Source organism: Macaca nemestrina, chromosome 2, assembly GCF_043159975.1.
Source record: "Macaca nemestrina isolate mMacNem1 chromosome 2, mMacNem.hap1, whole genome shotgun sequence".
Lineage (NCBI taxonomy): Eukaryota > Metazoa > Chordata > Mammalia > Primates > Cercopithecidae > Macaca > Macaca nemestrina.
The window spans coordinates 203,726,728-203,798,816 of record NC_092126.1 but is presented as its reverse complement, the minus strand read 5'-3'; the positions used below and the strand labels follow the sequence as shown (position 1 = coordinate 203,798,816).

Here is a 72,089-nt window from a genome sequence, read left to right as displayed (position 1 = left end):
TGTTGCCATGGATGTGGTAAACAGGGAACACTTCTACACTGCTGGTGGGAATGTAAACTAGTACAGCCACTATGAAAAACAGTGTGGAGATTCCTTAAAGAACTAAAAGTAAAACTACAATTTGACCCAGCAATCCCCCTACTAGGTATCTACCCAGAGGTAAATAAGTCATTACTCAAAAAAGATTCTTGCACACACATATTTATAGCACCACAATTCACAAATGCAAAATCATGGAACCAACTCAAATTCCCATCAATCAATATATATATGATGGAATACTACGCAGCCATAGAAAGGAATGAATTAACAGCATTTGCAGTGATCTGGGTGAGACTGGAGACTATTGTTCTAAGTGATGTAACCCAGGAATGGAAAACAACATCGTATGTTCTCACTGATATGTAGGAACTAAGCTATGAGGACACAAAGGCATAAGAATAATGCAATGGACTTTGGGGACTTGGGGGGAGGAATGGGAGGGAGGCAAGCAATAAAAGACATGAATATGGTGCAGTGTACACTGGTTGGGTAATTGGTGCACCATAATCTCACAAATCACCACTAAGGAACTTACTCATGTAACCAAATGCCATCTGTACCCCGATAACTTATGAAAAAATAAAATAAAAATAATAAATGAAAAATAAAATATAACACCAAGAAAGTGAAAAGACAACCCACAGAAAGGAAAAAAAATGATTGCAAACTATCTATCTGATAAAGGGTTAATAACCTCAATATATAAGGAGCTCAAACAACTCTACAAGAAAATATCTAATAACCTGATCAAAAATGGCCAAAAATATTTGAATATATATTTATCAAAAGAAGACATACAAATGGCAAACAGGCTTATGAAAAGGTGCTCAGCCTCATTGATAGAGAAATGCAAATCGAAACTGCAGTGTGATATCATCTCATTGGAGTTAAAATGGCTTATATTCAAAATACAGGAAATAAATGCTAGCGAGAATTTGGAGAAAAGGGAACCCTCATTTACTGTTGGTGGGAATATAAATTAGTGCAACCACTATAAAGAACAGTTTGGAGGTTCCTCAAGACACTAAAAATTGAGCTACCACATTATCCAGCAATCCTACTGTTGGGTGTATACTCAAAAGGAAGGAAATCAGTATGTTGAGATATCTGTACTCTTGTGTTTGTTGCAGCACTATTTACAATAGCAAAGATTTGCAAGCAACCTGAGTGTCCATCAATAATGGATTAAAAAATGTGGTACAGGCCGGGCACGGTGGCTCAAGCCTGTAATCCCAGCACTTTGGGAGGCTGAGACAGGTGGATCACGAGGTCAGGAGATCGAGACCATCCTGGCTAACCTGGTAAAACCCTGTCTCTACTAAAAAATACAAAAAACTAGCCGGGCGAGGTGGCGGGCACCTGTAGTCCCAGCTACTCAGGAGGCTCAGGCAGGAGAATGGCATAAACCCGGGAGGCGGAGCTTGCAGTAAGCTGAGATCTGGCCACTGCACTCCAGCCTGGGCGACAGAGTGAGACTCCATCTCAAAAAAAATAAATAAATAAAAATAAAAAATGTGGTACATCTACACAAAGGAGTACTATTCAGCCCTAAAAACGAATGAGAACCAGTCATCTGCAAGACCATGGATGGAACTGGAAATCATTGTGTTAAGTGAAACAGCCACGCACAGAAAGAGAAACATCACGTGTTCTCACTTATTTGTGAGATCTGAAAATCAACCCATTTGAACTCATGAACACAAAGAGAAGCATGATTACCAGAGGCTGGGAAGATAGTGGGGAGGTAGGGTGAGGTGGGCATTGCTCATGTGTACAAAAAATAATTCAAATGAATGAGAGTTGCTTTTTGATAGCACAATAGGGTGACTCATGAACACAGAGAAAAGAATGATTACCAGAGACTGGGAGGATAGTGGGGAGCTAGGGGAGGTGGACATTGTTCATGGGTACAAAAAATAATTAGAATGAATGAGAGTCACTATTTGATAGCACAGTAGGGTGACAATGGTCAATAATAATGTAATTGTACATTTTTAAATAACTTAGATAATGTAATTAGATTGTTCACAACTCAAAAAATAAATGCTTGAGGGGATGGATGTCCCATTCTTTGTGATGTGATTATTTAACTTTGTATGTCTGTATCAAAACACCTTGTTTATGTTATAAATATATACACCTATGTACCCACACAATTAAAAATTAAAAAATTATGAGACATGACTCAATTTGAATTTTGGGTAATGTTACTATTTGTATAAATATCGTGCAATACTTGCTTAAACACTTGACCACAAATATGCAAATATTGCTTAGTTATACTAAAAAGTTATTCATTGCTTATCCCAATTTTAAACTTTACTATGTTTCTTATATTTTCTTTCAGTGAATCTGACACATCCATTATAGAAGTATCATAGGATTTACAAAGAGATTGTACAGACATGGGGAAAAAAGAATAAAAGAAAAATCCTTAGAGGTCATATGGGTTGGTAAGAGTATAAAAGAAAACTGAGTCCCATATGATACATTAAAAACATAAATCAGGATGTACATCTGAGCTCTCACCAGGAGCCGTGGCAACCAGATTGCCCCTGGGCTGAGGGTGAAGTCCCTGAGCACTCTCAGAGACAGACAATGCAAATCAAGTTCGTTCTCATTGTGCTTGCTTGACCTTCAAAATTGTGTGAGTCCCTAAGCATATATATAATCATGAGTAGTTGTGGGAAAAATAACACCATTAAATGTGCCACAACAAAAGACTGATCACAAATACTGCAGATGTTTAGATCAGATGTCTGAAGCAAAGAAAGAGCGTGTAATAAAAAATAATTTAAAGAAAATTGAGCTTGATAATTGTTTCTTTATCTTTATAATAATGCCAAATTTGTTGAGATTTTCTTAAAATGGCATGGTTTGTCTACAGCTCTTTGTACTCTGTCTGGCTTAAATTAAATGTATATACAATTTATATAATAAAATATTGGGCTGTTTTATTATAGTGATAATTTCTTGGTCACTACCACTTTGATCATATTCTATAAATGGCACTGTAAGACTTATGACTGGTTATCAACAACATAAAGTGATCATGAGAGTTCTGTGGCAGATGAAGGAAGGTTGGTTAGTGCAGTGGCAATAGTTGGCAACCTGAGAAACCAAGCTTACTATTTTAGAAAAGTATTATTCTTTCTAACTAGATATTTCCATGAAAAGAACCTTGTGAAATGCAGAAATGCCAAAAGAATAATTATAAGATAATAACCAAATAACTAAAATACATCTAAATTTCTCTGACAATTTAACTTAATGCAGGGTGCAGCCAGAATCACAAAGTTTACTAACATAGACATTTATGATCTCAAGACATTTAATTCTTAGCTCGTTGAGGAAAAAAGTAGTAGAATTGTTATTGCAGAGACAAAAGACAGAAAACAGTGGAGGGGCTTGACCACAAGTCATGTTACAATTGTTGGAAACCTCTAAAAATCCTGCCTGGTGATAGGTTTTTCTTATCTCCTTATTGAAGAATATATGAGCAGGCAGGGCATGGTGCCTCAAACCTGTAATCCCAACACTTTGGGAGGCCAATGTTGGGGGATCACTTGAGGTCAGGAGCTCAAGACTAGCCTGGGCAACATAGCAAAACCCTGTCCCTACAGTTTCTTTTTAAACTAGCTGACTGCAGTGGCATATGCCTGTAGTCCCAGCCACTAGGGAGGCTGAGGTGGGAGAAATGCTTGAGCTTAGGTATTTGAATCTGGAGTGAGCTATGATCATGCCACTGCACTCCAGCAAGAATGACAGAGCTAGGTCCCGTGTACAAATATATACATATTGTGTGTGTTGTCAATGACCAGTCATAGGTCTTACAACGCTGTTTATACAGTATGGTAAAAATGATGCTGACAAAGAAATTATCACAATAATAATAATAAAAGACCAGTGTATTTTATTATGTAAGCTGTTCATAAATTTAATGTAAAACAGGCAGAATATGAAGATCTGTAGACAAATCACGTCATTTTAAAAAAACCTCAACATAATAGAACTTTTTTTTTTGAGACGGAGTCTCACTCTGTCACCCAGGCTAGAGTGCAGTGGCTAGATCTCGGCTCACTGCAACCTCTGCCACCCTGGTTCAAGCAATTCCCCTGCCTCAGCCTCCCGAGTAACTGGGATTATATGTTTCTGCCACCATGCCTGGCTAATTTTCGTATTTTTAGTGGAGACAGGGTTTCACCATCTTGGCCAGTCTGCTCTTAAACTCCTGACCTTGTGATCCACTGACCTCAGCCTCCCAAAGTGCTGGGATTCCAGGCATGAGCCACTGCACCCAGCCAATATTTCTTTTTTAAACTGTGCAAGCTCTTTGACCGTCATGTCTCCATGCATCACTGTAATAAGATAACCAGAGCAACTCTTTCCACTGTGGAGGTGGAGGAGATAAAGATACATCCTTTGTACTTTGGGTGCTCTTATCAGGATCAGGGGAGGTCCCTGCACTCAGATTTTATCTCTCTTAAATGCGCAAAGTACAGAGATTTTTAACATGAATAATTTTAAAAGAAATTAAAAATTCTATAATTTTCAGGGATATGCAGGTTTTCTATTGATCATGCTTTTTCTTGATATTTTTAGGCCCTGGCCAGCCGCAAATGAATAATCTCTATCATCATCATTGTGTTCCTTTGTGTTTTAACCTTTCCTGATTCCATCCTCTCTACCTTTTAGTTTGCAGAAGAATAGACACCAGAAAATCCTATCCCTACCAAATGCAAAAAAACAAAAATTATAAATATTAACATCTACAAGTCACATTTGTGAATATATATTTTAATTAGAAAATTACAATTTTAAACTTTCAGAGGAAATGGCAGTAATATAAAACAGAGGACTTTTTTTTTTTTTAAGACGGAGTCTCATTCTGTCGCCCAGGCTGGAGTGCAGTGGCATGATAAACAGAGGACATTTTTATAATAAGGAACTCTTGTATTCTTAATATTTTGCAAATTATTATTCTCTCATCACCAAATGTTACCTAAAGTAATATACAACCAATTTAATAAGTTTAGTTTTAAAACACACAAAATTACAAAACAATTAATACGATATTTGAAATCATGATGCATATTGCCAGCCTCCCTTCAGGTAAAGTTCTATTAACTCTACAAAAATTTCATAAATGGCAGACATTACATTTCCAGACAGTTCTGTGGTAACCAAAAAAGAATTTATTTATTAGCAATTTTTATATCACATTGAGACAAAATATTATTTGTGATAAATATCGCTATTGTTATGTATTTAAAACATCTCATGTATTAAGAAATCATACTTTAGATGGGGTCAAGCTGGCCGATTACAAGCAACTGTGGCCCGTGGCTCTCACGGAGAGCAGTGACAAGTGCGAGTGAATCTGCACCTTCAGTTGAGGTATCCAGGTTCTTGCACTGGGACTGACTAGGCAGACAGCTCGACCCACAGGGAGTGAGGAAAAGCAAGTGGGGTGATGGCCCACCCAGGTGGGCACGAGCTAGGGGAGCCCCCAGTCGCAGCCAAGGGAGGCGGTAAGTGTGCGACTCTGCCCGGGAAACCACGCTTCTCCCACGGATCTTGGCAACCTGCAGATCAGGAGGCCCCCTCATGAGCCCAGCCCCCATGGCCTGGGTCTGAAGCACAGAGCTGCGTGGAGTCTTGACAGAGAGCTCGCTGGCTCACTGGGGTCTGCTGGAAACCCAGGAGTTTCGCGTACTCTGCCCCAAGAATTCCAGCAAAGCGGGAGATACATCCATGCATTCCCCTAGGAAGGGGGCCGAACGCAGGGAGCCAAGTGACATCATTCTGAGGCTCCACTCCCACAGTCCCTCACAACTGACATCATTCTGAGGCCCCACTCCCACAGTCCCTCACAACTGACATCATTCTGAGGCCCCACTCCCACAGTCCCTCACAAGTGATGTCATTCTGAGGCCCCACTCCCACAGCACCTCACAAGCCATGTCATTCTGAGGTCCCACTCCCACAGCCCCTCACAAGTGACGTCATTCTGAGGCCCCACTCCCACAGCACCTCACAAGTGACATCATTCTGAGGGTCCACTCCCACAGCCCCTCATAAGTGACGTCATTCTGAGGCCCCACTCCCACAGCCCCTCACAAGACCCATTGGCTCAGAATTCCAGCTGGCAGGGGGCAGCAGGCTGGAGACAGCCGGAGATGGACAGAGTTCCGGGGGGAGGGGCAGCCGCTGTATCTGAGGTTTGAGTTGGCCACTCTAGCCTGCTGGCACCAGGGACCAGGAGGAGTTCCCCATAACACCGCACAGCTGCTGTGCCGGATTGTGGCCAGGCTGCTTCTTTAAGTGAGACCGAAATCCATCCCTTCTCACTGGACAGGGCCTACCCATCGGAATTTTAGCTACTCCAGCCAGAGTTCTGTGGACAGAACTCTCATTTCTCCCTGGGATGAAGTCCCCAGGGAGAGGGGTAGCTGCTGTCTCCCAAGTTCAGCCGACCTAGCCTTGCCAGCCTGCTGGCTCTGGAGACTCCCGGGGATCAGCACAGCACAGCACACCTGCTCTGACAAGTGCTTCTTTAAGCAGTCACTGATCCTGTTCCTCTCAACGGGGTGACACCTCCCAACAGGGGTCTCCAGACACCTCCTACAGGAGCGTTCCAGCTGGCATCAAGTCGGTGCCCCCTTGGACGGTGCTCCCAGAGGAAGGATCAGGCTGCCATTTTTGCTGTTTCACAGCCTTCACTGGTGATACCTCCAGGTGCAGGAGAGACTGAGGCGACTATGGTCCAGAGTGGACCCCCAAAAAACCACAGCAGCCCTCGGGAAGTGTAAAAACAAACAGAAAGCAACAACAACAATATCAACAAAAAAGACCCCACAAAAACCCCATTCAAACGTCAGCAACATCAAAGATAAAAGACAGATAAGCCCACAAAGATGAGAAAGCATCAACACAAAAATGCTGAAAACTCAAAAAGGCAGAATGCCTCTTCTCCTCTAAATGACACCATCACCTCCCCAGCAAGGGCACAGAACTGACTCGAGGCTGAGATGGCTTAATGGACAAAAATAGGCTTTAAGAGGTGGGTAATAACAAACTTCACTGAGCTGAAGGAGCATGTTCTAACTTAATGCAAGGAGCCAAAAATCATAAAAGAATACAGTAGCTGATACTCAGAACATTCAGTTTGGAGAGCAACATAACTGACCTGATGGAGCTGAAAAAAACAACACAAGAACTTCACAATGCAACCACAAGTATCGTTAGCAGAGTAGGCCACATGGAGGAAAGAATCTCAGAGCTTGAAAACTATCTGTCTGATATAAGATAGGAAGAAAAGAATAGAGAAAAAAGAACTAAAAAGAATGAACAAAACCTTCAAGAAATATGGGATTATGTAAAAAAAAAACTGAACGTAAGACTGATAAGGATACACTGATCCACCATGATCAAGATGGCTTCATCCTGGCCGGGCATGGTGGCTCACTCCTGTAATCCCAGCACTTTGGGAGGCCGAGACAGGTGGATCACGAGGTAAGGAGATCGTGACCATCCTGGCTAACACAGTGAAACCCCGTCTCTACTAAAAAAAAAAAAAAAAAAAAAAAAATTAGCCGGGCATGGTGGAGGGTGCCTGTAGTCCCAGCCACTGGGGAGGCTGAGGCAGGAGAATGGCATGAACCCTGGAGGTGGAGCTTACAGTGAGCCAAAATCACACCACTGCACCCCAGCCTGGGAGACTGAGTGATACTCTGTCTCAAAAAAAAAAAAAAAAAAAAAAAAAAAATGGCTTCATCCCCAGGATACAAGGTTGGTTCAACATAGGCAAATCTATAAATGTAATTCATCACATAAACAGAACTAAACACAAAAGTTATGTGATTATCTCAATAGACGCAGAAAAGGCATTCAATAAAATTCAACATCCCTTCACGTTAAAAAAAAAAAAAAAACTCTCAATAAACTAGCTATTGAAAGATGATACCTCAAAATAATAAGAGCCATACATGACAAACCCCCAGCCAATATCATACTGAATGGGCAAAAGCTGGAAGCATTCTCCTTGAAAACAGGCACAAGAAAAGGATGGCCTCTCTCACCACTCCTATTCAACACAGTATTGAAATTTCTGGCCAGGGCCATTGGGCAGGAAAAAGAAACAAAGGTATTTAAATAGGAAGAGAGGAAGTCAAATTATCTTTGTTTGCAGATTCCATGATCCTGTGTCTAGAAAACCCCATCATCTTAGCCCAAAAGCTTCTTAAGCTGATAAACCACTTCAGCAAAGTCTCAGGATACAAAATCAATGTGCAAAAGTCGTTAGCATCCCTATACACCAACAAAAGGCAAGCAGAGAGCCAAATCATGAATGAACTTCATTCACAATTGCTACAAAGAGAATCAAATACCTAGGAATAGAGCTAACAAGAGAAATGAAGGACCTCTTCAAGGAGGACTACAAACCACTGCTCAGAGAAATCAGAGAGGACACAAAAAAATGGAGAAACAGTTATGCTCATGGATAGGAAGAATTAATTCATGAAAATGGCCAAAGTGCCCAAAGTAATTTGTAAAAGAATTCAGTGCTATTCCCATTAAACTATCATTGACATTCTTCAGAGAATTAGAAGAAATTATTTTAAAATTCTTATGGAACTAAAAAAGAGCCCAAATAGCCAAAACAACTCTAAACAAAAAGAACAAAGCTGGAGGCATCACACTACCCAACTTCAAACTATACTATAAGGCTACAGTAACCAAAACAGCATGGTACTGGTACAAAAACAGACACATAGACCAATGGAACAGAATAGAGAACTCAGAAATAAGATCATACACATACAACCATCTGATGACAAACCTGACAAACACAAGCAATGGGGAAAGGATCCCTTATTTAATAAATCGCGTTGGGAAAACTGGCTAGCCATATGTAGAAAACCGAAACTGTATGTCTTCCTTACACCTTATAAAAAAATTAACTCAAGATGGATTAAAGACTTAAACATAAGACCTAAAACCATAAAAACCTTAGAAGAAAACCTAGTCAATACCATTTAGGACATACGCATGGGCAAAGACTTCATGACTAAAACACCAAAAGCAATGGTAACAAAAGCCAAAATTGACAAATGGGATCTAGTTAAACTAAACAGCTTCTGCACAGCAAAATAAACTCATCAGAGTGAAGGCAACCTATAGAATGGGAGAAAATTTTTGCAATCTATCCATCTGACAAAGGGTTAATATCCAGAATCTACAAGAACTTAAATTTACAAGAAAAAAACAACCCCATCAAAAAGGAAATGAACAGATACTTCTCAGAAAAAGACATTTATATGGCCAACAAACATATGAAAAAAAAAAAAAACCTCATCATCACTGGTCATTAGAGAAATGCATATCAAAACCACAATGAGATACCATCTCACACCAGTTAGAATGGTGATTATTAAAAAGTCAGGAAACAACAGATGCTGGAGAAGATGTAGAAAATAGGAATGCTTTTACACTGTTAGTGGGAGTTTAAATTAGTTCAAATATTGTGGAAGACAGTGTGGCAATTCTTAAAGGATCTAGAACCAGAAATACTATTTGACTCAGCAATCCCATTACTTGGTATATACTCAAAGGAGTATAAATCATTCTACTATAAAGACACATGCTCACATATGTTTATTTCAGCATTTTTCACAATAGCGAAGACTTGGAACCAACCCAAATGCCCATCAATAATAGACTGGATTTAGAAAATGTGGCAAGTATACACCATGAAATACTATGCAGCCATAAAAATTGATGAATTTATGTCCTTTCCAGGGACATAGATGAAGCTGGAAACCATCATTCTCAGCAAACTAACACAAGAAAAGAAAACCAGGCCAGGTGCAGTGGCTCATGCCTGTAATCCCAGAACTTTGAGAGGGTGAAGTGAGCAGATCACCTGAGGTCAGGAGTTTGAGACCAGCCTGACCAACATGGAGAAACCCTGTCTCTACTAAAAATACAGAAAATTAGCCAGGTGTGGTGGCACATGCCTGTAATCCCAGCTACTTGGGAGGCTGAGGCAGGAGGATAGCTTGAACCTGGGAGGCAGAAGTTGCAATGAGCTGAGATTGTGCCATTGCACTCCAGCATGGGCAATAAGAGTGAAACTCCATCAAAAAAAAAAAAAAAGGAAATGAAAAGAAAACCAAAAACCGCATGTTCTCACTCATAAGTGGGAGTTGAACAATGAGACCACATGGGTATATACATGTTCTCCTCCCACAAGGAGGGTAACATCACACACCGGGGCCTGTCTAGGGCTGGGGGGCTGGGGGAGGAATAGCATTAGGAGAAACACCTAATGTAGATGACGGGTTGATAGGTGCAGCAACCCACCATGGCATGTCTTTATCTAGGTAACAAACCTGCACACCCTGCCCCTGTATCCCAGAACTTAAAGTATAACAAAAATTTAAATAAATGCATAAAATCTAGTGTAACTAATATAATGAAATGTCAACTACAATCCCAGCTCAAAGAGAATACCATAAAATTATGAAGTGATTTCCACAAATCTCTAAATTTATGTCCTAAGATTACATTTGTATTTCTTCTTGAATAATTTCCTTATTTTAGCTACGATTTAGTGATAGTAAGATGGTAGTCATGAGGAGAAAATTCTGCCTCATTTCACCACACACCTGAGTCTTAAGCAGTCACTTCTAATGCAGCTGAATAACAGATCCTCACCCAGCTGAGTCTATGAATTTAATCCATGTATGTGAGATAAGGCCCCCAAGGAGAGGTAATAAGCTGGGAATGCCATCAGCTCATCTTCTTTCAGGTCTATATTGTCATTGTCCCCTGTAGAAGCAGGACAGCAAGCTGGGAATGCCATCAGCTCATCTTCCTTCAGGCCTATATTTGTCATTGTCACTTGTAGACACAGGACAGCCCTGGCATAGGGATTGTTAGAAACAGAGAGTTATCAAAGGGAAAACTGAACTTCCCTAATTTTTGGAAAACAGCAGATTGGAAACAGATGGGCTCCAACCTCCATGTGTGAGGTCATTGTCCCAGGTAGCCTTGCTCAGGACCACATTTCTTGTCAGCAAAACAGAAGTTAAACGATATTTCTACCTTCCAAGAGAAGAGAACATAATGTCAGATTTTCTCATGGTTTCCCACAAGTTCAAGAAAGTTTCATGGCCTTCATTTATTTCTTCTTCGGTGGTCTCAGGGTCACCTAGAAATATAAGCTACTTTGTTGGAATTTGGAAGATACCTCATGCTCCACAATTACTTAAAAGATGCGCTTTTTTCTCCCTGGAAACAGAGCCCCAAGTCAAGGCATCTGGCGTGGGAAGCAGAATGCAGGCTGCTTTTCACCTCTCACATAGTAGGCCTGGTATATTTATCAAGGGCAGAAAAAAACACCTCCGTTGCAGGCAGCACTGATGTCTGAGATGCACACTGTCCTTCTTTATATACCTTATTTTGACATAAATTTCCAGGAACCTGTGTTTGCCATCCCATCCCTTTTTCTCCTCTACTGTCTCTAGTCATGGGATATTTTATTTCACAAACTAGAACACCTCTTCTTGGCAACAGACACAGTTTTTGCTTTGTGATACCCACCAACCAAACCTGAATTATAACTTAAACATTAACCTTAATCCTGATTATAACTGCCATGTTTATGATGCTTTTAATTTAAAAAAAAACTTGATGTTATAATGGTAGCTTTTCTTACCACAAACCTATATAACTTAGCACACAGCACCAGCTCAGCCGGTTTGGGTTTGGCATGGTGTGTTCCCATGCATTGTCTTCGATTCTATAACAGACAAGTCTTCCAGTTGGCCTCCTTTAGGACACCCACACCCTCAGACTTCTACTCTCTGCAAATACAATTCTGCCTGAACTCTCTGACTGGATCCGTTCTATCATTAGCTACCATAAGTACAACCTCAATACTCAATCTTTGTTGTTTCTCAGCTCTTTATTTGTTCATTTAATTGCCTTATTTGAAGTTTCTCTGTTTATTCTTTTTTTTTTTTTTTTTTTTTTTGAGATGGAGTCTGGCTCTATCCCCCAGGCTGGAGTGAGCGGCGCGATCTCGGCCCCACTGCAAGCTCCGCCTCCCGGGTTCCCGCCATTCTCCTGCCTCAGCCTCCCGAGGAGCTGGGACCACAGGCGCCGCCACCTCGCCCGGCTAATTTTCTTGTATTTTTAGTAGAGACGGGGTTTCACCGTGTTCGCCAGGATGGTCTCAATCTCCTGACCTCCTGATCCGCCCACCTCAGCCTCCCAAAGTGCTGGGATTACAGGCTTGAGCCACCGCGCCCGGCCTGTTTATTCTTTTTAAACTTTCCTTGGCCAGTGCTCACAGAAAAAAACAAATAAAGAAACAAAAAAAAACCTGTCGACTAAGAATCCTACACCTAGCAAAGCTATATATCAAAAATTGAGGATTGCTTGAGTTCAGGAGTTCAAGACAGACCTGGGCTACATACTGAGACCTCATCTCTGCTAAAAATAAAATATATTAGCCAGGTGTGGTGGTGTGCACCTATAGTCTCCCAGCTACTTGGGAGGCTGAGGTGAGAGAATTGCTTGAGCTCAGGAGATCTAAGCTACAATGAATTATGATTGCACTCCTGAACTCCAGCCTGAGTGAGAGTGAGGTCCTGTCTGAAACAAAACACCACCAGCACCACCAGCACCACCACCACCACCAATACAGAACCTTAGGGAATAGAACAAAAATGTAGTTTTGGTCAATTGTTCCTATTTTAAATTTCTGATTTTTCTTTACATTCTAATGTAAAAAGAAATGACAGCACTGGTGAGACCTAGGCTGGAGGGGCCTGCCCTAGGCTCACGTGTTACCTCTGGGCGATCCCTACAAAATCTCCAGAGACATCTGGGGTGAGGAATAAGCCAATATCAGTATCTCAGAAAAGGGTTGCACTTTAGACCTTCCTGAAGCAAGAGCCTGAGAGAGTTGGGATCTAGCAGGAGCACATCATGCCCTCTTAAGCATTTCCCACCAAGTGACCTAGATGCAGGGCTGTCTCTAGGACGTGGGTGCTTGGGTACCAGAGTTCTAAGTTCTGTTGGGGTCTGTCACCAAGGAAGTAAGATCACTTTTTCAAAGTTTCATCCTCTCGGCCCCTTGCTTTCTTCCATAAAACCCATCCAAAGGCCCTGCTGGGCTACTGACTGCTCATTATCCCTGCATGTCAACTCTACCTGTCTCTCTCTCGATTTCTCTCATCTCTTTTACTTCCTCTGTCCAGTGTTTTCGCCCTCATTTTCTGCCTGTGTCTTTCTTTTTCTGTCAATATGTATTTCTCTCCCTGTCTTTCTACTGCATTCCTCAACTTCAGAAAGCAAGCTCCAGTGTTATGAGCTGCTCTATGTGGTGGCCTACACAACAGAGAATGAGGGAGTGCCCAGGCCCCGGGAGACACTCAGGATCTCATCTATACTGAATCCGGCCAATACCCACATGAGTGTGCTTGGAAGCCAATCCTCCCACAGCCCAGCTTCAGCTGAGAACACAGCCTCAGCCTCATGGAGCCCCAGGTGCAGGCAGCCAGTGAAGCTGTGTCCAGATTCAGGTCCACATAAACTATGGGATAGTAGGGATTTGTTGTTAAAGGTGCTGAGTTTGGGGACAATGTTGTCAGAGAGAAGCAGATCACTATCTTCTTCTTCCAGGCCCCAGAGTCCTCCTTCCCTCTCCTTTTCTCTTCCCCAGGCTCCCTCTAGATCCACCAGTCTTTCTCCCATCCTCTGCCAAAGTCACTTCTGCCTGCATGTCTCCACCAGGAGTGGCATCTTCCCGACACACTGTTCCCAGACTTGTACAGGGCTGGCCCTCTGTTGTCATCCTGGTCATGGCATAAATGTCACCTCAGTTAGGCATTTGGGTCCCTCAAATGCTATGGTCCCCCACCATCCCTCCCAACATCCTGCTTTAATTATAGCATTTACTCTTCTTTTACATGCACTTGCTTTAGTGGTTTTGTCCATATATCCTCAGACTGTGGGCTCCTTGAGTGGGGGAAAGGGCCACTCCATCACTTCTCAGCACCACATGCTGGGCCCACCAGTGCCCTTGGCACAGGTTTAGTTCTGTGGCAGCGTTGCTGAGTGAATAGATGAGAAAATGTCTAACATCCTTGTCAGCTTCTGATCACCTCATAATGATATACTTATTTCTTTTAAGAAACACAATTATAGTTGATAATAAAACATAAATGGCAAAATAATTATAATTTCTGAAGTTTCCTGTTGAGTATTTGTGATAGCTTTTAAATGATCCCTATTAAGATTTTAAGTTTTATAACTTTTACATTTGATTTTTAATGAAAACCTGTTTTATTTAACTCTGAATTATGACAATAAATGTTATAGTCTATCTCCAAATTTTTCTATAGTTTAATAGTTTTATTCTTGTTATGAACGATTTTGACCCTGATATTTATTTTGGAAAGAGGAATTCTACAAGTTTTCTACAAGATCAGGCCAATCACATTTGTCATCCAGGATTTAGCATCTGATGTTCCAATTAACAGTTGTACAAGTTGATATGTCAAGTAACCCTGGGCCATATATGCCCTAAATAATTCTAAATTATTTGATGAATATTTGACTCTTTAGTTTTCAAAAATTGTTAATCATAACTTGTTAGTTCATGTACAACTCTGAACTCATGCACTAGATTTAAATTCTGCAGTTGCTTACACATCTGGCTCATGGTAAAGGTGGATCTTTAGATGAAACAAACAATTTGGGGATTTATGACAGTTGGGAAAATAATTTCAGAACAAGAAGCAAGAAGGAGAAATCAATGGTGGGGCAAAAGAAGAGAGGTCAGAATCATAAGGGGCAAGAAGGAGAGCTGCACGCCAGGAGGCAACTGAAGGACAAGGAGGGGAAGGATTTACTAAAACATATGTCTAGTTTTTGTTGCTTCTGATTGTAATTTTTTTCATCTTTAGCCATCTTCAGCCACAGAATATTTTAGTGGAGCAATGTTTTATTTAGAATTGTATGTAGAGTCTTCTTCCTACCAACTAAAAATACTGCCCATTGGATCTGAGGAATCTTTGTTTTTCTAAAGTGCCTCTCAAAGGAACCGTGTTTCTCTAGTCAATATTAATGAATGTGGCCATTAAAGGTTCAAATAATCCTTGATGAAGTAATGCTATTCAGAGAAATAACTGTAAGAATTGTAATTAAATTATATATGTACCAATAGTTTTATCCTAAAATGAAGAGTATTTAGAGTACAGTTTGTGTGTATCCTGTGCACCTAATATCTCAGCCCTAATGCAATGGTTGGCCATATCTTAAAGCAGAAAAAAAGCCTATGACCCTAGTGGATATAAAACCAGAGAAAACATGCTCTATGGATTAAAGATGTTTTCTAAAGATAAAAAAGTGAAAGGAGAATGTAACCAGTTTCACAGTAACTGACAGCAACACTTATCCAAATTGATGCTGATCAACGGAAAACCACTAACCGTCCTCTCTGTGAGGCTGGCTCAAACAATAGGCACAAAGGTCCTATGCCTATGGTCTACCCTCAGATTGTTCTTATAAAAAAAACTTTAGGCATTATAACACATAACAGTAACACAAGGATAGCACAGTGGGATGAAGATGGCCTGATTCTACCAGGAATGTCAACGAAATGGGGTCTACAAAGTCTAGGTACCAAACTCAGAATAAATAGCTGCAGAACTCGATAGAAAGAGAACAGAGTTCAGCTCTTGTGCTGACTGGCCACATCATCATGCACTTGACAAGTCAGGAAAAGCAAGGCAAAGGCGACCATCATGGGTGGTGCACATAGTCAAGGCTGCCACCTATGGCAGGGGATAGTGCAAATATATTTCAGTGGAGTCTTCATGTCACCATGAAAATTAGCAGACCACCTGAGGTAAGTGTCCTATTCAAGTGTACCATTTTAAAATCTTTTATACCATATTTTTACTCTACCTTTTCTGTTTATATACACAAACACTGACCATTGTGTTACAATTGCCTACAGCATTCAGCATGGTAAGATGCTGTACAGGTTTGTAGTTTAGGAGCAATAGGCTATACCATATAGTCTAGGTCTGCAATAGGCTATACCACCTAGGTTTGGGTAAGTACATTCTATGAAGTTCACACAACAATCATATTACACAATGGTGCATTTCTCAAGATATATCCCCATCATTAAAAATGCATGATTGTATACAAAATAAAATGGATGTTGAAAGAGTGAAATTGCTATCTATTGTTTCATAACATGTAACCCCAAAACTTTGTGGCATAAAATCACAATATTTATTACCTAATTGAGTTTCTGTATATGAGAAATTCAAGAACAATTTATCATGGTGGTTGTGCCTCAGGACATCTCATGTGGTTACAGTCAGATTTCAACTGGGGCTGTCATCCAAGGCTTGATCGAAACTAGAAGATCCACTTTCAAGTTTGCTAACATTCATGGCCTGCAAGTTGGTGGGGTTTGTAATTGAGGCCTCAGGTCCTCTCCACGTAGATATTTTTGTAGGGCTGCTTGATTGTTCTCACCAAATAGCTGCTGGTTTCTTCCAGAGTGAGTGGCTTAGGAAAAAACAAAGCATAAGTGGCAAAATCTTTTATGACCTAGACTCAAGTCACACATGATCACTTCCACCACATTCCATTCACCAGAAAGGAATTTTCAGCTTGATATACCTTCAAGAAGAGAATTAGGGTCTATGAAAGGACTTCAATAAGTTTGTGAAAAAATGAAGGTAAAACACAAAAATAAAATATATAAGCCTTATTTCTCAACATAAGCTTCATGAAGTTCAAGACACTTTTATAAGCAATAATACCAGCCTTTAGTCTATCCCTACAAAAAGTAAAGTCCTGGAAATTTATCCATGTCAAGACAGCCTTTTTACATTATTAACTGAAGAAAAATGGGTCTCCTTTAAAGTTTTTTAAAATCGGAAAAGAAAAAGAAGTTAGCGAGAGCCAAATCAGGGATAAAAGGTGGATGCCTAATAATTTTCCATGGAAACCCTGGCAAAATTGTCTTTTTTTAAATGAGGGGAATGAAGAGGAACATTGTTGTACTGGAGAAGAATTCTCTGGTGAAATTTTCTGTAAATTTTCCTTCTAAAGCTTTGGCTAACTTTCCCCAAATACTCTCATAATAGCATGTGTTATTGGTTTTTTTGTTTTTGGCTCTCGAGAAAGCTAACAAGCCAAATGCCTGGAGCATCCTAAGACACTGTTGCTATGAGCCTTGTTCCAGACCAGTCACCTTTTGCTGAGACTGGACCACTTTCACCTCTTGGTAGCCATTGCTTTAATCGTGTTTTGTCTTGAAAATTTCATTGGAACAGCTGTGTTTGATTTCCTCACACAATTATTTGAAGAAATGCTTCAGGATCTTGATTACACTTATGTACAATTCCAGTTGAAAGCTCTGCTCTTGTCTGCTGCTGATCTAGGAACAAGAGTTTTTTAATCTATTGAGTGGAAAACTTTTCAAAATTGTGTAAATTTAACCAATTGAGATGGCTATGGTGTTGACTGTTGTTTATACTGTTGTCATTCCTAAAGCAGGGCATGAACAAGATTAATTTCTTTTCTGGTGAATTAATGTGAATTGTCTGCCACTGCAGGCTTTATCTTCAACATCTTATCATCGCTTCTTAAAATGAGTTATTCATTTGCAAAATTGTGAATGTTGGGGGGCACTGTCCTCATAAATTGTTATAAAGAATCAGTGATTTTACTATTCTTTCACTCCAAATTACCATAAATTTGTTTATTCTTGCTTTAATTTTAGCAGGATTCATGTTGCTCTAATAGGATCTCTGTTCAAATTGCTGTCTTAGTTTCCTTTTATTTCCTCAAATTAGATCCTGTTCAGACATGTTATAACAAGTTAGTACAAGTTTATTTAGGTGCAAAATATTTTTGTAATCTATGTATAGTTTTTTCCATGTGCATTTTCCATGAACTTTCTGAAGATCTTTCATACTTTTTGAAGAGTTTCAAATAATTTTTGAACATATTTTTAAACTATTACAAGAAAATTATCTATAGAACCGAATTTCAGATTTATCAAGTTTGTGATAGGTATAATAACCAATGGAAATACCAGATGGGCAGCTTAGCTATTAAAATAGAATTGGAGTTAAATGATTATAGAGATATTCAGTAAAGACCTGCAGGCATCAAAAAACATTAAAAAATTTAGAAATAAAATAACATGATTATACGCACCATTTAAAAGGAGAGAGCTCAGAAAAAAAAATAAGAACACGGAGAAGGACCAATAATAGCAAATGTTATGTAAAATGTAAGGATAGTGAAGCCGTTGCTGTTCTCCACAGGAGCACTGACATTTCTTTGTCAATAGTATCACTGAAACTCCTGCTTCCATTTCCAAAATCCTGTCTTTGTGAAGCAGGGATTTTTTGGTTTTGTTTTTTTTTTTTTTTGCAGTGACAGCAATCAAAACAAGATTACAAAGTAGACCGGACATAAGCACCACATTTTGGGTGTCACTGTCTCCCATCACCCCCTGATGGATCTGACTAGTTGCAGGAAAACAAGCTCAGGGCTCCCACTGATTCTACATTATGGTGAGTTATGTAATTATTTCATTATATATTACAATGCAATATAATAAAACATGAAATAAATGCAATGTACTTGAATCATCCTGAAACCATCCCCCTGCCCCATCCATGGATAAGTTGTCTTCCACAAAACTAGTCCCTGGTGCCAAAAAGACTGGGGACTGCTGCAATATAGAAAGAAAAATATAAAGAGAGAAAAACACAAAGTCTATAACATGTTGAATAACATATGCACTGATGCTGTACAGAATATACTAATTACATTCATTCATTTAAGTATTAACCAATACCTACAAACCACATACAAATGCCTGGAATTGTTTTAGGAGAACAGTGAAAGAGCAAGAGAGAAAGATAGCAAATTAAAAATATACATGTATGATTATCAAAGTGAGACCCCATCTCTATAAAAAAAATTTACACATGCACGTCAAGTCATAATGAGTACTAAGAACAACAATGAAGAATGAGAGAAGAGACAGATAAATTAATTCATGTAGAATGATCAAGGAAGTTTTTCTGCAATTACAGCAGTTACCATCACAGGTTTTAGAATCAGATGGATGCCAGTTTTAATCCTGGCTCTGCATCTTATAGCTGGGTGTCCCATGGACAATTTATTCCACTTTTAAATCTCAGTTTTCTAATTTCTAATTTCTACATGTTTATTATTAGAAATAAAAGCACATGAAAAAACATAAACATAAAGAATCAAGCACAGAAAAATGATGAGACTGTGTAATGAATCAAGAATAATGGTTATAAAAATGGAGACAATAAAACTGCCAAACTTATTAGACAATTCTGAAGATTAGAAGAAAAATATACATAAAGAATTTAGCATGTCATGTGGCATATAGTTAGCCCATGGTAACTACAATTATTATCCTCATCTTACTAAGGGAAAATATGTATCATACTTGGGCATTAAAAAAGCTGTGAGACATAGTTTTTCAAATTATGCAAACACATAATTAAAGATTCAATTTTATGTTAAATTAAATAGTTCCACCTTTAACTTTTTTTTTTTTTTTTTTTTGAAACAGAGTCTGGCTCTGTCGCCCAGGCTGGAGTGCAGTGGCCAGATCTCAGCTCTCTGCAAGCTCCGCCTCCTGGGTTCACGCCAATCTCCTGCCTCAGCCTCCCGAGGAGCTGGGACCACAGGCGCCGCCACCTCACCCGGCTAGTTTTTTGTATTTTTTAGTAGAGACGGGGTTTCACCGGGTTAGCCAGGATGGTCTCTATCTCCTGACCTCGTGATCTGCCTGTCTCGTCCTCTCAAAGTGCTGGGATTACAAGCGTGAGCCACCGCGCCCAGCGTACCTTTAACATTTTTAAGATTCCTTGAAAGCGTATGTCAAAAATCTCACGTAATGCTTTCTGCGTCTTAACCAAAGTTTAGAGGAACTTAACAAACTCTTAAAATGTAATTATATTAAATAAACTATTCAAAGCAAGAATAGGCACAACAGCTTTAACTTCTTAAAAACTGCTTAAGCATCTCAACTAAGAAAATCATTTGTCTTTCAAATACACAGGAATCTGTTTAGAAAAAATTTAACTAGAAAAAGTTGGAATTCTAAAGTAAAAAGTGCATAAGGCCATAAAATTTTTTCAGTTTTCAGCCGGGTGGTGTCTCACACCTGTAATCCCAGCACTTTGGTAGGCCAAGGAGGGAGGATCATGAGGTCAGGAGATGAAGACCATCCTGGCTAACATGGTGAAACCCCGTCTCTACTAAAAATACAAAAAACTAGCCAGGGGTGGTGGCGGCGTCTGTGGTCCCAGCTCCTCAGGAGGCTGAGGCAGGAGAATGGCGGGAACCCGGGGGGCGGAGCTTGCAGGGAGCCAAGATGGCGCCGCTCACTCCAGCCTGGACTACAGAGCGAAACTCCGTCTCAAAAAAAAAAAAAAAAAAAAAAAAAAAAAAAAAAAAAAAAATTCACAGCTTTCAATTTAGATGTCAACTGGGGGAAAAAAACATTCTCTAAAGTTTGGTTTTATACCATTAAACACTTTTTATTACCAGCAATACAGAGCGACTCATTCAGGTTGAATCTTGAAGGTAAACTTTAGCTTAATTTTAAGTTTTGGCTAATTTTTAAGCATTTCTCAATCACCTGCCATGATTTCATCTCAGAAAACAAAATCTCAATTTCTTTTTTTTTTTTTTTAGACGGAGTCTCACTCTGTCTCCCAGGCTGGAGTGAGCGGCGCCATCTTGGCTCCCTGCAAGCTCCGCCCCCCGGGCTCCCGCCATTCTCCTGCCTCAGCCTCCCGAGGAGCTGGGACCACAGGCGCCGCCACCACGCCCGGCTCATTTTTTGTATTTTTAGTAGAGACGGGGTTTCACCGTGTTCGCCAGGATGGTCTCGATCTCCTGACCTTGTGATCCGCCCGCCTCAGCCTCCCAAAGTGCTGGGATTACAGGCTTGAGCCACCACGCCCGGCCTAAAATCTCAATTTCATTTAGACATTTGGAATGTTAAAACAGAAGGTTAAATGCATCAAAATAATTTTCATGTAGAGGCTTACATATGTGGACCAGAAATCTCCATGTATTACAAACTTTATGAGAACATAACAAATGTTAATACATACATTTAATTCTGAAATAAAAACTTACAACAAATAAAATTGAATAACCTAAATAAAATGAACAAATTCCTAGAAACAAAAAACCTACTAAGACTGAATCAGAAAAGTTGAATAAACCTACTTAGCAAGGAGATTCAGCAATAAAATGGCATCAGTAATCAAAAACTCAGCAACAAAGAAAAGCCTGGACCAGAGGCCTTCACTGTTGAATTCTACCCAATGTTTACAGCAAAATTAACACCAGTTTTTCTCAAACTTTTTCAAAACGTTGAAGAGGAGGTAATATTTTCTAACTTATTCTATTAAGCTAGTATTACCCTGACACCAAGCTAGACAAAGGCATCATAAGAAAACTACAAACAAACATCCCTTAAAAATGCTGATGCAAAAATCATCAACAAAATACCAGCAATTCAAATTTAATGGTACATTAAAAGGATTATACACTATGAATGAGTATAATTGACTCCTGAAATAAAAGTATGTTCCAACACGTGAGAATCAGTGTAATATCACAATAACATAAAGAAAAAACCTTCATGTGATCATCTTAATCAAAGAAGAAAAAGCATTTGTCAAAATCTAACCCACATTCATGATAAAATATACATAATAAACTATAAAAAGGAATAAAACAACTTAACATAATGTTATATTTAAAAAAAACACACACACACACACAGCTAACAATATAATGAAAGACTGAAAGCTTTTATCCTAAGAGCAAAAACAAGGATGCCTGCTTTTACTACTTCTATTTAATATAGTACTGAAGGTTCTAGTTAGTTAAAACAACAAGGCAAGTAAAATAAAAAAAGATATTCCAACTTTTAAAAAAGTAAAATTTTCTGTTCGCAGATGACATAATCTTATATATTAAATATCTTTTAGTTTCTGTGAAATAAACTATCAGATGCAATAAATAACATTCAGCAAAACTGCAGGATACAAAATCAACACACAAAAATCAGTTGTATTTCTACAATAACAAACTATCTGAAGAAGAAATCAAGACAACAGTATTATTTATTATAGCATCAGAATAATATACTTAGAAACCAACTTAACCAAGGACATGAAAAACCTGTACAGCAAAAACTATAAACATTGCAGAAAAGTATTAAAGATGACACAAATAAATGAAAAGACATCATGTGTCTATGGAATGGAAGACAAAACCTTGTCAAGATGTCATTGTTATCTATAGTCACCTACAGATTCAATAAAATCACTATAAAAATTCCAATATTTGCAAAAATAGAAAAACCTATTCTAAAATTCAGATGAAATCTCAAAAAACCCCAAGTAGCCAAATCAATGTTAAAAACTAACAAATTAGAGAACTAACACTTCCTGGTTTCAAACTTACTGTAATGCTTCAGTGCCCAAAACGATGTTGTACCAGCATAGAGACAGACATAAAGACCAATGCAATAGAAAAAAAGAACCAAAAAATATGGTCATGATTTCTAACAAGGGAGTCAAAACTATTCAATAGGGAAAGGACAGTATATTTTTAAATGGTGTTAAAAATGAATATTTACATGGAAAACAATAAAGTCGAACCTTTGCTTTACATCATATAAAAAGCTTAATTTAAAATGGACCAAACATCTAACTGTAAGAGCTAAAACTATAAAACCCTTAGAAGAAAACACAGGAAAAATGTTTAATAACATAGAATCTGGCAATAATTTCTTGGATATGACAGTGAAAGCACAGACAACAACAACAAAAATACATAAAAAGAACTTCTTCAAAGTGAAAAGCTTTTATGTATCTGAAGATACAATCAATAGATTGAAAATAAATTCACAGAGGGAAAGAAAATATTCACACATTATATATTTGATAAGTAATTAATATCTAGGCTATATAAAGACCTCAGAAACAACAACAACAAAACAATCAAATTTAAACACGAGCAAAGGTTTTAAAATACACATTTCTTTAAAGAAGATACACAAATGACCAGTAAGCACAGTATAAGGTGCTCAGCATCACTAATCATGAGAAAAATGTAAATCCAAACCACAATGCAATAACAACTGACACATATAAGTGTAGCTGCCGTCAAAGAAACCACCACCAGCAAACCGAAACAACAAAGCCCCAGAAAACAGCAAATGCTGGATGTGGAGAAGTCAGGACTCCTGCACACTGCTGGTGGGAAAGTAAGATGGCACAGCCACTGTGGAAAACAGTAATTACCATATGATCCAGTAATTCCACATCTGGGTATATACGCCAAGAAACCAAAAGTGGGAATTTGCACACCCATGTTTATAGCAGCATTCACAAGAGCCAAAGGGTAGAAAAAGCCCAAATGTCCATGTACAGATGAATGGATAAGCAAATATGATCAATACACACAATGATATATTATTCAGCCTTAAAAAGGAAAGGAATTCTAATACATGCTACAACATAAAGCTTGAAAAGATTAAAACCAAAAAATGCAAATACTCTATGCTTTCCACTTTTATAGTGTACCTAGAGCAGTTAAATTCGTAGACACAGAAAGTAGGATGTGGTTTCCAGGGGATGGGGGAAGGGAAAGGGGAGCTATTGCTCTATGGATGCAGAGTTTCACTTTGGGATGATAACACAGGTATGGAATGGATAGTGGTGATAGTTGCACAACAATGTATTTGTACTTAATGTACTTAAATTTTCTGTTGTATATATTTAAAAATTTACATGTTTCTTTGAACTGTTTCTTTAGATCCCTTGTCCATTTTTCAATTTGGCTGCTGGTCTTTTAATAATTTAGGATAGCTATATATATACACACACACACATATATATACTCACACACACACACATATATATACACACATATATATATATATATATATACACATAACCCAAATTAGCTTTTTGTCTGTTATGTATGTTGCAGATCTATTTCCCCAGTCTGTTGACTTGTGACTTTAAGGCATTTTTCTCACCTATAAAGTTTTAATTTTTATGGAGTCAAATGCATCAGTCTTCTATTCAAATACTTATTTATGGGTATGGTGTTTCAGTTTAGGATGATAAAGAAGTTGTAGATATGGATAAAGGAGATGGTTGTACAACACATTATACTGGATGCCACTCAACTGTACATTTAAACATGGTTAAAATGGTAAGTTTTATGTTGTATATATTTTACCACCAAAAAGGGCCAGGCTTAGATGTTTAGATGTTAGGGGTTTGGAGTACCTCTAACATTTATTCCCTTCCAGGGCTCTAATTCATAAAACACTCACACAAAGAAAGTAGATACTGACTTCACAAATCTCCTTACAAGTCCCACAGCAGAGGCTGTCTGGGAAAGCAGAGGTGGAAAAAGTCATATAAACTCGAGGTCAGTGTGAGACCTCCCATCCCCTGCTCTGGAATCAGATGGAGGAAGGCACGCATGCAGGCTCAGATTGAGGTCAGTGTGAGGCCTCCCATCCCCTACTCTGGAATCAGATGGAGAAAGGGATGCGTGCAGGCTGAGCTGGAGAGATGAACTGGCGTGGGCAGAACAGTCCTCCCATGACTCTAGACCTTAAGTGCTCCCACATGCTCTCAGGCACGTATCAAACCAAGAAAGCAGGCTAGGAGGGTAACACAGCTACCTGTGTACAGGGAGCTATGAAATATCTGAGCTGAGCAAGTGACGCACAAGGAGACAGAAGCAGTATGACCTTTACACGGTGACCTGGCTCAAATCATTTCAGGCTCTCATTAACCAGGCAAGCTCCACTTTCTCTCTGAGGTAGGTAAACTTGAGGGGGTAAAGTGGGAGTTGGGGAAAATGGAAAAGAAAGCCTGGCAGTATTTCTTCTAACTCTGTTATAAATAAAAAGTAACACATAAATGCCCTTTCTCAGGGCCCAAATGTTAGGTGAAAAAATGTTTGTCATCTCAGTCATGTGATGTGGACTTTAGCAGAGCAGTACACACATGGTCATTATTCCTTTTCCTCTGCATGTTGTGTACTTTCTCATTTTTATAACGTACCTGATCCACTTGTCTCATCATACTAGCTGCAAACAAGGCCACTGAATGTCACACCAGGTGGCCAGCATATCTGTGAAGGGCGGAAACTGGGGCAGCCAAACAGCTGGCAGAGGCCAGCTAGAAAGTCCCCGATGCCCACTCCATAGAGGACTCCACACTTAAAAGACAAGCAAGTGTCAGGCTGCCTCACTAGTTATCCCCCCAAATGAAAAAATAAAAGTAACCCCTCCAGGGAACATGTACATACACACAAAAGTACATGCACACAGCTACATGCAAAGGGGAAAAGTTGGGAAGGAACCAAATCCACCCCTGAACACCAGTTGCTTGTGGGGAAGGGGCAGGTGAAGCTGCCTGTCCACATTACTCACCATTTCAACCGATGAGCTTGCATCAACTTTGGCAATTTCTCATAAAAAGGCAATTTTCACTCCTTGGGTGATCACCCAGGTCCTGCAAAACTGAACCAATAATAACCACCTGCACCACTTCCCATGAGGCCAAATAATGGCTTCCCTCAAAGCTCAGCCCTCCCACCCACCTCCCAGTCCTGTCCCATGCAGGGGGCTACTGGCCTCCTGGGATACAGGGGTCCAGGCCAAACCCAACCCATAGATGGTTGGTGAAACCAGCATGTATCCAAGGGCCTTTCCCCAACCTGGGCCGTGTGCCCACTGCATAGATATGCCTGTGCTCGTTCCCCTAGGACAGAGACTCCCTTTTCTTCGGCTGGAACAAGGGATGGGGAGATTCGATGGTGTCCTGTACAGGTTGGTTTCTTCGGTTAGAATGAGGGATGGGGAGATTTGATGGTGTCCTGTATGGGTTGGATGTTAATCTGATGAGGTGCTCTTGGAGAAGCTTGCCTGAGTTTGGGGCTTTCTCAGCACGTGGTGTGTGCTGCCCCTTTGAGCTTCAGAAGTCCCAGAAGGAAAGTGTTTCTGCAACCCCCATTTACTGGTGAACAGAGGTCAGGTGGTCTGCAGCCAGCCGAGCAGTTGCTAAGTGGCCAACAGGCTGTATCTGCCTCTCGCTTGCGGAGGCCCTGCCTGGCTGCTGGGGCTGCCCTGAGACTCCCTCCTCCTCCTCCTCTTCCCTCCACAGCTCCCCCGTCTTCTATCCACAGCTGTGCTCCAGGTGGGGAACACCTGTGGGTGCACCAGGGTGCAAATACTCAGACTCCAGCATGCAGAAGAGCCACGGCTCCCTGCTGTTTCCATATCCAAGTCCAAGCTTGTCTACAGCTTCAGCAAATCCAAGCCTCCCTGAATTTCCTGCAAGACCAAACTGAGCCCTACAACACCAACTACACTGGTTAGCTGCCAGTTCCAGCCCCTGCTCCCTCCTGGGCCCCTGTCTGTACAGTTCTGGAGTCCTACAAGAATGTTGAGAATCTAAGCCAACTCTCACCCAACAAGGTAAACAACCAGGGGCCTCTGGGGGGTAGAGAACATACCCAGACAGGTTCCACTGCCTGTAGGCTTGATGTCCTTCCCCTACAACACACCATGCTTGCCAGGCTGGAAGAGGGGTTCCAGAAACTTGGGAAACCTGGGCCTGTATCTGGCATATGGAAAAGAGGCCTGGAAAAGCACCACTCCTGTCCATGAAGCCCCCAGATGGAACCAGGTAATTGGGAAGTACATGTGCACCCAGGCTGACCCCCACTCAGACCCAGGTGGGAACTGCAGCAGTGACTTGCCCCCTCTGCCACTCTGGCTGTACCACTACAGGAGGGAGGAGCATCTAGCCCCACGCGTGAGTGGAGACACTAGGTGTAGGCAGGTTCCAGTGGTTGCTGCAGCTGAACCTTCCCAACCAGGTCCATGCAAGGCCATCTCAGATGGGTGCGCACCTGGGCTGGGCAAGGACACCCCTCAGACAGTGAGAGCCACTGAGCAGGGCTGTCAGAGGCCCCTTTTCCTGCTCCGAGAACAGGTTGGGGGAGTATGGGGGACCTCTCCCCCTTCCCAGCTGCTTCCAGGAGCCACTTCTTTCGAGATGAGGCACTCTCCTGCCTGCCCGTTCCCATTTGGCTGCAATAGACCATTGCCAACATTCAGAGAACAAAAAGGGGCCTCACCTGTTTCCCTGACACGTCGAAGGCAGGTGGGTATGCCCAGGGGATGTGGGGTAGAACCTATACCTCGGCCCACCCCCAGGCTATGCTGGCTTCATCTTATCTGTGTGATGGGGGTGGGGGTAAGAATTACCAAGAGACCATCACACAGGCCGTGGACAAGTTCTACAAGAGCCAGGTAGAAAACCACCGTGCATGCTGCCCGGCCCCAGCTCACACACACATCTCTTATACGACAGCTTCCCCAAGGCAGGCTTTGAAGTCCAGGCTCCCTGAGAAGCCTAGGGAGGAGACTCTGCAGGCTAAAGGGCCTATCCCCAGATGTGCCACCCTCACCAGTCTCATCTTGACAATCTTGGGTTATTTTTGCCCTGAAGTTTTGGAGTGGGGGACAGGGAGACAGCAGACAGTACAAATTCGCCACTTTTTCAGAGAGCATCAGCCCTCCAGACTGGGCAGGTCAGACCTCCACTTGGGCGTTTTTCTCACTGGTTGCCAGTTGGGGGAAGCAGCATTGTGAGCACCTGCCCGTCTCCCCAGGTCCTGTTCAGAAACCCCATCTGTGCCTCTGGAGAGACTGCCCCGAGCACACAGGCCCAGCAACCACCATCTATGGCCCCCAGGACCTAATCCCCTTCTACATAGGGTTCAGTGCATGTGAGTATACGCTGGGTTTGATTCCTGCCCACTAGTCCCTGCCAGATATCCCACGCCCACCTCAAGAGAATGAGGCCACACAAACACACCCAGGCCGTCATGGTGATGGAGCGGCTGGGGTCCTACTTGCCCACCCTTCATTGCTGGTTCAGAGCCAGCTGCCTGACCACATTCCTACCCTGAGATGGGACTTTGGGGACATTGCCCACCAGGGTCACTGACCACTTAGGGTTCCAGAAACAGAGGGCCAGCAGGTCCCCTAGAAGTCTGAAACATGGGATAAGCCAAGGCTTGCCTTCAGAACAGGTTTTCCACCACGTGGCTGCCCAAGGCCCAGGGCATCCCCAGGTTCATGTGAAGCCTGCCTGCTATGTCCACAGCCCATGCCCAACCCTGGAGCCACTGGAATGCTTGTTCCTGGGCACGCGACAAACCCAGACAGCTTCAGCCTTGCAGGACAACCATGCAAATCTGGCAGCCGTAGCCAGAGGGCCCATAGATAGAAGTTGGAGGTGAAGCCAGATGCTATGAGAATACTTTATTCAGCAAAATCGTATACTATAAAAATGCTTTAAAATGCAGGAGAGGTGAAGACACAAATGAACAAGTGCGTAGTGACACATGGCAGTCAGAACACAGTAAAGAATCCACACTGCTTTCCGCCTTTACCTAGAAAAGGAAAGTTCTAGGCCGCCGCCTCCTCAGCATATTCCTCAAACTCCTCCTCCTCGGCTGTGGCATCCTGATACTGTTAATACTCAGAAACCAGGTCGTTCACGTTGCTCAAAGCCTCCGTAAATTCCATCTCATCCATCCCCTCGCAGGTGTACCAATGGAGGAAGGCCTTGCACCGGAACATTGCTGTAAACTGCTCTGAGACACGCTTGAAGAGCTCCTGGATGGCCGTGTTGTTCCCAATGAAGGTGGCTGACATTTTTAGCCCCCGGGGTGGGATGTCACAGACGGCTGTTTTGACATTGTGGGGGAGCCAGTCAGCGAAGTAGCTGCTGTTCTTATTTTGAATGTTGAACATTTGTTCATCCACCTCCCTCATGGGCATGCGACCCCTGAAAATGGCAGCCGCCGTTAGATAGCGGCCATGACGGGGGTCACAAGCTGCCATCATATTCCTAGCATCAAACATCTGCTGCGTAAGCTCAGCCACCGTCAGGGCCCGGTACTGCTGGCTGCCCCGGCTGGTCAGTGGGGCAAAGCCGGGCATGAAGAAATGTAGCCGGGGAAATGGAACCATGTTCACGGCCAGCTTCCGCAGGTCAGCATTCAGCTGGCCTGGGAAGCGCAGGCACGTGGTGACCCCGCTCATGGTGGCAGACACCAGGTGGTTCAGGTCACTGTAGGTGGGCGTGGGCAGTTCTAGGGTCCTGGAACAGATGTCGTATAACGCTTCGTTGTCTATACAGAAGGTCTCGTCTGCATTTTCTATGAGCTGGTGGACCGAGAGGGTGGCGTTGTAGGGCTCCACCACCGTGTCTGACACTCTGGGCGAGGGCAGGATGCTGAATGTGTTTATGATCCTGTCTGGGTACTCCTCCCGGATCTTACTGAGCAGAAGGGAACCCATCCCAGACCCCGTCCCCCCACCCAGGGAGTGGGTCAGCTGGAAACCCTGCAGGCAGTCACAGCTCTCAGCCTCCTTTCTGGCAACGTCCATCACTGACTCCATCAGCTCCGCGCCTTCTGTGTAGTGCCCCCTGGCCCAGTTGTTTCCAGCCCCACTCTGACCTGTAAGACAGTACAGCCAGTCACTCGATGGCCAGGTATACGGTCATCAGTGGTCACCATAATGCAAAAAGGGCCAAGTGTCATGTGAGGTGAGCGCAGCGTTCTCCCTACAGGTGAGCAAATGAAACCCCTCCCCCAGAGTTACAGGGCAGCAGCCTCCCCTGTTAGAAATTAAGTCAGGAGTCAAACCTGAGACGGGCTAACAGACCTCCCTGCAGGTGGCTCCTGCCCATTTTCAGGGAAGGCAGTAGCTACGGCCCCAGCTCAGCTCCCTGCAGGGAGTTCACATCAGTAGCTCTTCACCTTGAGGAGACACCTAGGCCTTCCTCCCAAAGCCCGTTTAGGAGGCAGATGGAGGGACTGGGAGGATAGGAGGGTGCTCAGGGGCCCTGGATCCACGGTTCCCATGGTGATTACCTTGGGGCACTCCTAGATTTTGAGCGGCCCTGGCTAAGAAGCCGCACCCCAGTCCTCACCCACAGCTCACCGAAGATGAAGTTGTCTGGCCTGAAGATCTGCCCGAAGGGCCCCGAGCGCACAGAGTCCAGGGTGATCGGCTCCAGATCCACCAGCACAGCGCGGGGCACGTACCTGCCACCTGAGAGGGGCGGGAGGGCATGAGCGAGGGGAGGGCCGCGTTCCCAGGAGGGCGGTGGGGAAGGTCGGGGGTCTCACCGCAGGCCTCGTTGTAGTACAGGTGATGCGCTCCAGCTGCAGGCGGCTGTCCCCGTGCTAGGTGCCCGCGGAGTCGATGGCGTGTTCATCAGAGATCACCTCCCAGAACTGCGAGACGGGAGGGGCCGGACAGGCCAAGGCTGAGCCACGGAGGCGCCCCAGCTCCTCTCCCACCCCCACCATCATCCGCACCCCCATCCCTAGGCCGCCGTGTCCCTGGGTCCACCCCGGCCGCCTCGCCAGCCGCCCAGTCCCACCGCGACCCCGGCAGGGACCCGCCCCCGCCCCCGCCACTGCCAACACCTTCCCTGGCCACCCGCAGGCCCGAGCTGGGCCCTCAGAGCCCCGGCTGCCAACCTTGGCGCCGATCTGGTTCCCGCACTGCCCGGCCTGCGTGAGCACGATCTCCCGCATGGCTAAGGCGGGATCAGGGCGGCAGGAGAAACGCGAGGAGGAAGAGCAGACGCGCAGTGACCCAGCCCGCCCTCCGCCAACGCTGAAATAGCCCCGCGCCCACCTCCCCCAGCCTCGCATCGGGCTCCCAGAATAAGCAACAGCTTGACTTCCACACAGGTGTACCCACCTGTGCATCCCTTGGCGTTGAACGTCTGTTGGAGAGCTCAGGTGTCCCTGCTGTGGTCCTTTCCACGTTGGGGAAAGCTGGTCAGCTGGAGAACTTCCTCCCAGGTCTTTACTAAGACTCTATTTCTAGCTGACCTGAAACTGAATTTTCCTCCCATGTGGGAGGGGAAGACTCTTGTTTCCATACTCACAGAGTGCCTTGCACCTGTCCTAGATTGATGACATATTTTTGTAATTGATGAGTCCTTTCCTCTTTTAGGAGATCTGTGGTTAGGAGAGGCCTTCCGTATGTTAACTCTACAGGACTTCATTATAAGTTTGACTTTGGAGCAGTTCAAACCCACAGTAAGCTATGGGTGTTAGAGATAGTCAGGCCTCTGATTTAGCTAGAGTCTTCTTTAGAGTAGGATTAGCCTGTTCACCTTTCCAGAGGACCACGGTCTCCACGCAGAGTGAAGGTAATATTGGATTCTTCAAGCGAGGATAGGTGTTGGGATACACCTGCTGTGAAAGATGAGCCCTTGTCACTTTGCAGGCTTTTAGATGACCCAAACTGAGGAGTTATTTCTTCTGGTAAACATTTTTCAGATGGGGTGGGGAATGCCTCGATCTAACCAGTGAAGGTATCAGTAAGCATTAGCAAATATTTGAATCTCCTGCAGAAAGGTATCTGAGTAAATTAGAGTTGCCAGTTCTCATCTGGATACGTTCCTCAATTTTGGACAGGTTTAACTGGAGGAGGAGAAAATTGCTGGCTGTTTGGGTCATGTCAGGCACAGAGCTCTCAGTGCTGAGACACTTATGCTCTCAGTGCTTAAGACACTTTTATCTTGAAAAGATTTACTGCTATAAACAAATGAGACATTAACAGAAACAAAGAATCCCTTCTAGGGTGAAAAGAATCATGAAAGTGCTGAATTATATTCCTATGATTGGTACTTGGCATTAGTAATTTATTACCATTCTTCAGCCAGCCAGAGGGGCCCTGGACAATAATGCAATCCCTGGCCCATTTTTGTTCTTCAGAGTATTCTGGCCCAGTTCTATGCATGCTGACCAGCATGCCCATAAGCTTCATTGGCCCTCTCAGTGCAGGGGCCTTGGCTGTGGCATCTACAAGGGCATTTCCTTTTACATGGTCGGTCTCTCTTTTGATGTCCTCTGCAATTACTTAGAGTCACTTTTTGGCAGCAAAGCAGCATTCTAACAAGCTCAAAATCTGAATGATGTTGTATGGAAAAGCCCTTGGGGGTCAGGAGTCCCTACCCATTCCAAACTGCAGCATAAGCATGAAGCACTAAAAAATCATACTTGGAATCAGTGTAAATGTTAACTTTTAAATCTTTTCCTAACTGCAGGGGCCTGGTAAGTTCAATTAACTCACCTTTTTGAGCTGAGGTAGAGGCCAGCAAGGCTTGTGCCTTGACTCTCTTGTGCTGACTAATAATGGTATATCTAGCCCTCCTGTTTTCCTGATGCATAAAACAACTTGCATCTGTTAACCACTCTTCCTTGGGATGGTCAAGGGATTCATCTCTCTTAAGTCTGGCCTCCTAAATAAATTTGTTTCATAACCTGTGACATGCTTTGGCTGTGTCCCCAGTCGAATCTTATCTTGAACTGTAGCTCCCATCATTCCCATATATCGTGGGAGGGACCCAGTGGGAGGTAATCAAATCGGGGGATGGGTCTTTCCCATGCTGTTCTTGTGACAGTGAATAAGCCTCGTGAGATCGGAGGTTTATTTATTTATTTATTTTTGAGACGTAGTCTTGCTCCATTACTCAGGCTGGAGTGCGGTAGCATGATCTCGGCTCACTGCAACCTCTGACTCCTGGGTTCAAGCGATTCTCCTGTCTCAGCCTCCTGAGTAGCTGGGATTACAGGCGCCCACCATCATGCCTGTCTAATTTTTGTACTTTTAGTATAGACCGGGTTTCACCATGCTGGCCTCGATCTCCTCACCTCAGTTCATCCACTGCCTTGGCCTCCCAAAGTGCTGGGATTACAGCTGATGGTTTATAAAGGGGAGTTTCCCTACACAAGCTCTTTTGCCTGCTGCCGTGTAAGAGATGTGACTTTGCTCCTCATTTGCCTTCTGCCATGAGTGTGAGGCCTCCCCGACCATGTGCAACTGTGAGTCAATTAAACCTCTTTTCTTTATAAATTACCCAGCCTCAGATATGTCTTTATTAGCAGCATGAGAACAGACTAATACAGCCTATATGCCAGGAAGGCTGGGAGCACCTGTGGACTCTTGCAGGTAAGTAGCTGGGTTTATGGTTTGGCAGGCTTTAAGGGTTATGTCTGGAGTGTCTAGCAATAAGACATGATACTTTCATAAGTATTCTCCTATTATCCACTGGTGCCCTTTAGCTTCTAGGACCACCTTCCTTTGGTGTGGGGTCAAAAACCTGTAGGTGCTGTTCTAATGTTAGTTTATTAGCTTTGCCTACTAGAAAAGTAGTAGCAGCAATAGCTCTAAGACCTCAAGGCCACCACCTCATCTATCTGCTTAGAAAATTAGACTACTGGCCTTGGAATGTCCCCCAGTTTTGGGACAAGATTACTCAAGGCCTATGCCTTGCTTTTTGGCCACATAAAGAAAAAAATGGTTCATCCAACTTCAGGACTCCCACGGCTGCAGCAGAGCACAATTTCTCCTTGAGAGTATTGAAGGTTTGCTTGCAGTTCTAATTACATTCTAGGAGCTCTAAATCTTTCCCTTTAGTGTATCATATAAAGGCTTGGCTACATGTCCAAATCTGGGCACCCATAAGCAGCAGTACCCAGACATCTCCTAAAAAAGCCCACAGTCATTTGTTGGACTGGGACCCTTGCATGACTAAAATAACTTTTTTTTAATGTTCTAGGGATGTTGATCAGTTCCAGAGGCTAAGAAAGATTCCAAATATTTAAGTCTTTGAGTCAAAATCTGACCCCTGTATGGTGATACCCTGTATCTGCTAGTTCCCAGGAAATTTACCAATTTAACAGTATTATTATTTGAGTCTTCTTTAGTTGGGCTATCAATGAGCAAGTAGCCTACATACTGAATAATTGCATCCCTTTCCAATTGTAGATTCCTTAGTCCTTAGCTAGAGTATTTTCAAATATGTGGAGGCTATCCCAGAACCCTTCAGAGATGACTGTCCAGGTTAGTTTTGAGGCTGAATGCATATCTGGATCATACCATTCAAAGGGAAACATATTGTGAATCTGGGTGCATTGAGATGCAGAAAAATGCATCGTTCAGATTTAAGAATGTAAACCAGCTTGCCTCCCCTGGGACTTGGTAAGTATTGGGGAAAATGAGGTGTATGGAGACAACTGCATTTATTAATGCTCTAAGGTTTCTGACAAATTTGTACTTGCTATTAGGCTTTTCATCTGGTGACATGTGAGTACTGTAAGGAGACTCTCATGGCCTTAGTAACTCATGCCATTAGGCTTTTCATCTGGTGACGTGCGAGTACTGTAAGGAGACTCTCATGGCCTTCGTAACTCATGCCATTAGGCTTTTCATCTGGTGACATGTGAGTACTGTAAGGAGCTCTCATGGCCTTCGTAACTCATGCCATTAGGCTTTTCATCTGGTGACATGTGAGTACTGTAAGGAGCTCTCATGGCCTTCATAACTCATGCCATTAGGCTTTTCATCTGGTGACATGTGAGTACTGTAAGGAGCTCTCATGGCCTTCGTAACTCATGCCATTAGGCTTTTCACCTGGTGATGTGCAAGTACTTTAAGGAGACTCTCATGGCCTTAGTAACTCATGCCATTAGGCTTTTCATCTGGTGACATGTGAGTACTGTAAGGAGCTCTCACGGCCTTAGTAACTCCTACGGCAAGAATTTGGCAATAAGGGGTTGAATTTCCCCTCATGCTTCTTGCCTTAAAATGTACTGTCTCTTCTGAGGGCAAAGAGCACTAGGCTGAAGTTGGATTCAAATAGGGGAGGTGTGTAGTGCGTTTCCCAGAGCCTGTGTGGCCCAAACCTCAAGATTTACTTGAGACAACACCTCAGGTGGTAAATGTGACAGCTCATTCTTAACTTCTTTTTTTCCCCTGATGGGTCAGGAACAAAAGTAACACTTCCTATGCTTTATGATCTGTGAAGATGACCATGACTTGTTCTCCTGAGTCAATAAACCTCTCCCCAGTAAGAGGTCAGGCATTCAGACAGTACTAAAAAGGCAGGTGAGAAACCCAGAGGCCCTGGAGGACAACTTAGAAGATATGAAAAGCAGTGTTTTTGGGCTTGTCCATCATGAGAAGACAGGAGCACATTGTAATGGATCAGGACAGAGTCATCTGCTGCCATACCTAATAAGAAGTTAATGCTCCTACTTGCCACTTCAAGAGTCAACTGAGGCTCCTCCATCTCTCAAAAGCTAATAGTCCAGTGGGAGTGGAGGTAGGAAGTATCAGGCCCTACCACTTTTGAGTCTGCTGGGCTCTGATGATGTCTCCCTTGGAAGCACAGTGCATTTCCTTCGGCAGTGGCTGACCTTCTTACAGAAGGCACATTGATTGATATCCAAGGCACAGTGGCCCAGAGGCACAGACTGGGACTTTTACCTTCTCACTTCCTCTGCGAGGGCCAGGGGTTAAGGGCTGCCTCTGAAGTGGTGGAGAGCACAAGGCTGCAGCTAGAAGCTGGGCCTCTTGGGAGATTTGCTGTGTTTTCTCTGCCCTATTCCTGTGATGGAAAACTGCAAAATCCAAGTCTAAAATCTGATCCATGGGAGTCTGGAAGCCTAAGGCTGCTTTTGGCGGCTTCCTGCAAATATCAGAAGCAGACTGGGCTATAAAATAAACTAGCAATGCCTGTCCCTTCTTGGAATGAGGGTCAGTGTTAGTGTATTTCCTCAAAGTCTAAATTATTCACGCTAGTAATAAGGCTAGGTTTTCATCTTTTCCCTGAGTAATTTTCCAGACTTTATAAAAATCAAAAAGCTTTATCACACTTTTTTTGATTCCTTCAAGTAGTCAAATGATCATAATTTTTTCTCTCTATATCCCACTTTCTTCCTAATTTGTTTCTCTTTTCTAGATTCTAGTTCTCTTTTGGGTCCTGGTCAGGCACTGCTGTGCCTCCTACTTGATAGGTGTCATGTCCCTGGTTGCAGGCTGCCACCCAGTTAGCATGTGCTCTAGCCACTCCTGTAATACACTGCTTTTCTACCATGCAGCAGGTGAACATAAATATATGCAAATCTTGCCTGCTTAACTTTGTCTATGCATTTTCCCGGAACCTCTGAACACTGTTTTAGTTTTTCCTTGCATATGGCTAATTCAGACATAGAAAATGGTGCATATACCTATATAGTGTCCTTACTATCATCTGTCACTTCACAGAGAGGGCAAAAGTTCAACTTTACCAGCTGATAAGAGGCCCCACTGCATGTTGTTCTGGTGAAGCTCAGGTGTTTCAAGCGTGGGGTATGTATGTAAGACAGGACTCGAAGGGCAGGGAGAAGATGATGACTGAACACTAGATAACCCTGGAAAACTAGAAAGAATTAATAACATGTTGCATACCTCACCAGAACTGGAAGGAGTCTGGCTGTGTTCTTATGGGGTGCTTGGACTGGCAGGGGAGAGTTCAGCCCCAGCTAAGAAAAGCTTAAGAGGCACTTGCATTAGAAGGGTAATCAATTATTTGCTGTCCCTATTTTGTCTTTTCCTCCATCAAACATATAGGGGCCCATTTTAATTTTTTATCCTGACCAAGAATCAGAGAAGTCTGTATATAATGTACTTCCTCCCACTTAGTTTCTCTTCTATAAAACAAATTAAGCTGCAAAACAAGGAGTCAGATCGAACAGGGGAAATGGGAAGGCTGTGACTTGTATGTTGTAATGTATGAGTCCATTTTCGCACTGCTATGACAAAACTGACAAAACTCTCTCAGGAAAAAAGTGACGTGCTGGGTTTAGAAAGACGGGTCCAGCTGCCCTACACCAGCTCATCAAAGATGACCTTATGGTTAAGAAATGAGAGAAAAGTGTTAAGAAAAAGTCTCATGTTCTTCATCTTGAGGCCAATCATTTGCAGGGGATTGTCATAAAAGAGGCTATCACTAAACAGGCAGATCTGATCCTATCATGTAGGGCTGTGAAATGCCACATTTCAACTTCTAGTCATAATGATGGAGAGATTATTGCTGATTTTTTCTGATAATTAAGGTACAAAAATACTAGGTTCCAAGACATCTCTTTTTTCAGTGTCACTGGGAGCAGTGGCAAATTAAATAAGCAATCAGCTAAAAGACAGAGGATTGTTGAGGAAAGTAAAAGCTTAACTGTTTGGGGCCTCTTTCCTGGGGCAGCATATAGGCTACCACAAAACAGAAGTGGTGAGCATAAAGTTGACAAGATGCAGAGCACTCAGGTGAGGGACAGAGAGCACTAGGTGGACAGTCCAAAAAGAGAAAGTGGCAAACATCTTGTTTAGCCAAACCCATTCTTCTCAATAAACCCCAGGGCATCTAACCTTGTGGGCTTGGCCTCTAATCTGAGGATGACACTCCCAGCTCTCTAACGTTTTGGGCTGAGTCTCTCACCCTAACATTATACCCTATAGTCTCTCACTGAAGTAATAGTGGATAATCACTCTTGCCCACCTGAATGGCTTCACGACTCCAAAAGACAGCCCACTTGCCAGCCGATTGATTCTGTGTGGATTGTTTTCCTTGGAGTGGGGGTCTTTTCTTGGTGTCCCTTCATGGTGTTGCTGAAAGATGTTGCTAGAAAAAGGGTCCTGATACAGACCACAAAGTAGGATTCTTAGATCTTGTGCAGGAAAAAATTTCAGGTGAGTCAGAGAGCACAGTGAAGGGAGCAAGTTTATTAGAAATTACTCCATTACAGGGTTGGGCACCCTCAGAAAACAAGAGCAGGAATGCATTATCTTTTGTTAGTATCTCTACTTATAAGTAACTATAAAGAGAAAGAGCTATAATTAAAAGTGGAAGGTGCAGAGGTACTCACTAAAATCAGGGGCTATTCATTTTAACAATGACCATTAACCCGTTGATCTAAGCTAGCTCATTAATATTATCTTTAAGAAAAAATGCTGTACTCCTAGGACATTTATACATTTTTCAAGCTTGGTGGAAAATGCCTTGTATGGCCATAAATATTCTGCAATTGTAATTTGTGACTAGCTAAAAATGTGGCTATTTTCAGACCATAAGTATTAACTTTCTAGATGCCTTGTGAGTACCTAGCTACTCATATTAAGATAGAATATTCTAGTCATGTTTCTTAAACTAGAAGCTTGGTAACCATGAGTTCCTCTAACACAGCAAGTCTACTCCCTCAAGGATAGAAGATATTTCTCAGCAATTTTGTCCATTTTGTTTGATGGCATTTGGTATGTTTTCCAAAATGGCAGAAAAGAGTGAAATTAGTCCTCAAAGATTTCTCAGGATTGGATATAAAGTAAACAAAATGATTATAGTTAATATGCAAGTTGATACAGTTGATATTCAAAAGACATTTTGTTTGAAACACAATTATATTTTTATTTTTATTTATTATTATTATTATTTTGAGACAGAGTTTTTCTCTGTTGCCCAGGCCAGAATGCAGTGCACCATCTCGGCTCACTGAAACCTCCACCTCCTGGGTTCAAGTGATTATCCTGCCTCAGCCTCCTAAGTAGCTCCCATTACAGGCATGCATCACCACACCTAGCTAATTTTTGTATCTTTAGTAGATACGGGGTTTCACTCGGTGGTCCTGGTTACTCTCAAACCCCTGACAAGTGATCTGCCCACCTTTGCCTCCCAAATTGCTGGGATTACAGGCATGAGCCACTGCTCCCAGCCATAATTAAGTTTTTAAATAATTCTAACTGATTTCCTGCTGTTGAGCAGGGAGCTGAGCAAATTCAACAAATCTTAGGCATAAAGTAGGAGAAGACTGAGGACAAACTCTCTAACACATGTGATTACATTAATTACAATTGAAACCAAATCAAATTTTAAAAGGCTGTACCTCTTAGTTTCAAGATGTTTCCCATCATTTTGAAATGTGGTATTATTCAGTGGAAAAGAAAAATAATGTTTATCTCCAGAGTAAAGAACAGCGTTCCCTGCAGGGGTTGATTAAGAGCTATGACTCAGGATTAAAAATTCTTCTTTTTTCCACTTATAAACTAAAAATTAATTTCTAAGCCCCTATTGACTAAATGGACCCCTCTTCTTGGATAAGGACATTCCAAAGTTAACCTGAAAATCTAGTTCAAGCCATGGGTCTAACATGCCTCATTATACTCTCCCCCCCCCCACTTGGTTTCAATGTTAATTTTAATTTTTATTTTTTTGTGGGTACATAGTTGGTGTATATATTTATGGGGATATATGACATACTTTGATACAGGGATGCAGTGAGTAATACATAATAAAAAATAGGGTATCCATCCCCTTAAGCACTTATAGCTTGTGTTATAAACAATTCAATTATACTCTTTTAGTTTTTATAAAATGTATAGTTACATTATTTTTGACTATAATCACCCTGTTGTGCTATCAAATACTGTCATTCATTCTTTCTAACAATTATTTGTACTCATTTAGCATCCCCACTATCCCCCTGTTCCCCCATTGCCCTTCCCAGCCTCTGGTAACCACCCTTATACTCTCTATCTCTATGACATCAATTGTTTCAAATTTTAGCACCCACAAATAAGTGAGAAGATGTGATATTTGTCTTTCTGTGCCCGACTTATTTCACTTAACATAAAGACTTTCAGTTCCATTTATGTTATTGCAAATGACAGACTCTCATTCTTTCTTATAGCTGAATAGTACTCCATTGTGTATATGTACCATATTTTCTCTATCAACAGTCATCTATTGATGGACATTTAGGTCTCTTTCAAATCTTGGCTATTACCAGCATTTGTTTCTGACTGACTTCTGGATAAAAGCCCCCTTAACTGGGGTGAAATGATATCTCATTTTGGGTTTGATTTGCCTTTCTATGATGATCAGTAATGTGGAGCACTTTTTCATTTGCCTGCTTGCCCTTTATATGTCTTCTTTTCATAAATGTCTATTTAAATTTTTTGTTCACTCTTTAATTAGATTACTATATTTTTTTCTATACAATTTGTTGAACTCAATATATTGTAGTGTATTAGTCTGTTTCTGCACTGCTATAAAAAAAGAGGCTAAAAGATGAAAGCCTAAAAGAAAGGGGCCACAGGACCCATGCAAGTCTGAAACCCAGAAGGGGAGCTGTTGAACTGTAAGGCTTCAAAATAATTATTTTTGACTCTATGTCCCATTTCCAGGGTACACAAATGCCTTGGGAAGTTTTGACCTTGTGGCTTGACATGGTTCAGCCCCCACAGCTGCTCTCATGGGCTGGTATTTTGTGCCTGTGGCTTTTCCAAGTGCAAGGTGCAAGCTGTAGCTAGATCTATCACTCTGGGGTCTGGAGGACAGTGATCCTCTCCTCACAGATCTACTAGGCCATGCCCCAGTGGGGAGCCTGCATGGGGACTGTAACCCCACATTTCTTCTCTGCCTTGTTTTAGTAGAGGTTCTCCATGAGGGCTCCACCCCTGCAACATGCTTCTTCCTGCACACCCTGGCTTTTTCATACATCCTTTGAAATAAAGGTGGAGGCTACCACGTCTCAACTTTTGCATTTTGTACACCCACAGGCCTAACACCACATGAAAGCTACCAAAGCTTATGACTTGCTCCCTCTGAAGCAGTGACTATAGTTGTAATTGGGCCAATTTGAACTACACCTGGAGCTGAAGCAGTGGCCAGGATGCAGGGAGCCATATTCTGAGGCTACCCAAGGCAGCAGGTCCTGGGTCTAATCCCAGAAACTATTCTCTTCTTTTAGGCTTCAGGGCTTGTGATGGAGGGCTGCCTTTTAGATTTCTAAAATGCCTTCAATTCCTCTTTCCTATTGTCTTGGCTATCAACACTTGCTTTTTTTTTTTAGTTTATACAAGTATCTCTAACAAGTGGTTGCTCCACAGCCTGCTTGAGTTCCTCTTTCATAAAAGCTTTTTATTTTTCTGCCACATGATTAGGCTGCAAAGCTCTCAAGCTTTTACACTGTGCTTCCCTCATAAGTGTAAGTTACAACTTACTTTTTTTTTTTTGCTCCCACATGTGAGCTTAGGTTGTTAGAAACAGCCAGGCCACATCTTGAATGCTTTGCTGCCTAGACATTTTTCCAACAGCAACCCTAAATCATCACTTTCAAATTCAAACTTCTATATATCCCTAGGGCACGACAAATTCAGCCAACCACTTTGCTAAGTGGTTGACCTTTGCAAAGGTCAAAGCAACATGCATGACCTTTGCTTCAGTCCTAATAAGTTTCTAATTTTCATCTTAGACCTCCTCAGCCCAGCCTTCACTGTCCAGATCACTATCAGCACTTTTGTCACAGCCATTCAACCAGTCTCTAAGAACATCTCAACTTTCCCTCATTTTTCTATCTTCTTCTGAGTCCTACAAACTCTTCCAATCTCTGCCTGTTTACCCAATTACAAAGCTGATTCCACATTTCAGGTATTCTTACAACAATTTTCCACTCCTTGGTGCCAGTTTTCTGTATTAATCTATTTTTGCATCACTATAAATACCTGACACTGGATAATTTATTTATTTATTTATTTTTTAAATTATTTTTTATTATTATACTTTAAGTTCTAGGGTACATGTGCATAACGTGCAGGTTTGTTACATATGTATACTTGTGCCCTGTTGCTGTGCTGCACCCATCAACTCGTCAGCACCCATCAACTCGTCATTTACATCAGGTATAACTCCCAATGCAATCCCTCCCCCCTCCCCCCTCCCCATGATAGGCCCCGGTGTGTGATGTTCCCCTTCCCGAGTCCAAGTGATCTCATTGTTCAGTTCCCACCTATGAGTGAGAACATGCGGTGTTTGGTTTTCTGTTCTTGTGATAGTTTGCTAAGAATGATGGTTTCCAGCTACATCCATGTCCCTACAAAGGACACAAACTCATCCTTTTTTATGGCTGCATAGTATTCCATGGTGTATATGTGCCACATTTTCTTAATCCAGTCTGTCACTGATGGACATTTGGGTTGATTCCAAGTCTTTGCTATTGTGAATAGTGCCACAATAAACATACGTGTGCATGTGTCTTTATAGCAGCATGATTTATAATCCTTTGGGTATATACCCAGTAATGGGATGGCTGAGTCATATGGTACTAATAGTTCTAGATCCTTGAGGAATCGCCATACTGTTTTCCATAATGGTTGAACTAGTTTACAATCCCACCAACAGTGTAAAAGTGTTCCTATTTCTCCACATCCTCTCCAGCACCTGTTGTTTCCTGACTTTTGAATGATTGTCATTCTAACTGGTGTGAGATGGTATTTCATTGTGGTTTTGATTTGCATTTCTCTGATGGCCAGTGATGATGAGCATTTTTTCATGTGTCTGTTGGCTGTATGAATGTCTTCTTTTGAGAAATGTCTGTTCATATCCTTTGCCCACTTTTTGATGGGGTTTTTTTTTTTTTTTTGTAAATTTGTTTGAGTTCTTTGTAGGTTCTGGATATCAGCCCTTTGTCAGATGAGTAGATTGCAAAAATTTTCTCCCATTCTGTAGGTTGCCTGTTCACTCTGATGGTAGTTTCTTTTGCTGTGCAGAAGCTCTTTAGTTTAATGAGATCCCATTTGTCAATTTTGGCTTTTGCTGCCGTTGCTTTTGGTGTTTTAGACATGAAGTCTTTGCCCATGCCTATGTCCTGAATGGTACTACCTAGGTTTTCCTCTAGGGTTTTTATGGTATTAGGTCTAATATTTAAGTCTTTAATCCATCTTGAATTAATTTTCGTATAAGGAGTAAGGAAAGGATCCAGTTTCAGCTTTCTACTTATGGCTAGACAATTTTCCCAGCACCATTTATTAAATAGGGAATCCTTTCCCCATTTCTTGTTTCTCTCAGATTTGTCAAAGATCAGATGGCTGTAGATGTGTGGTATTATTTCTGAGGACTCTGTTCTGTTCCATTGGTCTATATCTCTGTTTTGATACCAGTACCATGCTGTTTTGGTTACTGTAGCCTTGTAGTATAGTTTGAAGTCAGGTAGCGTGATGCCTCCAGCTTTGTTCTTTTGACTTAGGATTGTCTTGGTGATGCGGGCTCTTTTTTGGTTCCATATGAACTTTAAAGCATTTTTTTCCAATTCTGTGAAGAAACTTGTTGGTAGCTTGATGGGGATGGCATTGAATCTATAAATAACCTTGGGCAGTATGGCCATTTTCACGATATTGATTCTTCCTATCCATGAGCATGGTATGTTCTTCCATTTGTTTGTGTCCTCTTTTATTTCACTGAGCAGTGGTTTGTAGTTCTCCTTGAAGAGGTCCTTTACATCCCTTGTAAGTTGGATTCCTAGGTATTTTATTCTCTTTGAAGCAATTGTGAATGGAAGTTCATTCCTGATTTGGCTCTCTGTTTGTCTGTTACTGGTGTATAAGAATGCTTGTGATTTTTGCACATTAATTTTGTATCCATGAGACTTTGCTGAAGTTGCTTATCAGCTTAAGGAGATTTTGGGCTGAGACAATGGGATTTTCTAAATATACAATCATGTCATCTGCAAACAGGGACAATTTGACTTCTTCTTTTCCTAACTGAATACCCTTGATTTCTTTCTCTTGCCTGATTGCCCTAGCCAGAACTTCCAACACTATGTTGAATAGGAGTGGTGAGAGAGAGCATCCCTGTCTTGTGCCAGTTTTCAAAGGGAATTTTTCCAGTTTTTGCCCATTCAGTATGATATTGGCTGTGGGTTTGTCATAAATAGCTCTTATTATTTTGAGGTACGTTCCATCAATACCGAATTTATTGAGCGTTTTTAGCATGAAGGGCTGTTGAATTTTGTCAAAAGCCTTTTCTGCATCTATTGAGACAATCATGTGGTTCTTGTCTTTGGTTCTGTTTATATGTATGCTGGATTATGTAATTTATTTTTTAAAATGGAGGTTTAAGTGGTTCATTCTACAGGCTGTAGAGAAGACATAGCACTGGCATACACTTCTGGGAAGGCCTCTGGAAGTTTACAGTCATGGCAGAAGTTGAAGCAGAATCTTGCACATCACAGGGCAAAAAGCAGGAGCAACAAACAGAGGGGTGAATTATTACACACTTTTAAATAACCAGATCTTATGGGAACTCACTCACTCTTATGAGGATAGTACCAAATGGGATGGTGCTAAGCCATTTATGAGTAATCCACCCCGATGGTTAAATCACCTTTCACCAGGCCCATCTCCAACATCGAGAATAACATTTAAATACGAGATTTGGGAGTGGACACACATTCAAACTCTTTCAGAGGAGTCTTTATGTTTTTTCAAATACAAGATTATATCATAAGCAAAAAAGATAATTTGACTTCTTTTCCAATTGGGATGCTTTTTACTACTTTCTCTTGTCTGATTGCTCCAGATAGGACTTTCAGAATTATGTTGAATAACAGTGGTAAGAGTGGATATTTTTGTCATCTTCCAGATTTTAGAGGAAAGGCTTTTAGTTTTTCCCCCCCTTAGTATGATACTAGCTGTGGGTCTGTCATATATAACTTTTATTATGTTGAAGTATCCTCCCTTACCCAGTTTTCAAAGGGTTTTTTGTTATTAAAAATATTAAATTTTATCAACTTTTTAAAGCATAATTGAAATAATTATATGGATTTTGTCCTTCATTCTTTTTTGTTTGTTTGTTTTTTCTTTTGATGAAATCTGCCTCTGTCACACAGGCTGGAGTGCAATGGCATGATCTTGGCTCACTGCAACCTCTGCTTCTCAGGTTCAAGTGATTCTCCTGCCTCAGCCTCCCAAGTAGCTGGGATTACATGTGCCCACCATGGTGCCTGGCTAATTTTTGCCTTTTTAGTAGAGATGGGGTTTCACCATGTTGGCCAGGCTTATTTCTAACTCCTGACCTCAGGTGATTCACCCACCTCGGCTTCCCAAAGTGCTGGGATTATAGGCGTGAGCCACTGAGCCCAGCCCCTTCATTCTGTTTATATGATATATCACATTGATTTGCATGTTGAACCAGCCTTGCATCTCTAGGATGAATCTCACTTGGTCATTATGAATTATCTATGTATGTATCATTTAATTCAGTTTGCTAGGTTTATTGCAAATTTTTGCATCAATATTCTCAGATCAAGGAATGAGTTGGGAAATGTTCTTTCCTTCTCTATTTTTCAGTCTGGTCCTACAGACTTTTTATTATGACTTAATTTTGTTATTTGTTATTGGTCTGTTCAGGTTTTCTTTTTATTTTTTCCTAGTTAAATCTTGGTAAGTTGTATATGTCTAAAAATTAATTTCCTCTAGGTTTTCTAATTTGTTGGCATACAATTGCTCATGGTAGCCGCTAATAATCCTTTGATTTTTTTTGAAGCATTGCTTGTAATGTCTCCTTTTTCAATTCTGATTTTATTAATTTGTATCTTCTCTGTTTTTCAGTTAGCCTGTCTAAATATTTGTCAATTGTTTTACTTTTCAAAAATATCAACTTTTGTTTCATTGATCTTTTGAATTTTCTTCATTTTATTTATTTCTACTCTAATCTTTATTATATCTTTCCTTCTAATTTTGAGTTTGGTTTGTCCTTTTTAATCTAGTTAATTAAGATGTATTGTTAGGTTATTTATTTGAAGCATTTCTGTTTTTTATGTATGCACTTACAGTTATACATTTTCCTTTTATAATAGTACCTCTTTTACTATATTCCATAGGTTTTGCTATGCTATATTTCCATTATCATTTGTTTCAAGAAATTTTTCTATTTTCAACTTTTTATTGACCTACTGATTATTCAGGAGCATATTTTTTTTTAACGTCCAAGTGTTTGTATAGTTTCTGAAATTCATTTTTTAGTTTATTTCTAGTTTTATTCCATTGTGGTCAGAGAAAATGCTTGACATTACTTCAATTTTTTGAATGTTTTTAGACTTGTTACTTAACATATGGTCTATCCTTGAGACTAACCCATGTGCTGAGGAGAAGGATGTGTATTCTGTAGCTGTTGGATGCAATTTTCTGTAAATATCTATTAGGTTCATTCATTATATAGTGCAGATTAAGTCTGATGTTTCTTTGTTGATTTTCTGTCTGGAAAGTCTATCCAATGACTAGAGTGGGATGTTGAAGTGTCCAGCCACTATTGTGTTGAGGTCTCTTTCTTTAGCTCTTACAATATTTTCTTCATTTATCTAGGTGCTTTAGTGTTGGGTGTATATATATTTCCAATTATTATATCCTCTTGATGAATTGATCTCTATATTATTATATAATGACCTTCTTAATCTCTTCCTACAGTCTTTTGTTGAAATCTATTTTTGTCTGGTATAAATATAGCTATTTCTGATCTTTTTTGGTTTCTATTGGCTGGAGTAACTTTTCCCATCCTTTTATTTTCAGTCTAAATGTATCTTTGTAAGTTTTTGTTTGTTTGTTTGTTTTTTGGCCACAGATTATTGTCTTGCTTCTCTATCCAGTCATCCACTATTTGTCTTTTGATTGGAGTATTTAGTTTAATTACATTCAATGTTAAAAGCTCTTACTCCTGCCATTTTATTTGTTTTCTGATTGATTTTTGTTCTTTCATCCTTCTTTTCTTTCTTCCTGTCTTCCTTTTAGTGAAGGTGATTTCTCCTGTAATATAATCAAATTTCTTGCTTTTTACTTTTTGTACATCTGTCGTATGCTTTTTGATTTGAAATTACCATAAGGCATGAAAATAGTATCTTATAACACATCATTTTAGATGGTAGACAATTTAACACTGATTGCATAAACAAAGAAACAAGCAAAGCAACTAATAAAAGCTCTACACTTTAATTTTATTGCCATTCTTTTAATCTTTTTGTTGTTTCTCTTCAATCCCTATTTTAATGTCCATGTCTTGGAAATATGTTGTAGTTATTTTTTTTTTATTGGTTGTTTACTCTATTTGAGATTTTTGCACACCATAATTACCGTGTTATAACATTCTGTGTTTTTCCGTGTGCTATTACTAATGAGTTTTGTACTTTCAGATGATTTCTTATTGCTCACTTTTTTTCTCTCAGGTTAAGAACTCCCTTTAGAATTTCCTGTAGGACATGTCAGTTATTAATGAAATCCATCAGTTTTTGTTTGTCGGGAAAAGTTCTTATTTCTCCATCAGGTTTAAAGGACATTTTTGCCAGATACATTATTCTAAAGTAAAAGTCTTCTTTTCTTCAGGTTTTTTAATATGTCATGCCATTCTCTCAGCCTGTGAATTTCCCCCTGAAAAGTCTGCTGTCAGATGTATTGGGGTTCCACTGAATGTTATTTGTGTCTCTTCTCTCGCTGCTTTTAGAATCATTTCTTTATCCTGAACCATTGGGAGTTCAGTTAAGTGCCTAGAGGTGGTCTTCTTTGGGTTAAATCTGCTTGATGTTCTGTAACTTTCTTGTACTCGAATGTTGATATCGAATGTTGGGGAACTGCTTAATATTATTTAACACTATTTCTTTAAATAAATGTTTAACTCTAATCTCTTTTTCTACCTCCTCTTTAAGGGCAATAACTCTTAGATCTGCTATTTTGAAGCTATTGTTTTTAGATTTTGTAGGCATGCTTTAGTTTTTATTCCTTTTTGTCTCCTCTGACTTTGTATTTTCAAATAGTCTGACTTCAAGTTCACTATATCTAGCTTCGTCTTGATCAATTCTTTAAGTAATTCTGATGCATTCTTCAGTATAACAATTGCATTTTAACTTCAAAATTTCTGCTTTATTCTTTTTATTTCAATCTCATTGTTAAATTTATCTGCTAGAATTTGGGATTTTTTTCTCTGTGTTATATTGCATTTCTTTGTATTACCTCAACCAGCTATTTTGGATTTCCTGCATGAAAGGTCACATATCTGTTTTTCCAGGATTTGTCCCTGGTGCCTTACTTAGCTTGCTTGGTGAGGTCATGTTTTCCTGGATGTTCTTGATACTTGTAGATGTTCATTTATATCTGGGCATTGAAGAGTTCTGTCTTTATTGTAGTCTTCAGAGTCTGGGCTTGTTTGTGCCTATTATTTTGGGGAACACTTCCCAGGTATTCAAAGCGACTTGGGTCCCAAACCCAATAACACAGTAGTTTATGCAAACACATAGAGGTACTGCCTTGGTGGCCTTGGATTAACATCAAGAAAAATTTTCTTGATTTATCAAGTAGAGACTCTTGTTGTCTTCCCTTACTTTCTCTCAAACCAGCAGTCTCTCTTTCTGTGCAGAGGCATGTGGAGCTGGAATTGGGGTAACATAAGCACCGCTGTGGCCACCACCACTGAGACTGTGCTGGTTCACACCTGAAGTAGGCACAGAACTTGGTCTCACCCAAAGCCCACTGTAACCACTACTTGGCTACAATATAAGTTTACTCAAAGCCCTAGGACTCTATGATTAATAGATGACAAAGCCATCCAGGTTTGTGTCTCTGCCTACAGGGTGGCAATTTCCATGAGTGGGTCCATAGATGCTATCTGGAAGCCCAAGATTAAAGTATAGAATCTTTAAATTGTACCTGCTCTTCTATTTTACTGTAGCTAACCTCGCACTTAGGGCATAAGACTAAGTATTTTCTACCCTTCCTTCCCCTGTTTGCAGGCAGAGGAGCTTCTTCTATAACTCCCAACATCACTGGTCCATGGGAGGATTCTGCCCAAAGACTCTTTAGTTAGCTTGTGATAAATTCTGCAATGCTTGGGACTCAACCTTTGGTCCAGGGCAAGTGCAGAAATGCTGACCAAGCCCCTAGGCCTGGACTCAGGGACTCTTAAGAATCTGCTTGGTGCTCTACCTCACTGTGCCTGAGCTGGTATATCAGGTGCAACACAGAGTTCCCTTTACTTTCCCCACTGCTTTTCTCAAACAGAAGAAGTCTTTCACCATAGCTACCACAGCTGGAAATGTGCTGGGTCACACCTGAAGTTAGCACTTCTCAGGCCCAATACCCATGGTGTATTGCCTGGGTATCACTGTTTTTATTCTGGGTACAGGGGTTCTTTAGTCAGCAGGTGAGGAATTCTGCCAGGTCTTTACTGACATGGCAGCACTGACTTTAATGTTAAGTCCCCCAGTCACTGTGCTCTCGCTTTCCCAAATTCACAGGTTTCTCTGTGTTGTGTGGCTGCTGCTGGGTGGTGGTGGGGGAGTGTTGTTGTAAGCACTCCCTTAGCTGCTCTGGCTGGTGTCCCAGTAGGCCACATTCTCCCCACCCTCCACATTCCACCGGCAGTATGGCTTGCCTAATAATTGAAGTCCTTGTGGCCTAGACTGCCTCTTAAGTCCTCTTAGGGTCCAATAGCACTTCAACTCATGATGGCAAGGCTTGTAACAACTCAAGCTCCCAACACTGAGATGGGAGATTTTCTTCTTGCTGGGGCCAATCCAAATTCTCCCTCTATTGGCAGATGTCATGTCAGCTGAGTACAATCTGGTTCTGCTTTTCACTGTGACAGGGCAGTACTGAGTTTATTGCAAAACCTCACAAACTGTGCTCTCCCTCTCCCAAACATATGATCTCTGCACCACGTGGCCACTACTGGTGGTTGAAAAAGAGGTGGCATCAGTGTTTCCAGACTGTCATTTTCTGTGTCTTCTCCAACGTCTCTTTCAGTGATATGAAGTTAATACCAGGTACTGTGAATGCTCACTTACTTTTTGGTCCCTTTGACAGAGCTTCTTGAATATAGTGAGTTGTGAAAATTTGGTGTTTTGGTATGGGGATGAGTGGCATAGGCTTCTATTCTGCCTTCTTACTCTGTCTCTGCCTTAAATTTTTTAGATTCAGGGAGTACGTTTCAGGTTTGTTACGTGGATATATTGTGTGATGTTGAGCTATGTGAGATATAATTGATCCCATCACCAAGGTAGTGAGCATAGTACCCATAGTTTCTCACCCCCTGCCCTCCTCTCATGTCTATTTTTTACATCTTTATATTCATGAGAACCGCATGTTTAGATCCCACTTATAGGTAAGAACATGTGGTACTTTGTGTTCTGTTCTTGTAATTTCTCAGGATAACGGCCTCCAGATGCATCCATGTTGCTGAACAAGACATGACTGTATTCTTTTTAATGTGTGCATAGTATTTTATGTTGTTTATGTAGCATATATTTCTACTCAATTTATTGACTCACATGTAAGTTAATTCTATGTCTTCCCTAATGTGAATAGAAATATGATTAATATACAAGTGCACGTTGGGTTTCCTTTTGTAGAATTTTTAATTTTCTTTTGGATATATACTCAGTAATGGAATTGCTGGTTTAATGGTACTTCTGTCTTAAATTCTGTGAAAAATCTGCAAACTGCTTTTCACAGTGGCTAATTTACATTCTCACCACAGTGTATAAGCATTCTATTTTCTCTGAAGTCTAACCAGAATTTGTTATTTTACTTTTTAATAGTAGCCATACTGAATAATATGAGATGGTATCTTACATTGATTTGCATTTCTCTGATGATTAGTGATGTTGAACATTAAGAAAACCATGCCATTAAAACATTGACAAGGGACATAAGCAGACACTTCTCAAAAGAAGACACACAAGTGGGATTCTTATTCTATCAAAATAAGCTGCCTTTCTTTTGAAAAATACAAAATCAGACCATTTGAAAATTAACTTTAATTTTAGTGATTGACAGTATGTTTCCCCTTCTCTATCTCCTTTTCTTATTTGTGATTTTTTTTCTGATCATTATGAATCCACTCAGCAGTGTAACCTCCATTCTTAATCTGTGTGAATTGTGCTGATGAGCTAGTTAGCTCTCTTAAAATCACCAACAAAAGAGTTTTAAATTTCCTAGTTGGCAATACATTTTTAGCATGACACAGGATACTCTTAGAACAATGACTTCTGGTCCAGGCATTATGGATTATGATGATTAGTTCTCTGGATTTCTATAAGCTTTGAAATTAAGAGATATAAATCTAAAATAAATTGGACTTCATACTCTTTACACATTGATTGGGTTTGTTAATTATTCCATAGGAAAACAGATAAAAGACTTTTGTAGAATTCAATTCTGTTTCACCATATTTAGGGTTACAAGAAGGAACTGACGTACTTGAGACACTGAATTAACCTCAGTCATCACATGTGATTTTTCTACAGTTTTTTAATGGTACCGATGTTCTTTTCAATATGTCAATGCCTAGCTTGGGTTTCTGGGGGAGACATGAGTAGCTAGTACTATCCATCTAAAGCATAATGTTCATTACTTGGAATAATAGTGTCATAAGATAGTCTTCAAGATGATGCCCTCAATTTCTTTCCTCCCTGCATGCACATGCTCCTCTTTACATTGACAGGTAGAGTCAAATCTCCCATTTCTTGAATCTGTGCAGGTCACAATGACTTGTTTTACCAATAGGATACAGCAGAAGTCACATTCTAAGATCTCCAAGGCTAGTTCATAAGAAGATTTGTAGTATTTCCCTGTGTGTCTTGAGACAAACTACCATGTGTGAGGACTCCAGGTAACATGGAGAGATCAGATAGGCATGACACACAGCAACCAATGTGCACTGCCAGCCATGTGAGTAACCCGTCTAGGCTCTTTAGCCTAGCTGAGCTTTCAGGTAACTTCAGCAGCAGCCAACAAACAGCAACAGCAAGAAAGACTCCAAAAGAGAACTTTTGTAGTGCTCGTCAACCCACAAAACCATGAGAAATAATGTTATTTAAAATTACTAAACAAATAATAACAATAAACAATATTAAACAATAAATAATTCCTTAAGTTTTGGAATGGCTTACTATTCAGCAAGAGAGAGCTAGAACAAGTACTAAATATTGCAAAATACTGAAAAAGTATAAGTTTACTTGTGTAATATACTTGTATGTTTTAAAGCCATTGACATTTCTGGACAGAGTGTAAAAGTGAGTACTGATTAAATGATTCCCAAGAGTTGTCTGTTGTATCTCAACATCATCATTTACCAATGGGAGCTGTATTTTGCTTTTGGAAAATATACCTTTTAAACTTCATTTAAAAAAATATACTAACAGTTGGCCGGGCGCGGTGGCTCAAGCCTGTAATCTCAGCACTTTGGGAGGCCGAGGCGGGCGGATCACAAGGTCAGGAGATCAAGACCATCCTGGCTAACACGGTGAAACCCCGTCTCTACTAAAAAATACAAAAAAAAAAAAACTAGCCGGGCGAGGTGGCGGGCGCCTGTAGTCCCAGCTACTCGGGAGGCTGAGGCAGGAGAATGGCGTGAACCCGGGAGGCGGAGGCTGCAGTGAGCTGAGATCCGGCCACTGCACTCCAGCCTGGGTGACAGAGCAAGACTCCGTCTCAAAAAAAAAAAAAAAAAAAAAAAAAAAAATATACTAACAGTTGTTTAGAAAGGCACATGCTATTTTGAAAAAATTCTGAGAGCACCAGAAAAGTGTAAACTTTCAGCCTCTAATCATATTTATAAGCTGTTTAACCCATAAATCCAAAGTCTGATGGCAAATACGTTTATGTTACGCTGACATTTGGATAAATAAGTTAAACTAACAGTTTTCTTTTTAAATGATAGGCCTTATAATTGGTATAATGTTGAGATGGCTGCAGTGGATGGGCTCACCACGATAATAACATTTTCTCTTTAATACTTTTTCAGAACATTAAGTGACAACCAGAGAGTCTAAAGCCGGGTTACACAGCAGTAATAATATCAGAGTGACACTATTTGCAGCAGCAGGACTGGAATTCTTGCTGTTGAGGTTGGTGGTAGAAAACTCAATTATGGGTGGCTTCTGCTTCAGGCTTAGAAGGTGTGTTGGAACATTTCCTGTTTAGAACTTTCTAACACTTCCTGACTAGAGCTGTTTACAATAGAAACAAACCTCTCCGATTTTGAATTTAGCTAATTTATTGTTATAATTTGTTCATATGTTTCTACTTTCATGTAGACAGAAATTGTATCTTATACCTCTTTTTCTTCAGCAACGGTGTGCCTGTCACCTAGTTGAATTGTCAGGTTTGTTGAATAAGTAAAGTAGAATTACACCAGAAGTAAACTATTAAATTTATCAACTTTACTCAGAAAACATATAGCTAAGAAAGATGTATGAATCAATTCACTCACTTATTCAACAAACATTTATTAAGTGACTACAGTATACTATGAGCTAGGAATATGGCAATAAACAAATCTCACCTTGTCTCAAACTTCAGTGGATCCAGGAGTCTGTAGAAGTTTAATTCTTGCTCAATCAGCAATTCCTTTTCACTGAAGACTTGGCAAGAAGGTTGGAGAAGGCAAGAGTGTGTGAACCCAGCAGATGTTTGTGATGCACCTACTGTGTGCCAGAAGCTATGGTGTCACAGGATCTGCCTGTCTCCTAGGAAAGGTGAACACCAAAAACATTATTTTAAGCAACAAAAAATGCCAAGTATGCCAAGTGATGGAGAGGCAAAGCACTGGGTCCCAAGAATATAATGGGCACTGGGCCTAGTGCAGGGTCCAGGTGTCTCTGGCATGGTGCGCTCTTAGGTCATTGTTATCCCTCCTTGTTGCTCCTGTTGTCTTCTTCAGTTACATCTGCTTCTCTGCATTTCTTCATTTTACAGTGTGTGGGATGCAGTTATCTCTGAACAGGAATAAGCAACTGTATACCTGTTATGCTGTGCTTGATGCTCTGCATTGATGTACACTGGGCCGAGGTTTCCCTGGTGGACTGCTTGGGGCATTCTGATCATCTGGCTCTGAAGACTTGTTCACAGAGGTGTACTTGCCAGACAGGGAAGCCAGAGATCTGGGGTCAAAGCCAGAGATCTGGGGTCCTTTGTTGAGGCCACTCTCACCCTGCTTATCTTCCCTGACATACCTAACAGATGAAGCTCAGGTGAGTAATGCATGTCTCTTTCTTATTGCTCTTTTAGGACAATTATTTAGATGGAAGTAAATGAAAATAATGTTATTAGGGGATAAGATTGAAATCAATCCCATTTGTAAAAAAGGAAGTAGATTATTTGTGAACTGTAATACTTTATTTTTAGTGAGAAATCACCTTAAAACTTGGAACCTGGATACAGGATAATTACTTCATTCTGCAAATGTTCAAATGTTTAGTAACAAACTATATGCCAGGACTGTGCTAGGTACTAGGGATACATGATTGAATATATAGTATAAGATTCCTTGGAGTTTCATATAAATGGCTAATGCAGTGTATAGACAGTGTGGTAAAAAGATATTTCTGAGATGCACAGAGGATAGGTAATAAAGGGTCTTTGAATAATGGATAAATGTGCTTGGACGTTTCACTCAGGGCTGTTGAAGTTTTTGAAAGTCAGTGGTCTCAGAGTTTTGGCATTTTCAGGCCCTGCTAAGTACTTTATTTCTAGCTGATTATTGGCCACCATTACTGATTATCAATTGGCTCTGTCTGATCCAGTAACTCCACCACTGGGTATCTACACAAAGGAAAAGAAATCAATGTATCAGAAAGATGCCTGTACTTGTATGTTTGTTGCAACACTATTCACAGTAGCACAGATATAAATCAACCTAAATGTCCATCAACAGATGATTGTAGAAAGAAAATGTAGAAAATATACACTATGAAATACTATTCAGGCATAAAAAGGAATAAAATCATAACTTTTGGAGACATATGGATGGAACTGGAGGCCATTATTTTAAGTGAAACAAGCCAGACACAGAGTAAACATTATATTTTATCACTCGTAAGTGGGTGCTAAAAGATGTGTAGGTATTGATGTAGAGAGTGGAATGATAATGGAGACTCAGCAGGGTGAGGGGATGGAAGGGGTGAACAGTGAGAAATTACTTCATGGGTACAACGTGCGTTATTTTGGTGACGGATACCCTAAAAGCCCTGACTTCGCCACTGTGCAATCCATGCTTACAGCAAAATTGCACTTGTCACCCATAAATTTATACACGAAAAGTCTTAGACCTCTCTCTTCTTTCATAAGCCTCAGAGCTCAGTGATCCCCTTGGATCTCCTCCGCCTGCTGAGTTTTGACTTTCCTACCTAAGGTGATTTTGGGCATAGATAAGGGAGTGTTTCAGGAAGACGCTCTCAGGCACGCTGCTTCTGAAGAAACAGTAGAGGCTCTTGTGGTGGCCTTTATCTATTCACTGCTTTAAGCAAGGAATAAAGCATCTGTGGCTAAAATGTAAAAAACTGTGCTTCCAACCCACCCTTCAGACCTGACAGAAGAGATTTTACAATTTTAAGGGAGCAGCTTTTTCCTGAACCAAAAGGGCAGAGTAGTACAAAGGCCAGTGTCATGTAAGCACCTTTCCCCATCTGTAACATAACTCTCAGATACTATTCTCACAGCTGGAATCGGTACAATGTTTTGACTGAGGTACTGGAAAAGCCTATGAGCTCATTATCATTTGACCATATGAATAATGTAAAATTTAGGCAGAATTTTATTTGAAAGAATTATTTATACAAGTTTTAGTTAGCTGATTTATATTGCGGTTATTTCAAACAATAAAAATCAGATTGTTATGTTGTTAGCTAGAAATATTTACAATAATACGTGGTCTTGATTATCTCACATGATGAATTGAAGATGAAAGAAAAAAGTTTATCTTAGGGAACTCTATGACAGTTTCTGTTTAACTTTGCCTAATAGTGACTTCAAACTGTTGTGCATATAGAGGGAACTCCTGACTGAAGAGACTTTTTTTGACTATTATGCTGCATTTATTATTGTAACTTTTTAAGATCTGGGGGAACATACCTTTAGTCTCAGTTGGCCCAGTAAATGTTTTGGAGTCAGCTTCTGTGTCATGTGCTGAGTACTGAAGCAACAGTGGAGACAAGGCTGCTGCCCTCGCAGAGTCTGGGGGAGAAAATCTGATGGAGTATGGCAGGGAACACGCTGGGAGCATCCCAGGATGCCAAAAGCGCACACAGATGGAACACCTGAGTTAGAACGGGGGAGGGTCAGACAAGGAGAGGTGTCAGGAAAAACAAGGAAAGATCTGCAGGAATAGAAACACTCTTGAGAAATCCATGGGGAATGAAAAGAGAATGGCTGAGCAGCAGCAGACTGTCAAGAAGGAAAACAAGAAGTAGCAGCCAAAGAGGTTGATGGAGAACGAGGAGAAAGATGGTGACACTGAAGCCAAGGAAAGGAAAGTGTTTCAACATTTCTGGAAAACATATCACATGCTCTGTCTTAACCTTGCTGTTTTACCAGTCATATAGCCACATTCCTGGTTCTGAGATGTCCAGCACGAAAGATGTTTCTTTTAGTTTGCTTAACCCAGCATTTGCCAGAATAATCTGGGCTCGGTGTGAGTGTGTGCGTGTGTGCACGCACGCCTGTGTGTTCCACTAATATATCACTGGGGCTAGTGTTCTATACAACATAATTATAAAACACTAGTTTTTAAAACACTGGTTTTATCCATCCTATGTTCAGCTGCAGCAATACTTACAAAGGTCAACTTTGATCACGTGTCTTAGTTAATAAAGGAAACAAAACAAACTAATGAATAAAACCCACCCTGCAGTGGCTCTTCATTACCTGTACAATGGAGCCCACCTGGCTTGGCCTCAGTGCCCTGTGCTGACCTGGCCTTGCTGCCATCTGCCTGCTCCTTTGCCTCCCCTTTCCTCCTGGAGAAGGTAGGGATGATCTGAGCTTTGGCCAGCATGGAACATGTGTCCTTCTCCTAAAGCAGACCACGTTTTCCTGAGTCCACTTTAATCTCTTTTAAAGGTATAGATCAAACAATTTGTATTTTCTGGCCTCTCCTTTTCTCCCCTTCCAATCTCCATAGAGAGATCTGACCTTTCCTTAAAGTTTTTGGTCAGGTCCCACTCCGTTTGCAGTTTTCCTGGTACGTACTTTACTGGTACATGAATTTTGCTATACCAGCCCAGGTGTTTCATTTATGTCTCATTTTATAACATCTTTTTTCTCTTAGAGCTTACTTCACTTATTTATTCAATCTTTCCACAATATAATTGTATGTCATATAATTTTATATTTATTTTCATTTCAAATTAAAATAATAATTTTATCATTATTTTCATTGGTATTTATATATCTTTTCTGTAAAAATGGAGACTTTCTAAATAGATCTTTATTAATGTTGAAAGGACAAAGCTTTCAAAGCTTTAAGTCTTTGTCTCAGCCAAAGGGAGTTCCCCGCATGAATGAAGGAATGAAACACTTGCATTGTTGCATTAGATATTATTACAGAGAAAGAGAAACATGTAATGGAAAATTGCTAACTTTGCCTCAGGGAGATCAGGATGATTCACTGAGAAAGTTTGAATTGGTTTACAAAGCATGGTTCTGAGTTTCCTAGGAGAAGGAGAAAAGTTACGGTAGGGCATAAGAAGTAATGCCCACATCAAAAAGTTAGAGAGATCTCATATTAACAACCTAACATCACAACTGAAAGAATTAGAAAAGCAAGAAGAAATCAACCACAAAGCTTGCAGAAGACAAGAAATAACTAAAATCAGAGGTGAATGGAAAGAAATTGAGACATAAAAAACTGTTCAAATGATCACTTAATCAAGGTTTTTTGAAAAAATTAATAAGATAGATAGGCACTAGCTAGACTAATAAAGAAGAAAAGAGAGAAGATTCAAATAAATGCAATTATAAATGATGAAGGGAATGTTACCACTGACCCCACAGAAATAAAAATAACAATCAACAACTATTACGAACACCTCTACACACACAAACTAGAAACCCTCGAAGAGATGAATACATTCCTGGACACATACGCCCTCTCAAGACTGAAGCAGGAAGAAATTCAGTCCCTGAGCAGACCAATAATGATCTCCAAAAATTGAATCAGTAAAAAACAGCCTACCAACCAAGAAAAAAAAAATCCCAGGACCTCATAGATTAACAGTCAAATTTTAACAGATGTACAAAGAAGACCTAGTACCATTCCTACTAAAACTATTTCAAGAAATAGTGGAGGAGGGACTTCTTCCCAACTTGTTCTACGAGGCCAGCATCATCCTGATACCAAAGCCTGGCTGTGACACAACAAAAAAAGAAAGCTTCAGGCCAGTATCCTTGATGAACATCCATTCCATAACCCACAACAAAATCCCTGCAAACCGAATCCAGCAGCACATCAAAAGGGTAATTGACCACAGTGAAGTAGGCTTCTTCCCTGAATGGAAGGTTGGTCCATCATGGGCAAATCAATAAAATGTGATTCATAACATAAATAAAACTAAAGATAAGAACCACACAATTGTCTCAATAGATGCAGAAAAGGCTTTCAGTAAAAATTGAACAATGCTTCATGTTAAAAACTCTTAATAAATGAGGTATTGAAGGAACATACCTCAAATAAAGGCCATCTATGACAAACTCACAGCCAACACTATACCAAATGGGAAAAATCTGGAAGCATTCTCCTTGAAACCAGCACAAGACAAGGATGCCCTCTCTCACCACTCTTATTCAACATAGTATTAGAAGTCCTTGCTGGAGCAATCAGACAAGAGAAATAAATAAAGGGTATTTAAATAGAAAGAGAAGTCTAACTACCTCTGTTTGCAGACCACATAATTCTCTATTTAAACCCTATAGTTGTGACCCAAAAAGCTCCTTAAGTTGATAACAACTTCCACATGGTTTCAGTACACAAAATTTGCTAGCATTCCTATTCACCAGAAGAGCCAAACTGGGACAAATCAGAGAGGCAATTTTATTCAAAATTTCCACAAAAAGAATAAAATACCTAGGAATACAGCTAACCAGGGAGGTAAAAGATCTCTACAATGAAAATTACAAAACACTACTCAAAGAAGTCAGAGAAGACACAAACAAATGAAAAATTATTCCATGTTAATGGAGAGAAAGAACTAATATCATTTAAATGGCCATGCTGCCCAAAGCTATTCCTAGTAAACTACCAATGACATGCTTCACGGAATTAGAAAAAGCTATTTAACAATTTATATAGAACCAAGAAAGAACCTAAGTAGCCAAAGCAATCCTAAGCAAAAAGAACAAAGCTTGAGGCATCACATTACCCGACTTCAAACCATACTATAGCACTACAGTAGCCCAAACAGCATGGTACTGGTACAAAAACAGACACACACACACCAATGGAACAGTGTAGAGAGCCCAGAAATAAGACCACACACCTACAACCATGTAATGTTTGACAAAGCTGGCAAAAACAAGCAATGGGGAAAAGTCTCCCTATTCCATAAATGGTTCTGGGATAACTGGCAAGCCATATGCAGAAGATTGAAGCTGGACTTCTTCCTTACACCATATACAAAAACCAACTCAAGATGGATTAAAAACTTAAACATAAAACCCAAAACTATAAAAACCCTGGAAGACAACCTAAGCAATACCACCCTGGACATAAAAGCAGGGAAAGATTTCATGATAAAGGCATCAGAAACAATTATAACAAGTGCAAATATTGACAAGTGGCATCTAATTAAACTTAAAAGTTCTGCTCAGCAAAAGAAATTATCGATAGAGTGAAGAGACAACCTGCAGACTGAGAAAACATGTTTACAAACTATGTATCTGACAAAGGTCTAATATTCAACACAAGGAACTTAAATAAATTTACAAGAGAAAAATAAACAACCCTCCTAAAAAGTGGCCAAAGAATTGTCTACTCACGTTCTTAGTCTACTTTTTGATGGGATTGTTTGTTTTTTTCTTGGTAATTTGTTTGAGCTCGTTGTAGAATCTGGATATTAGTCCTTTGTCAGATATACAGGTTGTGAAGATTTTTCTCCCATTCTGTTAATTGTCTGTTTACTCTGCTGTTCCTTTTGTCATGAAAAAGCTCTTTAGTTTAATTAAATTCCACCTATTTATCTTTGTTTTTCTTGCATTTGCTTTTGGAATCTTGGTCATGAAATCCTTGCCTAAGCCAATGTCTAAAAGTTTTTTTTCGATGTCATCTTCCAGAATTTTTATAGTTTCAGATCTTAGATTTAAGTCCTTGATCCATCTCGTGTTGATTTTTGTATAAGGTGAGAGATGAAGATCCAGTTTCATTCTCCTACATGTGTCTTGCCAATTATCCCAGCACCATTTGTTGAGTAGGGTGTTCTTTCCCTACTTTGTTTTTGTTTGCTCTGTCAAAGATCAGATGGCTGTAAACATTTGGGTTAATTTCTGCATTCTCTATTATGTTCCACTTGTCTATGTACTTATTTTTATACCAGAACTATACTGTTTTGGTGACTATGGTCTTATGATATAGTTTGAAATGAGGTAATGTGATGCCTTCTGATTTGTTCTTTTTTCTTAGTATTGCTTTGGCCATGCGGGCTCTTTTATGGTTCCATATGAATTTTAAAACTGTTTTTTGTAGTTCTGTGAAGAATGATGGTGGTATTTTGATGGCAATTGCATTGAATGTGTAGATTGCTTTTGGCAGTATGGTCATACACAATTCTTAGAAGGTATACAAATGGCCAACAGACATATAAAAAATGCTCAACATCCCTAATAATCAGGGAAATGTAAATTACAACCACGATGCGATACCACCTTACTCCCACAAGAATGGTCATAATAAAAAAATGTAAACATAATAGATGTTGGTGTGAATGTGGTGAAAAGGGAACACTTCTACACTGCCAGTGGAAATGTAAAGTAGTACAACCACTATGGAAAACAGTGTGGAGATTCCTTAAAGAACTAAAAGTAGAAGTGCCATTTGATCCTGCAATCCCACTACTGGCTATGTACCCAGAGGAAAAAAAGAAGTTATTATTCAAAAAAGATACTTTTACACATGTATTTATAGCAGCACAATTTGCAATTGCAAAAATGTAGAACCAATCCAAATGCCCATCAACCAATGAGTGGATAAAGAAACTGTGGTATATATGTAGGATGGAGTACTACTCAGCCATAAAAAGAAATGAATTAATGGCAATTGCAGCAACCTGGATAGGACTGAAGACTATTAATTTAAGTGAAGTAACTCAGGAATGGAAAACCAAACATCATATATTCTCACTTATAAGAGGGGGCTAAGCTATAAGGATGCAAAGGCATAAGAATAACAATGGACTTTGGACACTCACGGGGAAAGGGGTAAAGGGGGTGATGGATAAAAGGCTACAAATTGGATTCAGTGTATACTGATGAAGTGATGGATGTACCAAAATTTTACAAATCACCAATAAAGAACTTACTAATGTAACCAAATACCACCTGTTGCCCCAAAACCTATGGAAATAAAAAAAAATTTAAAAAGTGGGCAAAAGACATGAACACTTTTCAAAAGAATACATACATTTGACCAACAACCATAGAATACAAAGCTCAATATCACTGATCATTAGAGAAATGCAAATCAAAGGCAAAGTGAGACACCATCTCACACCAGTCAGAATGGCTACTATTAAAAAGTCAAAAAATAACAGATGCTGGCAAGGTTGTGCAGAAAGACAACATATACAATGTTGGAGTGTACACTGGCCCTACCATTGTGGAAAGCAGTATGGTAATTCCTCGAAAGAGCTAAAAGCAGAACCATCACTTGACCCATCAATCTCATTACTGGGTATATACCCAGAGGTATATAAATTGTTCTACATAAAGACACAAGCATGTAAATATTTATTGCAGCACTATTCACAATAGTAAAGACATGGAATCAACCTAAATGCCCATCAATGACAGGTTGAATAAAGATAATGTGGGACATTGTAGAGGAAAAATTAAATATAAATTTGAACTCAATTGAACATGGACACAGACAACGGTCACTAAGACCCGGAACAAGTTGTGTGAGCCCCTTGAGGCATTCATTCAGCGCTGCTTCGGAGAACTAGTTATTGAAAAACAACAGACAATTACAAAAACAATTGTACCACCACGCTGGGCTAATTTTTGTATTTTTAGTAGAGAGGGGGTTTTACCATGTTGGTCAGGTTGGTCTCAAACTCTTGGATTCAAGGGACCTGCCTGCCTCGGCCTTCCAAGGTGCTGGGACTACAGGTGTAAGCAACTGCGTCCAGCCTAAAGTGTAGTATAAATCTAGTGTTTTGTTGTTGGTTTTCTATCTAGACAATCTGTTCAGTGCTGAGAATGGGGTGTTGAATTCTCCAGCTATTGTATTAGCATCTATGTCTCCCTTTAGATCTAATAATATTTGGTTTATATTATATATCTTGGTGCTCTACTGTTGGGTGCATATATATTTAGAACTGTTACGTCCTCTTGCTGAATTGATCCCTTTTTCATTATATAACAGCCTTCGTCTTTTTAAAATTACTTTTGACTTAAAGTTTGTTTTATCTGATACGAGTACAGCTACCCTGTTTGCTTTTAGTTTCTGTTTGCATGTAATATCTTTTCCCACCTTTCCAGTCTATGTGTGTCTTTACAGATGAAGTGAATTTCTTGTAGGCAACCTACAGTTGGGCCATGTTTTTTAATCCATTCAGCCAGTCTATATATTTAAAGGGGGGAAAATTAAACAGTTTACATTCAAGACTATTATTGATAGGTGAGGACTTCTGTCATATTGTTAACTATTTTCTGTTTTTTTAATATATCCTTTGTTTCTTTCTTCCCCTCTTATTGTTCATCCTTATAATTTGGTGGTCTTTCTGTAGTGATAAAGTTTGATTCTTTTCTCTTTCTCCCATTGTGTGTGCTCTACCAGTGAGTTTTATACTGTTTTGTGTTTTCTTGATAGTAATTATCATTTCACTTCCAGAGGTGGGACTCCCTTGGGCATTTCTTATAAAGCTGGTCTAGTGGTGATGAATTCTGTCAGTTTTTGTTTGTCTGAGACATGTCAGGACTTTAGATTCAGGGCCTGATTCTAGTTCCCTGCCCTGTGGCAACAAATAGAAACAGATCCCTGGTACCCTGCTTAGGTACTAAGCCAGCTAGTTGTGAGCAGATGAGAAAATCAAATCCTTCTATTTTGCCAGGGATTCAGTCCCAGGATTGTAAATATTACATTTTGCTTTTCATTTCACAGAACTGTGAGATTAGAAGGTGAGCTGGGCAGCCTGCCCAGCAAGACATTATGATGTATACAACACAGTGAACTATGAAGGAGGTGTCTTTAAAGGCATTTACAGCACATACCTGATTTTGTTTATTTTCATTTTGCTCTTTATTTGTAGTAGTAGATAAGGAATTAAGAAAGAAAAAAGAAGTGCTTTGACTAGCTCTTTTGCCTTTGAAAGTAGCATTAGTAAAATCTCCTCTTCTTTTTTATTCTTATAAACTTTACCCAATTCACTCTTCCCCTCAGCCCATCTGTGTTCACTTGATGTTCTTGCTGCTCTCAGTTTTTAAAAGCTTATTCTAAAATTACATGAGAGCAACCCGATTTTGATAAAATTAGAATTCTGGTAGGGATGGCTTACCATGAGGCTGTTGAGAGAGAGGCCCAGGAAGACTTTTGTACTTTTTATTTCAACCTCTCTCAGTTAAACTTACAATTTGGTAGATGATATAATTACCTCCCTTGGGCAGGTCTGTATCTCTGCCTTGGAGAAATAAAATAACAAAGTCCAAAGTAGTCTCCTCATTCAAAGGTGTTGCAAATGAAGGCTGTTTAGATCTTCATGTATTAGCATTTGGGTTTTAATCTTTCTGGGACTCCTGATAGAAAATTCCTTTAAATTTATTGTATAATTCTAAAATATTGGACATATTTGCCTCAAGCATCTGTCAATATCCTTATTATTTTAACTCCACTCCACATTGCCCTCATTAGTCATCAGGTCCTACTGATTTTTAACTCCTAAGTATTTCTCAAATCTGTCTCCTCAGTATGTATTGTTGGTTATATAACTCCATCTCCATTGTCACTGTGCTACTTTAGACCATCTTTTCTTGTCTAGATCAGTGCCTGGCTTATATTATGAGCTTTGTAAAGTTGGATCAATGAATGAATGATTCATAATCTGGACAACTGCACTCTAACACTTAACTGAATAAAATATCTTAGATCTATCTTCCATGTAAAAGCAACTATCTAAAATGAAAATCTTACTTTGATAATCTCCAGCTTAATAAACCTCTTAGATGGCTCCCAGACATCCCCAAAACCATCCCTCATTGCACTGATCAAAAAAATAAAATTTAAAAATTTTAAAACTAAAAAAATTAAACATTTCATTGGTCAAAAAGCAAAAACAAAAATGATCTCTGAGCTTGCCTCGCTCATACCCCAGCCTGCTGTGCACCCCTCTCTCACCCCCAGCCTACAGGGACCACCCAACAACCTCTTCTTTGCTACATAACCCTTACCCTCCGTCTTCAAGACTCATACTTTCTCCTTAGAAAACTTTCCCCCCACTTCCTGGAAACAGTAGATTCTTTCTTGCTTATGGTTTTTGTAATGACATCAGCCATTTAGAATTCATGATGTCTCCAGGCCCCACTGTCTGCCTTTCCACAGATCTTGCTCAGATAATCCATCAGGATTTAGTCACAGATCCAAAGTAAGGAGCTACAAGGGAGCTTCAGGCTTGGTCTCTTTGGGTTGAAGCTAGAAAACTAATCTAAACTAATCACAAAAAACGAAGCCGACTAATAGTCCACCCATACATCCTAGGAATAACTATTGCTTTTTTTGCCCCCAGCCAGTCTCTCCTTCTTTACATTTCTTTTAAACACAGTATATTAACACAACACTGTGTGACAACTGGGATTCAGAAAACCTAGATATAGGTCTCCACCAGCTATGCTATGAGTCAGCCATGAAAACTCTCTGGGCCTCATTGACTGAATCTGTAAAATCTGACTTGATGAGGATTATATTCATTGAACTCTGAGGTCCTGTCCATTTCTTACACCCTGATTCAGAGACGGCACAGAACCCCTAACCCAGACGTTCTTAACTAGGCTTCCTGTATGTCTGGGAAGGTGATGAAAGAACTTCAAGGGGATCATTAGCTCTTTAAATTCTATGTAAAATCCAAGGCAGGGTGCAGTGGCTCATGCCTGTAATCCCAGCACTTTGGGAGGCCGAGACGGGTAGATTGCCTGAGCTCAGGAATTCAAGACCGGCCTGGGCAACATGGTGAAATCCCATCTCTATTAAAATACAAAATAATCAGCTGGGTGTCGTGGCACGTGCCTGTAGTCCCAGCTACTCAGGAGGTTGAGACATGAGAATTGCTTGAACCCTGGAGGCAGAGGAGGCTGCAGTGAGCTGAGATCGTGCCACTGCACTCCAGCCTGGCGACAGAGTGAGACTCCATCTCAAAAAAGAAAAAAAACAAGAAAGAAACCACGATGAGATGCCATCTCACACTAGTCAGAATGGCTATAGTTAAAGAGTCAAACAATAAATGCTGGTGAGGTTGTAGAGAAATGGGAACTTATACACTGTTGGTGGGAGTGTAGTTCAACCATTATGGAAAGCAGTTTGGCAATTCCTCAAAGAGCTAACAGCAGAACTACCATTCAATAGGTCTGCTTGCAATCCCATTACTGTGTATATTCCCAGAGACATAGAAATTATTCTCCCATAAAGACACATACATTCAAATGTTCATTGCAGCCCTATTCACAATAGCAGACATGGAATCAACCTAAATACGATCAGTAACAGATTAGATAAAATGTGCCACATATACATTATGGAATACTATGCAGTCATAAAATAAAGAGATTATGTCTTTTTTGGCAACATGGATGTAGCTGGAGGCTATTATCCTTAGCAAACTAACACAGGAACAGAAAACCAAATACCACATGTTCTCAGTTGTAAGTAGGAACTAAATAAGAACTTAGGAACTCAAAGAGGAAAACAACAGACATTCAGGTCCATTTGAAATTAGAGGGTGGGAAGAGGGAGGGAAGAAAAAAGATAGCTATTGGGTACTGGGCTTAATATCTGGGTGATAAAATCATCTGTACAGTGAACCCCTGCGACATATGTTTACCTTGTAACAAACCTTCACATGTAACCCCAAACCTAATATAAAAGTTTTAAAAAGTTAAACTTTAAAAACTCTTAGGAAAAAGGATATGCAAAAATCTTGTAACATTAAATTTGGTGATGGTTTCTTGATGGTTACACCAAAAGCATAGGCCACAAAATAAAAAACAGATAAACTGGACTTGATTAAAATATGAAACTTTTGTTTTTTTGATATGAAAAACACTCAGCTGTGTTTTTTGATTTTAAAAAAAAGCACCTCTACTAAAATTTGTTAAGAAAAGCATGAATGACAGAGTGAAATGACAACCAGCAAATGGGAGAAAAGATTTGCAAATCATGTATCTGACTAGGTATATAAGGTATAATATAATAGGCAGAATGTATAAAGAACTTCTAAGGCTCAACAACAGAACAAAACAACAACAGCATTTATAAAAAGGAAGAGGACTTTAATCTATATTGGGTCAATAAGTTTACAGAAAAATGCTCAGCATCACCAGTCATGAGGGACATGCACATCAAAACCACAATGAGATACCCAGTTAAATCTATTAGGGCAGCTATATAAAAACCAAAATAACAAAAAATGAAAAAGAACAAGTACTGGCTAGGATGTGGGGGAAGTGGAACCCTGGTGCATGGCTGTTGAGAATATAAAATGGTTTATCGACTATGACAAATAATTTGGCAGTTCATCAGAAAGTTCTACATAGAATTACCACATGTTTCAGCAACAGGTGGAACACTTCCATATGTTTCAACTACAAGTGTACCCAAAATAATTAAATGCAAGGACTTAAGCTGCAACCTCTGCCTCTGGGGCGTAAGCGATTCTCGTCCCTCAGTTTCCCAATAGCTGGGACTACAAGGATGGAGACCACATCTAGCTAATTTTTAAATTTTTAGTAGAGACGGGGTTTCGCCATGTTGCCCAGGCTGGTCTCAAACTCCTGAGCTTAAGTGATTTGTCTGCCTCGGCCTCCCAAAGTTTTGGATTACGGGTGGGAGCCACCATGTCTGGCCTCTGTTATTCAATCTAAGAACTGTAGGTTTTAAAATTTTATTCACTTATGCACTGATACTTTCACACCAATTTTTATAGTAGCATCATTTACAGTACAAAATGTAAAAACAAATCCAGATATCTTCTAAGAGATAAATAGATAAAGAAAATGTGGTATGGACATAAAAAGGAATATTATTTAGCCTAAAAATGAAGCCAGTGCTGATGGGCATGATGGCTCATGCTTATAATCTCAGAACTTGGGAGGCAAAGATGAGAGGATTTCTTGAGACTGGGACTTTGAGCCCAGCCTGAGCAACATAGCAAAATGCTGTCTCTACAAATGTACAAAAATGTGCTGGCCTTGATGGTGAGTGCCTGTGGTTCCAGCCACAGGGGAGGTCCATCTGCTTCAGAAGGATCACTTGAGCCTGGGGAGTTTGAGGCAGCAGTGAGTCATGATTGCATTGCTGTGCACTCCAGCCTGGGTGACAAAGAGAGGCTCCATCTCAAAAAAAAAAAAAAAAAAAAAAAAAAAAGCAATGCTGATACATGCTACAATATGGATGAATCTTGAAGACATTTTACTATGTAAAATAATCCAAATGCAAAAGGATAAATATTTAATGCCAAACTGTGTGTGTAGGGGAATGTCATATAAGGCTGGCCCATTCTCAGCAGGAGCACATTGTTAGGATGTTAGAATATTGGTGGCTCATTATGTTTACACACCAGGTTATGGCTGGCAAAGTAGAGAGGCAAGTGCTGCTGTGGTACTCATCTACCCCAATGATTGTTCTGAGTCCTGGGACTGTTATCTGGTGCCTTCCAAGGCTGAAGGTCTGTGTAGACATAATCCTATGCCTCATCTGGGGAGCAGAAAGTTGCATGGGGTATAAGGAGCAGCAGTGATGGCCAGCCATAGCTCTGAGGCTTCCAAATCTGGCTGCCAGTTACTGTCTGTGCAGAGATCCACACAGGAGATTGGCAAAAGGATGTTAATGGGGTAACACTGTTTCATCTGGCGAGGGGCAAAAGCTTGCTGCTGCCAACAAAGGCCAGCATTGAAATGAGGTGAGTGGAAGAACAGAGGGTTCTCCAAATCAGCCCAGAGATGGCTGAGAAAGGGTCCCTGCACAGACACTGCCATAGCAACTCTAAAGGGCTCTGTCCCATATATTAACACACATATATATACGTACATGAATACACACACAGATACAGACGTAGATGTAGATATTTACTCTATTGCTTCTATTTCTCTAATACAACCTATAACTAGCAAAAGACTGCATAAGTTATCGAAAACATACTAACAAGAAAAGTCCAGAACCAGATGGCTTCACTGATGTATTGTTTTAAACATTAAAAGCTGTAACTCCAATGTTTCTCACTCTAACAATTGCAGTTAGTCAATGCAATATACCAACTCAGTAGAAGGAATTTTAGAAAACAACATGATCATTTCAATTGATAGAGAAAAATTTGACATAATCCAAAACACCTTTATGATAACAGCACTTAGTAAACTAGATAGAGACTAAAACTTCCTCAACATTAACAAAAAGTACATATAAAAAACTCAAAACTACCATTACATGCAATAGTGAAAGACTAAAAACTTCCTCCCTAAGATCAGGAACAAGACAATGATAGTTGCGTTCATCACTTCCGATCAAAATTGTAATACAAATCAGGACAGAATAATTGAGAAATACAAGAAAAGAAACACTCAAATTGGAAAAAAAAAATAAGCTTATTTCTACATATAGATTATATATAATTAAAGTCCTAAGTACTAATAGTAAAACTGTTAACAGTAATACAGCTGCAGGAGCTGTTGACAACCATTTAGTTCATGTATTTTAGCCTTTTTTTTTTTTTTTTTGAGATAGAGTTTGGCTCTTGTTGCCCAGGCTGGAGTGCAATGGCGTGATCTCGGCTCACCGCAACCTCCACTTTCCGCATTCAAGCGATTCTCCTGCCTCAGCCTCTCCAGTAGCTGGGATTACAGGCATGACCACCACACCCGGCTGATTTCATACTTTTAGTAGAGACAGGGTTTCACCATGTTGGTCAGGCTGGTCTCCAACTCCCGACCTCAGGTGATCCACCTGCCTCTGCCTCCTGAAGTGCTGGGATTACAGGCGTGAGCCACGGCGCCCGGCCCACTCTAACCAATTTTTTAGCTTGGGTTGCTTTCCCATGCACCTTATAAAAACATTTCCTTCATGCCCCTCGCGTGGGGTGGGTGCTTTCCATTTCACCAGTCACTGTTTGCTCAAATAAACTGGTTAACGTTTTAACATGGACTCCCTTTAATTTTTCACAAGACAGACTGGGGACCCCACGGGCCGCAGCTCCTCCCAGGCACACACCGTTTCGGGTTTCTGCCCTGATGACCCACCTGGCGCCCCGGACGATCTGGGGAACACTCAGGGCTTTGGGCGGGTAGCAGGACTCCGCGCAGGGACGGGCCCTGATGGCACGGGCGGGACGCGGAGGTCCCCGCTGCTGGCCCAGCCACCATCCTGCAGCCACAGGGGACTGAGGGACAAGCTGCGCCCGAGACTCGAAGCTGACCTTGGGGAGGCCGATCCTGCCGGTTTCACAGCCTGCTCTCCCCTCTCGGGACGCCGAACCCCGCATACTCACCATTTCCCAGCTTCCAGGAGGTCCTGGCATCTTAGCTATGCGTCCTCAAGGACAGCAGATCACAGGGCAACAGAGGCTGTGAGGAGTCGCCCGGAGCTCCCGAGGTGGAGAAGGTGGAAGAGTGGAGATGAGATAGATCCCAAGTTCCGGCGCGAGCAAGAGACAAAGTTCCGGCCAAAGGCTGGAAGCCATGCCCGCCCCTCCTCTCCAAGGCCCGCCTGATTGGAGGGTTCCCACGCTGGCGCCACTGACTGGATAACCCTAACCCCCCCACCAGGGGGGCGGATCACGAGGTGAGGAGATCCAGACCATCCTGGCTAACACGGTGAAACCCTATCTCTCCTGAAAAATTAAAAAAATAAAAAATAAAAAATAAAAAAAAGCCTAGTGTGGTGGCAGGCACCTGTTGTCCCAGTTACTCAGGAGGCTGAGGCAGGAGAACAGCGTGAACCCAGGAGGCAGAGGTTGCAGTGAGCCGAGAGAGCACCACTGCACTCCAGCCTGGGTGACAGGGCAAGACTCCGTCTCAAATAAATAAATAAATAAAATAAAATAATAATGGCCGAGTTTGGTGGCTCTCATCTGTAATCCCAGCAATGTGGGAGGCCGAGGCGGACGGATCACCCAGTCACGTGTTAGAGACCAGCCTGGCCAATGAGGTGAAGCCCCGTCTCTACTAAAAATACAGCAAATACCCGGGCGTGGTGGCGCGCCTGTAGTCATAGCTGGGGGGGGGGGGGGGGGGGGGGGGGAGGAGTGAGGCAGAGGGATCTCTTGAACCCAGGAGGCGAAGGTTGCCATGAGTCGAGATTGCGCCACTGCACTTCAGCCTGGGTGACAGCAAGACTCCATCTCAAAAAAATAAACAGAAAAGAAAGAAAAATAAAAAAGAAGGAGGAAGAGAGAAAGAAAGAAAATAAAGAAAAAGAAGGAAGAAAGAGGAAGAAAGAAAAAGAAAAGAAAAAGAGAAAGAAAGAAAGAAAGAACTGGAGAATGAAATTCGGAAGACAGAAATGAAGGAAAGAAAGATGAAAAAAAAAAAAAAAAAAAAAAAACAAGAAAAAGAAAACAAACAAACAGAAATCTCTAAAGAATAGTAAGGCCCAGGGCAGGGTTATGAGGCACTTTCAACTTTACCAATATGCAGCCGGGGAAAGAAAAATATTAAACATAACGTAAGGATAAAAAGTGACTATGGCAGCCAAGCCAGGGTGGTTGCATTTCCCTAGGGAGTGAGGGAGAGTGAAAGACGGAAGCTGTTCGAGTGGAAGGAGAGAAACCGAGGTGGGGTGGGGCGGGGGGACAGAAAGAGGAGGGGGAAGGGACAGCGGTACAGTAGTTTACTCTGGAATGTTTTCAAGCCTGGGATGGGTGAGGGGACACGGAGGGCAACTCAGGAAACAAGCTGACTCCAGAAATGACACCTAAATTCATAGTGCTGCCATTGCTGCCTTGAAAGATGCGCAGTGCATGTTTCTTTCTCCATACTCTTCGGGTTATTGCTAGGAAGTGCCATTTAGTCACACACACTTGACATCTACCTGCTTTCACAACATCTGGGGAGAATCAGAAAATTCCCCACTAAGGAAAAGGCCTAGTGTGGGGCGCCATCTGTAGAAGTCCACGCGGGTCAAACACACGAAGAAAGAAAAGGAACCAACTGATCAAAAGGATCAACAATCTGGCCCAGCCAGGATCTCCAGAGGTTTTCTGGGCAACCAGGGAGTGGGGGACGGATGGAGAGAGGTAGGGCGAGCCTCTGAGGGTGGGGGTGGGGGCGGGGGAGCGGAGAGAAGCCACACTCGTTCCTTACCCGGCGTGGGCCGCCTAGACTTCAAAAACGGTGACCGCTAGATGACGCCCGACGACAACGGATGGAAGTGTCAGCGCGGCGCCCTCCCAGGAGCTCCTCACAACTAATCAATCAGAGCCCCTGCGGGGAAAGAAGCGCCAGGACTCGGGAAAACGTGGAGAAACGCACGCGCCTACGCACGCACGAGGGCGCCACAGCCCCCGTTGCAGACCGGTGTGTGCTGTGACAGCGGGAGAGCTCACCTCCAGCGGCAAAACAAGGCTGGCTGTGGCGGCCTACGCCCGTCACCGTCACCGCAGTGCGTTGGGAGGCCGAGGTGGGCGGATCACCTGAGGTCAGGAGTTCCAAACCAGCCTGGTCAACATGACTAAACCCCGTCTGTAAGAAAAATCCAAAAATAAGCAGGGGCGTCGTGATGGGCGCCTGTAATCCCAGCTCCTCGGGAGGCTGAGGCACGAGAATCACTTGAGCTCGGGAGGTAGAGACTGCAGTGAGCTGAGATCTCACCACTGCACTCCAGCCTGGGCAACAGAGGGAAACTCTGTCTCAAAAAATAAAAAAGTCAATTTCTTCCGTCTTTAGATGAATGCACTCTTACGCTGAGATAGATAGCTTAGAAGGTATATAAGCTCTGTAAACCTTTGTAATTTTGAGTCGGTCTGGCGAT

General features: G+C 41.0%; 1 long non-coding RNA gene and 1 pseudogene across 1 annotated transcript; both read right to left on the bottom strand.

Moving 5' to 3' along the window:
- Positions 1-28,560: 28,560 nt before the first annotated feature.
- On the bottom strand, positions 28,561-30,828 carry LOC105485561 (tubulin beta-8 chain-like; annotated as a pseudogene).
- A 170-nt stretch (positions 30,829-30,998) lies between these two features.
- LOC139362096 (uncharacterized) lies at positions 30,999-69,838 on the bottom strand. The gene is made up of 5 exons (XR_011620439.1): positions 69,610-69,838; positions 55,790-55,974; positions 53,223-54,481; positions 37,626-37,762; positions 30,999-31,500 (listed from the first exon to the last, which is right to left on the bottom strand). It is a non-coding gene; the product is annotated as an uncharacterized lncRNA (long non-coding RNA).
- Positions 69,839-72,089: the final 2,251 nt, after the last annotated feature.